Raw genomic sequence first — 61,341 nt, 5'->3', positions numbered from 1 at the left:
AAAACTCACGCACTCGTGTCTGCATCCAGAAGTATCACTGTAACAGCCGAGAGGAGAGGAAATGTCATGCTAGCAGGTCAACTGGGCCATAGTGAGAGAGAGAAATGCAGTTTACTTTTATTCTCTCAATCACAGTGAAATAGGGGCTTCTGCTGTAAGTGTCAGTGAAACACACACGCAGTAAAATTGTGCACAGTTCTGCGTTTTTTAGAAAATTAAAGCGTTGGAAATACTCGCGCTTGCCTCCTTGCCATAGTAAGCTACTGCGACATAGTGCATACGTCATGAAGTAGCCAAAGATACATAAGACTGCACTTCGTCTTTATAAAACAAACACTATGGGCGGTATGAAGTTGTCATGTACCTTTTTGCATTTACCATCTGACTGCATACCTCCACATAAACCCCTTTCCCGCTGTTACCAGTTTGTCTGGTAGCTCGACATGTACATCTGCAAACTTGACACGCAGAGTGAAGTTTACCACAACAACGTGGTTTGAGTCCTGTCACAGTGACAAAAACAGACTAAAATATAAAATTAACAAGTAAATAACACCATGAGAATGTGGTAAAATCTGAAACAGTGGTAAAAATCAGTTTGTTTTTTTCTGGATTGCTTTTAAAAACACTGCGGTTGGGCTTATGGAAGTGGGTGGGCAGGTCAATTTGTGCTTTTGAAAACACTATTGGTTGGGTTTAGGGAATGGGGAGGGTGTCGGCTGGTCAGTTAGTCGACAGCAGCCTCTGGTAGATTTGCGTGAGAATGGCAGGCGTGGATGGCACTGGCTAGAGAAATTTGAGATCTGAAAAAGCCTACACAGCGGCCTCTGGTAGAAAACAACAACAAACAAAAAAAAACAGCAAAAGAACATAGATCCTTAGACATATTTGGCACTCTCCAGAAATGACTATAGCGGAACATATCAGAATGAACCTGGGTTGCTGAAAACATACCCCCAGATCAGAGCTTCACCTTTGCCTGCATCTTCTTTGCCATATTGAAGTAACATCTACTGTATAATCTGCATGCTCAGTATGGAAATACACAGACACTGGCTTTGTCTTGCCAATCGTTTTCCTATTCACCATGCCTTGTTCTTCACCTATACTGCTAGTTAGCTGAAATTCACTCCTTGAGCAGTTCCCTCTCACGTTCCCAAGGGAAAACATCCACACAAATCGGCGAGAGAGAGAGTAAATGTTTAAACCTACTCAGACAACAGGAAAACAGTGATTTCCAGCAGTAAAGATGAAAGGGAATCTCCAGACAGAGCAATTTAAAGCCAATCAGTACTAACCCAATATAAACCCAGCGAATCACTTTAACTTCGTCGTAACAGCAGCTTTTATTGCCCGTCTTCAAAGCTCAAAAACTGGAGCAGGTAATGCTGGGATGATGACTGATGATAGCATTACCTCTTCCCATTCACCCTTCCTTAAACGATCTCTTTGATTAGGTTTCATCTCAAGCTCTTAATGATCATCTCCATGCCTGTGATCAAACTTGGATCAAACTTTATCTGTTTGTCATTTCAGTTGTTAAACACAGTCTTTGCTAATCAAAGGGGACTTTCTAAAAGTTTACGAACAGTGAAAGGTGTAAAAGATAGGGGAAAAAAATACACATTGTGTGCATTCAGGTGAATGTATCTGTGCAGGCATTAATGAGCTGTGTGGCAGATGCTGCTGTTGACTCTAAAGAACAGGTGTTGCAGAGCTACATTTGCAGTGTGCATGTGTAAAATATTTAACCTTATAACAGACAGCACACATACACACACATACACACACATGGTGGCATGTGCAAGGTGCTAAAAGCAGTTTGCATCAGTGTGCTACTTGTGGCAGGACTGGTGTGTCTGACTGTACACCTGTGCGCTCTTGTCTCTTCTTGTCTCTCTAACACTGCATTATTTACAGATGCTGGCAAGGAAGCCTGTTATGATATACAGTACTCTTTCAACTTCGTTTTTGGAATGTAATATTATTCATAGTCTGTGAATAAATGTCTCTGTATGTATCCAGCTATTAGGAATATATTGGATCTGCACATAGATATTTTATGCAGTGCTCATATATGGCTCTTGTATCTGTTTGCTTGAGATATCTGTTCTAGCTGTGCCGTATTCTGTCGTTGTCACTATAAGGACTCCTTTGTAGTCACTCTGTCTTCAGCATTTCTATTGGTTAGAATATTATTGTATAAACTTAATACATGATATTTATTAATGAAGATGATGCTTATTTATTTTATTTATTTATTTATAGTATGTGAGCTCCAGGATGGGCGATACGGTGGCTCAGTGGTTAGCACTGTCGCCCTACAGCAAAAAGGTCGCTGCTTTGAGCCCCGGCCAGGTCAGTTGGCATTTCTGTGTGAAGTTTGCATGTTCTCGCCGCGTTCACGTGGGTTTCCCCCACAGTCCAAAGTGTATAGTTGTCTCGAAGTACTGGGTTGCAGCTATAAGAGCATCCACTGAGTAAAACATATGCTGGCTAAGTTGCCGGTTCATTACGCTGTGGTGAACACTGTTAATTAAAGGTACTAAGCCAAAGTAAAATGAATGCGTGAATGAGCTTCATATTGAGAACAACCCTACCTAGGCCAGTTCTTCTGGAATCTGCTGCTGGCTATGATGTGTCTTCAACAATAGATACAGTACATTTTGGGCATATCAAACAAGTAATTTTTGCCTTTAGCTAAAACTGTTTGTTTTAGTTCAAAGCAAATTTATTTAATGCCATATATATATATCTCACAGGATATTTTTTTTACTGAATTGCTTGGCTGCTTTTAGAATAGTTATTACTGTTAACTAAATATTATTGTTTGAGAAAATTTTTATAATAATAAAGTTGAGAAACTTGTTAGTAATGGGGGCGGCTCGGTGGCACAGTGAGTAGTGCTGTTGCCTCACAGCAAGGAGGCCGCTGGTTGGAGTCCCGCTGGACCAGTTGTCATTTCTGGGTGGAGTTTGCATGTTCTCCCCATGTTCATGTGGGTAACCTCCGGGTGCTCCGGTTTTCCTCCCAGTCCAAAGACATGACCATCCCTTACACCTTAACCTACCCTTAAACCTACCCATGCCACCAAACCTGTCCATAACCCAACCTCTATTCCAACTCAAAAGCACAAGTGTTCTCAAATACAATATAAACACAGTAAGTACATTGTATTTTTTTTTTTTTTTTTGATACGTACATAGTAGTTAGGGACACTTAATATAAAGTGGGACCAGTTGTTTTATAATAGTTATTACTGTTAACAAAATATTTATGTTTGACAAATAATATTTTCTATAATAATATAGTTGAGAAACTTGTTAAGAATGAGGTGGTGTGGTGGCGTAGTGGGTAGCGCTGTTGCTTCACAGCAAGAAGTTTCACTGGTTCTATCCCTGGCTGGGTCAGTTGGCATTTCTGTGTTTGCATGTTCTACCTGTGTTTCTACCTGTGTTTGCCTGGGTTTCCTCCGGGTGCTCTGGTATGGGTGTTTCCCAATGGTGGGTTGCAGCTGGAAGGGCATCAGCTGCATAAAACATGTGCTGGATAAGTTGGCAGTTCATTCCACTGTGGCGATCCCAGATGAATAAAGGGACTAAGCTGAAGGAAAATAAATGAATGAATGAATGATTAAGCTTCAGGACTGCAGCACTCATTAACTTATAGAGAACAACCTTACCTCGGCCAGCTCTTCTGGAATCTGCTGCTGGCTAATGTGCAGACTGTATTTTTGACTGAATTGCTTGGCTGTTTTTATAATCGTTATTACTGTTAACTAAATATTATTGTTTAATAAATAATTCATTCTGCTGTGGCGACCCCTAATTAATAGAGGGACTAAGCCGAAAAGAAATTGAATGAATGAATGTACTTGTTAGCAATGGTGATTGACTTCAATATAGGGTCAATTCTTACAACATGCAACAAGAGATTTTATTATTGAGTTGAACAGGAGCAAAATATATATTTTTATATTTAACTTTGAAAAGGCAACCAGCAAAATATAATGGGCAAAATAGGATTATAGCTGTGTGTTTGCATCATTTTATAGTGCAGTCATGCGCATGCGCATATGTGTGTGTTCACCACTACCATACCTTTTCAAAAGTGAAGACAAAAAGTTATAAAAATGTATTTTTGATCCAGTAAATTCAGCCTTGATTAGCAAATAAATTAAACAATATTTAATTTCAAAGGGATCCAGGGACCCCAAATTGCAGATTTCTATAGTGACAAATAATAAAGCTCCAGGGATCACATTACACAAGAAAACACATTCCTCCTTACATTATGAATTTGTGTCAGCCCTCTATATATGAATGCTAAAGCTAGTGTGAATTTCCATGTATTCATTTACCAGATGAAAGCAGTGCATTATCTATCACGCAGAAGCGAAGGACCACACAGGGCCTGCAGAGGAAGACTGAATGCGAGAACAGGAGCCTCATCGCCATGCAGATGACACGAGTCTATCCCCTCGACTCAGAGGTAAAACTCATAAAGATTGCTTGTACACACACAATAGCATCTTCTTCCTGTGCTGGCAGTTCTATTGTGCTGTATGGCAAGAGGCCATGCAGAGTGCAATTATTCGTTTGTGATACATCCTTTTTTCCTGTCATTCCCGTTGTGGCGCAGAATGCTGGTTTTGTTCCGACACTCGGCGTTCCGGCTGGCAGCTGTCAGCTCCGATACCGTCTACTGCTCTCAGTGTTCCCAGCCGCTCCAGTCGGAATTCCTAATTAGATTTGCCATTTTCACGCGTCTGATTGCCATACATAACAACACAAAGAGGCCGACGTCTCCATACACACAGCTCTAACTGTAACAATTCATAACAATGCTCATTAACATGTACGGTGTGGCGGCATTGATTATGACATTACCATCTAAATGGATGACCTGCCCACACATTTTCATTACCGGCTTGTAGATATGGATTAATAAACTCCTTGTTTTGGTCCAGGCCTGGTTATTAATTACACAAATTAGAGAGGGCAGGGTAATCAACTTAGGGTCGCTTGCCTTATAATAATTGATCTAATTTTTAGCGAACGTTGCTGTTGGGCAGGGTTGAGAGATCACCTCGTTAGCAAAAGTTTAATTCTGATCATAGTTCATGAGTCGTTTGCCTTAAGGTCAGATCTGAATGTCAGAAGCGTTTGAAATTGATTGGTGTTAAATTGAATCAATGTCATGTTCAGGAAAAACAATAACAGTTAATGGATGAGGCTGAGGGAAGCCATCTGCAGAGGCAAGGGGAGAGAGAAAGAAAGAAAGAAAGTAAGAAAGAGAGAAAGAAAGAATGAAAGAAAGAGAGAAAGAAAGAAAAATAAATTGAAAAAGAAATGCAATTGAATGAAAGAAGGTGCAGAAAAGTATAGAAAAGAAAGAAAAAAAGAATATACTGGGAGAAATAAACATAATTTGGACAAGGAAAGAGAGGGTAAGAAAGAAAAAGAAAGAAAGAAAAAAGAAAGAAAAAAAGAATATACTGAGAGAAATAAACATAATTTGGACAAGGAAAGAGAAGGAAAGAAAGAAAGAAAGAAAGAAAGAAAGAAAGAAAGAAAGAAAGAAAGAAAGAAAGAAAGAAAGAAAGAAAGAAAAAAAGTAATGCAACATAATGTGTATTTATAAAGTGCATTTATTGTTTATGGTCATACACCCAAAACGCGTCAAAATCATGAAGTGGGGTGCTTACTGACAGTATAGTGTCCCCTTTGCTATACTGGGGCATCAGGACTCACACAGACCGCAGGTTGAGCTAAGTTTAGCCTAGTTTTGACTAGGCTCACCCCTGCTTAAGGAAGAAAGAAAGAAAGAAAGAAAGAAAGAAAGAAAGAAAGAAAGAAAGAAAGAAAGAAAGAAAGAAAGAAAGAAAGAAAGAAAATGTATACAAAAAAAGATAAAATAAATGTAAAAAAAATTGGACAAGAAATAAAACAAATAATTATATAAAGAAGGAAGGAAAGTAAATAAGTATACACACAAAGCAAAAGTTAGCAAATAGAAGAAAATTATAACAAAAAAGTTAGAAAGAATGGATAATAGATAGGGAGAAAGTGGGAAAAGAATGAAAGAAGGACATATTGACAGGATGGAAAAAGAGATAGAAATGTAAAGGTAGAGTGAAAGAAGAGAGCAGCATAAATAACAAGAAGCAAAGTTGATGGATAGATAAAAGAAAAAAAGAAAGAGGAAAACTATGGATTGGATTGAACAAAGGAAGATGAATACAAGATATTGATCAAGAAGGAAGAATGTTTCATGTTTGTTCATGAGCAGACAGAACACACACACACACACACACACACACACACACACACACACACACACACACACACACACAAACAAACACACAGGCTGAGGTGAGCAGCACTGTTAATGCAATCCAAACACAGAACCAAAGAGTTTAGGCATCTGGACTATTTCACAGCACTTCAGCCTTTTATTTCACAAAGAGTGCTTGAAGAGTATAACTGAGTTCAAAGTTTGTAGAATGCAAGCGTCTGTCGTTCACTCCATCACTGCACTGTTTCCCCTCTCTCTCTTTCTCTCTTTGTTTCAAGAGACTGGAAGAATGCCAGCTGTTACAAATCCTCTTGATCCTTTACAAAGCTAGCACACTCCTGTGGAAAAAAAGAGAGAGGAAAAAGATAGAGAGAGAGAGATTTACTTGTTCTATGAGACCTTCACAAACACCTGGCTCCTCTCTCTCCACCTGGAAGAACAGCAGTCGTTTTCAGAACTGTGTGAAATTTCACACTCGTTTTTCACAACACATTTTAATATGCACTGTGCTTTTTCTCGTTCCTCCTTCCATCCATCCATCTCTCCCTCGCCCGCTTTCAGCTCCCGAGTATGAAATCCTTTCATTCTCCTTTATTCGCTGTTGCCAAACTCGGCCTCCCTGCCAATCATGGCTTAGCGACAGCACATACAATTTTCCGCCGGCAATTTGCCCCCTTAAGAGGAAAATTGCTTTGGATAGAACCTCTCCCAGCAAGACAACCACAATAAACAGCTACAACTGTAATGGCATTGGGGCTGTCAGCTGCGGGCCGGGACAGGCATTCTCACACACCGACGTGAGACCCTGCCCTGTAATATCTACACCTGCGCAGAGCTGAGCGCTCCGCCAATCCTCCCTTAAACATAACTCACTGCCATCGCGCCAGAATGACTGCTATGAAAGGCTTTTGTCAGATATGCCACGGGACGGCCCGCGTGCGCGTGTGTGCCGATTGTCATTTATTATATGTTGTGTGGTTTTCTGTCAGTGTGCGTATTGATTTGCGCGCCGGCAGAGAGGCAGAGGTCACTTTGATCGGCATGAGATGAGGAGAGGGAATAGCAGAGAGCTGACATTCCATTAGCTGAGAAAAAAGGACTCCAAATAAAGAGGAATATGTTAAGGACAGGCGGCGGCGGGGTGATATGACTGTAATTAAGAGAAGAGAGAGAACAGAGGAGTGTCTGCTGTGGGAGGCTATTGTCTGACGGAGATGGCCGAGATCCTGCTCTTATATTACATGCTTGACCTTTCACCCACCCCACCCGTCCACTCATCCGTCCTGCATCGGTTCCTTTGCAGGTCTTGTACAATCGAACTTTTCACTCTGTTCATGTGGCCTTTAACTTCAGTGGGACACAGGTGAAACTCAGTCGTTTGAGTTTGTTTATCTGGAGCACGTGGTGTCTTTATTCTTCTTCAATGGTGAATTGAAATGGAACATGTTTGAGGGTCAGAATTAGGGTGAAATCTTTCATCTCGCTGACAAAAAGTGGCCCAATTTGCTATATTTCACCTTACGTTGACCTTTTCCAGTGGCACTGGGGAAATGTGTAGAAGCTTAATAAACAATATTCTTTGAGAAACACCCGCGGCGTCACTAACGCTGCGTTTGATGTCTGTGTACACGGGGTGTGTGGCAGTCAGACAGGGTTTATTAGTTAAGCGTTTTGAGGTCTGCATCTCCTCAGAGTGTCAAAGGCATAAGAGCACTACTTTATCATTGTTTGTCTGACTGGAGATCCCACAGGGCCTGTGTGTGTGTGTGTGTGTGTGTGAGCGATGGTTAGAGATAGAGAGAGAGCGAGAGAGCACAGGCCCTCTGGATGGGTTTGTGTGGTCTTGGACTTTTGATTCAGAAACCTAGATATTGATTTAACATCTAGTATATGTGTTATGGGTTTGAGCAGTCCAGTGCTCTTCTTAACCCTGCTGGAGGTGATTTTTAGTGTCAGTATTCAAGACTCTTAACAAGATCCATTTTTGAACTTCTGTCTTGTCTTCAGGCTGGAGTATTCGGTTGTTCGTCAGATCTCACAACAAAGCTATGGTTATGCTGTTATTTTTCTCTCTTACCAGCTGACCACTAACAGTTCCTTTGCGGGTCTTGTACAAGTACATGTTGACAGCTTTTCTGCTGTTACCAGTTTGTCCGGTAGCTCGACATGTACGTCGGCCGGCTTGAGATGGAGATCAGAGTTGACGGCGACGATAGGTTTGAGTCCGGTAAAGAACGCTCCAGGAAATAAAAAAAATACCTCCTAGGACGTATTTGGCACTCTCCAGAAATGTATATAGTGGTACATAATCAAAATAAGCCTGAGCTGAATCATTCTAGCCATGTTTAATTTATTAAAACATTTCCTAGTTTTATTTGTGAATGAATTTTTGGGTCAAACTCATCCTTGTCATGTAGCCTAGACACCAGCACAAAAACTTAGCAAAATATGAGTTTTTTTTTTTGTTTATATATTATTGTTTGAATGAATCGGGTAAGGGGTGACATGATGGCTCAGTGGTTAGCTCTGTCACCTCACAGCAAGCTAGTCACTGGTTACTGGTTAGCGAGTCAGTTTCCATTCATAGTTTCTAAGTGAGTCCCTGAGTCATGTTTTTAGCATTTTACAATTTATTTGAGAAATTTTTTGTAATGTCACGTAATCATATTGGAGATGTTATATTGCTTCTAAAATGTGTCATATAAAAAAAATCTGTGAAAGTGAAGTCTCCTTAATTGAAAAGAAGTAATTAGATTTAAAAAAAATAAAAATATATATATATATATTAGGGTTGGGCATCTAAGCTATAATGCCGATCCGATACGCATCTCGATACAAAGAATACGATCCGATATATTAGCGATACATTTGTGACATATTGCGATGCAACACGATACGATTCACACCCATATCACGATACAATGCGATATTTCAGCACTAACTAATTAGATCAAGTTTATGAGATTATGTGAAAGAGGATGCTGTGCCATTGAATGAGTTTGATTATTTATAAACCAAGCAAAACCAAGACTTTTTTTTACAAACTGGCTCTTCTCTCAGAGCCAGAGTGTCAGTTTACAGTAGAGGGCCATTTTAGAACATATGGCACATATTATTTAAGTATTTTCAAGATAAACAGAATGTAGAAGTGCAATATATATTAAAAAAATATGTATATATTTGCACTCTTTCAACATAAATACATTTAGCATTGCACAACAAGAATTGTGATTTAACTTTTCAACTATGAAAACAAGTTTTACAAAGATATATTTTGCCACTGATTATTCAAAACTTAAGGTTGTGAACTAGCAGTGTTATGTTGCTTTGAAACATCACTGTCACTGTAAACAACAGGCCAATAAAAATATAACAAACCAGCAATCTTCTTGCTGTGAGGTGGTCAAACTACCCACTGTGCCACCGTGACACCCAATTATTTTTATCATTATTATTATTAATATTATTATTATTATTATAAATAGATAAAAATTAACAGGAGGAGGTGTTTAAAACCTTCGTTCTCCGTGACATTAGGCTGAATATCTTTGCAGATGAACAATGCAATAGCATTCGTTATTGGCGTAGAGCGAGCAGAACTGTTGCGCATGGAAAAAAAACTTGCAATGCTTTTCTCACCACTTTTGGAGCTGGTTGAAGCAGTGCAAAAGCCGGGGATGCAGAAACACTGGAAGATGCTTTCACAACAACACTGTGGCGCCGCTTCAAGTGAGATTTCAGATTAGTCGTACTGCCCGCGTATTTTACAGATGCGCGGCACATTTTGCAAATTGCATCTGTCCTGTCATGTCGTCCATCCTTAAATCCATAATGTTGCTTGCCATACTTTAGATTTAAAACTCACGCCTGTTTCACACCGCAAGCGTCAGCGGCGCGTGAGCAGAGCGTGAGCAGCGCGTGTGTTTTCGGCGTCCATGTTAACAGATTAGAGCTTTCACACCGCACGCAGCAGCAGCGCGTCAGTGCGAGGCGTGAGCGTCGCCGAAGCAGCAGTGCAGCGATAGTTTCGGCGCTGGGTCTATTTTTGACGCGCTGCTCACGCTCAATTAAAGTGACAGTGCATTGATAATGACCAAAACACATTGAATGACAGTAAAAAGTAGCAATTTTACCCAATAAATGCGTTAATAATGTCAAATGGTTTATATATAGTCATTCAAATTAACTTAAAACGATTAAAAACGGCAACAAACATTTATTTAGGCCCGAACTACAAAACCGAATGTAAAACAATTTTAGTATCAGTTTTGCTTAAGTTGCACACTAGTGTTGTAGGAGAGGGGAAATAGAATATTTACGGGATTTGTAGTTCATAGCGAAGTGTATTGTGGGTAGTGTAGTTCGACACGCATGCTGGATTATGTGAGCTCGCTGTGTTCTGTGCAGCTGAGCAGAGCAAGAAAGTTTTAATCGGCTTTGTTTTATGTTCACTCGAATTATTCCTACCGGGAGCTGTTTTCACTGTGAATCTGACAACACGAAAATAAGTAAAAGAATGGCATGCATTAATTACTTTTGTCCGTCTCATCATCCACACGAGCATGAATAACGAGCTTTTATTCTGCCGCTGGACATCACTGAAGCGGAGAAAGTAACACTAGTTTGATCATGTATAAATATCATTATAACTATATTGTATAAATATGATTATAACTAGGTCTACAGCAACCTGATAATCAAAAAACAAATGACATGATATCACAGGCGATTGTCTTCTGACTGTAGACACTTCTCTTGAGAAGCATACAGTACTATTTGATCTATAAAATTTGTAAAATAAACATTTGCAGGTTGATGAAACAGCATAGGAGGGGCCTTGGTGCAGATGAAAAGTTTAAAAAGTGTATTTGTATATAGAGAGACATGGGTAACTAGATAGAATAGACAGATAGGTTGATCTCAGCAGCAGCTGCCGAAGAGCTGCGCGCTGCAGACGCAGCTAGTGTGAAAGGCAAACGCCTGCGTACTGCTACTGCTCGACATACGCGCTGCTCACGCTCTGCTCACGCGCCGCTGACGCTTGCGGTGTGAAACAGGCGTTAGTGGGGAATAAAATGTTTGTTTTGCTTCTCGCGCTTTCTGAGGGCGCTCCACTAGCTTCATCCGCACACCTGATACACTGAGTTGTAGTGAAAGTGTACACATCCGCAAATCCGTTGCTAAGGCTTACTTTATGTAGGTCGATTAAATTATGCGCCAAAAACAGGTTGACAACACTTGTTAATAAATAAAAAATACATTCTATATTAAAAATATAAGCTGTATCTCGGAAAAATCGATGCATCTCGCAAAAACCGATGCATCTCGATTTGCTTCCAAAATTTCATTCATCCTCTGCTGCTCAACCGATGCACTCGCATCGTGCACGCGCATGACCGCGTATCGATACATATCGGTTAATCTTCCCATCCCTAATATATATATATATATATATATATATATATATAAATATATATATAATTTTATTTATTTTTTTTTCTGTCAAAGCTGCAATGAGAGAAAAACGTGCTTGTCAATACAGTGGGCGAATTGAGAAAAAAAAAAATTTAAAAATGCACTCCTACGTCGTGTTGAGGTGGGCCTAAAATCACAAGGATTTGGATCCTATTGTAAAGTCAAGAAAATTAGAAAAAGAGACCAGATGTATTTATGCAACTCCAATATCACTGTGGACACACTATACCTGCACACAGCTTCTAAAAGTTGATTTTGCATCATAGGTGCCCTTTAAACTGTTCACAGTATTTACATAGAAGTACATGGCTTAGCTACGTACATGCAAAAAAATCTCCAAAATCATACACATTTATATTCCCAAAAAATTGTCCATAGAATTACTTTTAAAAGAGATGTGTTAAAATCTGCACATCCTTTATTATTTCTAAACATACCTGTGTGTGTAGTTATGGACAACACATTTTGTTATTTTGAACTCAAACAGTTTGTTATTCTTCTGTGTTAGATTATTTAACATCCTAATGCCATAAATTATGCAGTTTGTGTCAATAATGTGATATTTTATTTCCATCTTAATCAGATTAATGCAATACAAAAATACCTTTTTATTAAAACATAATTGCAGCATTACATTATACAGGTATGTGCTAAAAAATTGAAAATCGAAAGAGAGTCCATTTATTTCAATAATTTGTATTAAAAAGTGAAACTTTGTGTTAAATTAGTTCACTACACACAAAGTGAAATATTTCAAGCCTTCATTTCTTTCAATTTTACTGATTATGGATTAAAGATGAAGAAATCCCAAATCCAGTATTTCACAAAATTTGAATATTTCATGTGACCAATAAAAAAGGATTTTAAACACGTCTGTCTATGAAAAGTGTGTTAATGTACTGTATTATGTCCTCAGTACTTTGTTGGGCCTCTTTTTGCACTAATTACAGCATCAAGGTGGAGTGGCATGGAGGCAATCAGCCTTTGAAACATTTGAGTTATTATGGTTGCCCAAATTGCTTTGACATCGGCCTTCAGCTCGTCTGCATACCATGGACCAGGTACTGGTAGCTTTGGCACTGTGTGCAGGTACTGCTGGAAAATAAAACCATTCTCTCCAAACAGCACTATAAAAAAAGCTAAATCCATATTTCCATTATATCCTGTTTTTAGACAGAACAGGAAATTAAAATAAAAGTTTGGTTTGAAGAAATTGTGATATATATATCACAATTTCTTCAAACCAAATTTTTATTTAAATTTTCTATATATATTTCCTGTATATAAATATACAGTTGAAGTCAGAATTATTAACTCCTATTTGAATTTTGTTTTTCTTTTTTAAATATTTCCCAAATTATATTTAACAGGGTAAGGAATTTTTTTACAGTATGTCTGATAATATTTTATCTTCTGGAGAAAGTCTTATTTGTTTTATTTAGGTTAGAAGAAAAGCAGTTATCAATTTTTTAAACACCATTTTAAGGACAAAATTATTAGCCCCTTTAAGCTAATTATTTTTTCGATATTCTACAGAACAAACCATCATTATACAATAACCTACCTAATTACCCTAACCTGCCTAGTTAACCCAATTAATCAAGTTAAGCCTTTAAATGTCACTTTAAGCTGTATAGAAGGACCCTGAAAACTATCTAGTAAAATATTACTAACTGTTATCATGGCAAAGATAAAATAAATCAATTATTAGAAATTTGTTATTAAAACTATTATGTTTAGAAATGTGTTGAAAAAAATCTTCTCTCTGTTAAACAGAAATTGAGGAAAAAAATAAACAGGGCGTCTAATAATTCAGGGGGGCTAATAATTCTGACTTCAACTGTTTATACACACACAAAAATAATAATGATAAAACTAATAAATGAAAACTTAAGGGGTAATTGCGCAATTGTTCTTCCATTCTTTAATTTTAACTGTAATAAAGCTGTAAATTCAATAATTGTCATCAATTAATACAACTTACTTTTATTCATTGAAATAAATACATAGAAATTGAAAAATAATTATATAAATAATAATTTAAAAAGAAAGGAATTTTGGAAATAAATATAACACAGATCTCAAAGTGCCCTAAAAAAAAAAAAAAAAAAAAACAAGCTGCTTTTATGAAGTTATGTAAAGTTTTCTATATATACACAACCGTTTTGTCTGGTTCTTGAATCTAAATGTATGATAGCTGGGTAACATTCTGCAAAAGACAGAATTCGTACAGTCTCTTCATACTTCACCCTTGTGTATTTCTCTGCCCACATACAGTAACAGGCAGAGGTCGCTCTACAGCTGCTGTTGGACAACATAATGTACTTTTCAAGCTTTTTTTTTAGTCAAGAATAGTTGTTTAGATTGCATTTATGCAGTTAATTTATAAGGATAGTGCCAATTTTTAAATATTTATAATTTATGAGAGACATTTTGTGTTGGCCACTCTTTGTATAACCTGTTTTTGTTCCTTCAGACTAGTTCAGTATTATTATTATTATTATTATTATTATTATTATCATCATTACTACTTGTAGTTACTACTTCTGTCCTGCCTTCTATGTATCCTGCTAGTATCTCCATTTTAGGTGTATAGAAATGTCCACCTTATGACAAGCAAACCATACCAGTATGAAGCAGAAACCAAAAACATCACCAGCTCCGGGTAATACTGGTTAAAAGTTGTAAGAGAGCCTGATCGTGGTGATATTGGATATACCTCAGTCTAATTAAATTCATAATGAAATTGATTCATCTGCATAAATTACTTATGTCACCATCTCTGTTCACTATTGTACAAGGGTCAGACACAACAATAGCTGGGTCGCATACAAAGACCATTCTTACATTGTAAAGCAACTAAATGTAAAAAAAGAGCGAACAATACAGTCAAACAAAGAAACCGGGATTGCTGGGGGGAGGGAAACATCACGCAAAATTGATTAATATTTGCTTTCAGAATGACACTGGCATGATGCATGAGTGCTTCAGTCATGCAAATGAATATCTTAAAGAGACGAATCACAGCAGCTCTGCTAAAGTTCAACAGGCAGATTTGCATATTTATATTAGCTGTAACAGATAGTAAGTGCATCAGGGAGGAGAAAATATAATGCATTTGTCAAAGCACGCATCTAACATGGCCGAATACTGAGCTTATATTAACTTCTAAAATTCTGATATCTTCAATTATTCACACAAAGCATGCCTCGCTAGATGTATTGTAGGACATTCTGACAAAAGGAACAGGCATTAGAGAGAAGATAATGACCCAAATGGAGCCTGTACTTATTATAAAAGCACAGATATCAAAAGCAATATACCAACGATCCAAAACATACAGCCATACCATAACTTTACCATTGTGGTGTAATCATAAAACAGACACAGACAGTAGGCTTGTTGTCAGAGTTATGGTTAAGGCTGCACTCCCTGCACTAAATGCAAAATAAAATCATTTATTGCTCCCTCTTTTTAAAATATATTAGTCTGAGTAAAGCATTTAAACTGAGACTCTGAATAAAGGGGGACACTTCTTCTCTCATCATTTGCTATAGCCCTCAAAATAAATTAATAAATAGATTACTACATTATTATCTGAACTAAAAGTGTAAAACATCTCTCTATAAATACACACACACACACACACACACACACACACGCACACACACACACACACATATACATATACATACATATACAGTTGAAGCCAAAATTATTAGCCCCCCTGTTTATTTTTTCCCCCAATTTCTGTTTAACGGGGAGAGAATTTTTTTTTTCTAAACATAATAGTTTTAATAACTCTTTTCTTTTATTATATATTTTTCAAGACACTTCTATACAGCTTAAAGTGACATTTAAAGGCTTAACTAGGTTAATTAGGTTAACTAGGCAGGTTAGGTTAATTAGGCAAGTTATTGTATAATGATGGTTTGTTCTGTATTCTATAGAGAAAAAAATCTTAAAGGGGCTAATAATTTTGTCCTTAAAATGTTTTTTTTTTTTTTTTTTAATAAAAACTGCTTTTATTCTAGCCAAAATAAAACAAACATGAAGAAAAAATATTATCAGACATACTGTGAACATTTCCTTTCCTTGCTCTGTTAAACATCATTTGGGAAATATATATATATATATATATATATATGTAATTAAAGGGGGCTAATAATTCTGACTTTAACTATATATCTATATATATATATATATATATATATATATATATATATATATATATATATATATATATATATATATATATATATATATATATATATATATATATATATTTGTGTGTGTGTGTAGGGGAGTCTTAAAATTAATACTATTATTTTATAATTAATTTATTATAGCTAATGTATTTAGTTTTTGCTATGATGACATCATATTTCAGCTATTTTGCAAGGTATTAGTATTCAGTCCGAAGTGCAATTTAAAGGCTTAACTAGACTATTTTTTTAACTAGGCAAGTTAGTTTAATTAGGCAAGATATTGGACAGCATCTGTTTGGTCTGTTGCCTAATCGTCCCCAACACCCGGGCCACAGACTGGTACAGGTCCATGGATCAATTGGTACCAGGCGTTTATTATTCAATTTAATTTAATTCACCTTTATTTGTATAGCGCTTTTACAATGTAGATTGTGTCAAAGCAGCTTCACATAAATGGTCATACAAAGTTGGAACAGTGTAGTTCAGTTTTCCAGTGTTTAAGTTCGGTTCGGTTTTGCTCAGTTCAGTGTGGTTTAATAATCACTACTGAGAGTCTGAAGGATCTTTTATTTTGAAAACTTACCATATTCTCTTAGTTACATCTTGGTTACTTAAGCACCAAAATTTTACCCACAAGTAAGAAACAGATGTCTTTGGAAAGTTTCTCTGCAAAGGGGAAAATGCAAGTTCCTTATTTCCAATGTAGACATGCGCAGTTGAAAAAATCTCACTGTTTCATGAGCCACGAGCCACGTGACAAGAACTTACCAATCAGCTTCATACTTTGTATGGAATATGCAAATTTCATTAAACTAATTATCTCAGACAAACACAGAACACCCAACACTGCTTTTTGATTGTCCCCATAATTAAAACTTGTATCAGAATTGAAGCAATGTTATGTCAGCGTGTCATCCTCTGAGAAAAAAGTCTGACCTACCCTCCCCTCCTCACCCCACTCCAACCCCTCTGGGCCGTGGTAAAATTGTCAAGCGTTGACCGGTCTTCAGTGATAAAAAGGTTGGGGACCACTGCTGTAGCCAATCGAAAATAATAAATCTTAAAGGGGCTAATAATATTGACCTTCAAATTTGCTTTTAAAATATTAAAAAACTGCTTTAATTCCAATCTTACTAAAAGAAATAAGACTCCGGAAGAAATAAATATTATAGGATATATGCTCCTAATAATTCTGACAACCGTATAACAGCACTATGTCAATTTAAATATGGTGTGTATTGTATAGATTTCACTAGCTTTCTAGCAAAATGTGATATGTGATGAGTTAATCTACTCATCTTCATCCTCCCACACTAATGGCCAACTGCCTCCCTATTCATGATTACAACTGATAATATCATGTGACGCCACATGTAATTTATGGACGAAATAACATATGCAATATGCGAGCGGTTGTATGCTGCTCTGGCGAAAGGTGATACACAAAATGAGAGACGGAATATTCAATTAGTAATCTGCTGAGCCATATGTTAAGCACTCAAGCCGTTCTTTATTCTAAAGAATATTTTGAAAAACAACTCCATTTTGAGACATATCAATGAACGCCATTAGTTTAATGCAGTCCAGAGGAGTGAACTGTAACTTTATCTGTGTGCAGTTTGAATGGTTGGGTTTAGTGTTGGCAGACACTCAATCTCTTGGGTTTGCTCATTGTTTTCATCAGGTGCACTGTTCCTATTCATAGTGTTAAACAGGCCATTATACAACTGCAATTACAACACACTCCACCGCTCTGCAGGTGCTAGGAACCCTGGCAAAAACGTGAGTTTTAGCTTCGCTCACACTCGAGGTGAATAGCAACCCACACTTTCTGATTGCCAGTTTTGTAGTGCTGGTTCACTGCATTAGTGTTGCCAGTTTAGGATAGCTTTACACCACTGCTTGCTTTATGCTTTGCCATGAGGAGAGTGTAGACAGAGTAAAAAGATTGAGCTTTGTAAATACTGTGATAGTCTTGAGTGTTAGTTTGACTTCACTTGCTGAATTTTGGCTCTGAAGGTTTATAAAATTTTCCAGCCTTGGCAAAATGGCAAATGGCATGCTGTTTTTAGAGACTACCATTACTGGGCTGTAAGATTTCATGTTCTATGAAGTTAAATCAATTTGATTACAAATAATACAGTAAAACAGCAATATTTGTTAAAAATATAATCAGGTATGTGATTCTTCCGTATTTTCCAATTCAATATACATATTTCTCTATTTTTTATTTTTTGTTTTGTAATGACAATGTCACCATTGTCATCAAAGCGGACAACCTAAAACATTTCGTAATACTTACACGGATATAATTGTAGACCTATACTTGCTGTGTATGTAACATAATAATATTGTGTTGTCCTGTAATGCAACAGAGCCGCTGACAATATGCAAGATTTATGAAATCGATTTGAATGCTTGCGTGGTTGTGCACACTTTTTCCATGCTCACATTTTCATGTCACGACCATGTGCACTTATACATACAGCTGCAGGACACACATTTGTTATTATCCTCTGACCTCTGCAGAGAGGGGTCTGACTGCAGACCTGGTGCAGTGCAATCTGGGCTGCATCCAATGCTTTTTAATGGGCTCACCTAACCCCACCCCTAACCCTACCTGTCACAGTGACGTCACTAGCTCCATTTGAGTGCATTGTGTCTGACATTGCATCGCTGAGTGATGCAGTCTCAGCTTGCACCATAAAGGCTGCATACAGATACTATTGCCTCTGCAAGCCATTTGTCTTTATGTCTTCATCAATTCAGTGCTACAACCTAGCAACTCAAATTTAATACCTGAAAGTGTGATAAGTTTAGATGATATTACAAAATTCATAAAAAAATATACTTTATAATTAATTAAAACTATTAAAAGCAGGGACTGAAGGAAAGGGAAAGTGAAAGTAATAAACTCTTATTAGTGATGTTTTTTTCAGGGTGGAATGTTAAAGTATATTAGGCTACTCGATTCAACTGGACTCAATATTTTTACAGTTCGATTTGTTGACTGAGTAGTAGTTTATTTATCACTTTGTAATAAAGAGTCATCTAAATCACAGGAAAATTTATTTTCTGTGGACACGAGAACTAACCAAGTTAGTGGCGCCATCTAGCTGCTGTGTGTGGATCTGTCTATTTTTTTTGAAGGAGGGTGGGTATAATGTAGACAGATGGACGGACAGATGAATAGATAGTATTAGAGCCATAGATTGATAGGGCTATAGGGTTAGAATTAGACATACAGATACAGACTGACAGATTGGTTGGTGAGGTGGATGGATGGATGGACGGATGGATGGATGGACGGATAGATGGACAGACTGACAGAAAGATACTGTAGATGAATGGATGGATGGATGGGTGGGTGGATGGATGGATGGATGCACGGATAGATGGACAGACTGACAGAAAGATACTGTAGATGGATGGATGGATGGATGGATGGATGGATGGATGGATGGATGGATGGATGAATGGGTGGGTGGGTAGATGGATGGATGGATGGATGCACGGATAGATGGACAGACTGACAGAAAGATACTATAGATAGATAGATAGATGGATAGATAGATAGATAGACAGACAGACAGACAGACAGACAGACAGACAGACAGACTGATTGATTGATTGATTGATTGATTGATTGATTGATTGATTGATTGATTGATTGATTGATTGATTGATTGATTGATTGATTGATTGATTGATTGATTGATCGATTGATCGATCGATCGATTGATAATGGATGGGTGGGTTGGTTGGTGAGGTGGATGGATGGATGCACGGATAGATGGACAGACTGACAGAAAGATACTGTAGATGGATGGATGGATGGATGGATGGATGGATGGATGGATGGATGAATGAATGGGTGGGTGGGTAGATGGATGGATGGATGGATGCACGGATAGATGGACAGACTGACAGAAAGATACTATAGATAGATAGATAGATAGATAGATAGATAGATAGATAGATAGATAGATAGATAGACAGACAGACAGACAGACAGTTGATTGATTGATTGATTGATTGATTGATTGATTGATTGATTGATTGATTGATTGATAATGGATGGGTGGGTTGGTTGGTGAGGTGGATGGATGGATGGACGGATAGATGGACAGACTGACAAAGATACTGTAGATGGATGGATGGATGGATGGATGGATGAATGGGTGGGTGGGTGGATGGATGGATGGATGCACGGATAGATGGACAGACTGCAGAAAGATACTATAGATAGATAGATAGATAGATAGATAGATAGATAGATAGATAGATAGATAGATAGATAGATAGATAGATAGATAGATAGATAGATAGATAGATAGATAGATAGATAGATAGATAGATAGATAGATTGATTGATAATGGATGGGTGGGTGGGTGGGTTGGTTGGTGAGGTGGATGGATGGATAGACGGATAGATGGACAGACTGACAGAAAGATACTGTAGATGATTGGATGGATGGATGGATGGATGCACGGATAGATGGACAGACTGACAAAAAGATACTATAGATAGATAGATAGATAGATAGATGGATGGATGGATGGATGGATGGATGGATGGATGGATGGATGGATGGATGGATGGATGGATGGATGGATGGATGGATAGATAGATAGATAGATAGATAGATAGATAGATAGATAGATAGATAGATAGATAGATAGATAGATAGATAGATAGATAGATAGATAGATAGATAGATAGATAAGAGGAAAAGCTTGTAAGAGAGAGTCTCTAGGCGCAGCCTTTAAGGCAGTCGTAAGTGACTTGTGGTTTTTGCAGGCAATATCTCTTCATCAGCCATAACTGGAGTAGACAGGACCCAATTAGCTGGATTTATGCTTTTCTTCAGAAATATGAACAAGCTACAGTCGTTTCAGCACAGCGGTGATGATAACACCAAATCTAATCAGAGAGAGCAAAATGGATTTTAAAAGCCTGTTGCTGTAATGCTTCCACTCATAACCAACCATTTCAACCACATGCTTAACTCAATTCCCCTCAGAGAGACAGGCTGCCCGGACAAGCCTGAAATATGGCCCGATCATATAAAGAGACTCTTTCTCTGCTTTTAACAGGCAGAAGGACACTTCAGCTTAGCTGTATGACGGCCTGAATTACAGACTGTGAGAGAATAACAAACAATGCTGAAATTTCATTATGGTTTCCCACAATAACTGAATTATGGAAGACAAAACTCCAACAGATAAAACAGACAGAAAGATGGATTGATGAGGAGCAGTGTGTTGGTTATTGACAGGGAGAATTATGGTAGTTCTTGGGATTCTTGAACACTGATGTTATTTACCCTAATGTTGAACATTTAGGCACCATTTTGGCACAAAGCAGTCAGTGAGAAGCACGAATGTGGAACTATCATGGCTTTACATACATTAAAATAACACAGACTAATAAATACATGCTATGATAAGAAAATGAATAACTAGACACATGCTCATTTCCATATTCTCAAGCAACCAAAGCAGAGCAAACAGCTTTCTCATCCACTGTTGTTGTTGTGATGTTTATCTCCATAGCTTTAGCTTATATTCTCAGATGGAAAGGTTGCCAAATTGTGGGTAATTACTGTATTGAGCTGATATGAAATATCAAATAGCGGGTTCAATAGCTCCCACGGTGGGTGAAAATTCACTGTACGTTTTATGAGCTCATAAATCAATACGAGAAAAAACAGCAGTTAAGCATCCAACAGAAGCTATTAAATCACTTAGCTGGATATTAAGTCAGGCTATGTCAGCTGCCAATACTTTTTAACACCTCCTGCTAAGCAAGCAGTATAGACCGGTGCTGATTGCTTCAACTTTTACACATACTGAAATATTCACCGTGGCATCGTGTGCTGTCACAACACCGGCAAAGAAGAGATGATTATGTGCTATATCACATGGAATAAAAGGGAAAAGAAAGAGAGAGGTGGGATTTATTAAGTGCGATTTTATATGTACTTTTTCTCTGTCTCTCTCTTTATTTTAAACAGGCCTAATTGTGTTGTGTTTTTTGTTCAAGTACAAACTTATGTGAGATTTAACAGCAAAAGTAAGTCCAAGACACTTAAAAAATACAGAAAAAAATATTTAAAAGCCTTTATTCACATGGCTATTCCTTGAGGAACAGCAATATCAATGTCAATACAGGCTTTTTGATATTTTTTCCACTTTTTTTCAAGTGCCTTTGACTTACTTTTGCTGTTTATTCTGATGAATCCCTTACCCAACAAGCACTGATACATTAATTAAGCTACCCCTGTGCAATTTTTGTTTGATTTTGGATTTTTATGAGAGTTTTTCATGCCACATTGTGAGTGATCTGTGAAAAAACAGGATAGATTAGATAAATATTGGATTTTACATTGGATAAAAGTTGTATCAAAGAAAAAAAAAAGAAAAGTTACTCTGCAACTACTGTACATGCAGTGCTGGTAGTTTATTTATTTAAATTGCAATCAAGGGCTGCTGGGATTCGGTGATATAATCAACTAAGTCAACTGTTTTTAAACCACTTATGATTTGTAATTATTTCAATTTTATCTTTAAAATTTCAACCATCGTAGGCTAATTACAAACTACTAAATTACAAACAAACACAGACAATGTAATTAAAGAGCCCATATTATACTTGAAATAGGGTCATATCTTCCAAGGGTCTCCAACAACAGTCTAATATGCATGCAAGGTCAAAAAACACTTTCATGGTCTTATAATCTGCATTTATTTTTACCTAATTACTCCAGCGACTCCCGTATGAATCGTCCAGTGATTCATTTGTTCCCAAACCCCTCCTTAGCGCGAAGCTAATCTGCGCTGATTGGACCGATGACAGTGTGTTGCGATTGGTCGACTGCCTTCAGTCAGAGAGTGAAATGCACACAAACACACATATTGCCCTCGTCCTTGCGCGGGCGCACACACAAACACACACACACCTCCGGACGACAACTCTCCCGCTTTCGTCCGCACCCGCCAGTTTTTAGCCTGAACCCGACCGCTCCCGCTTATATTAAGAATTTGTTGTCCCGGTGCCCAACCTGCCCCGTTTTCTGCGCGCCGCGCCCGATCCCGCTAAAGAACGGGGGAGAACATAACCGAAAATCACCCAGCTAAACAGTCCAGACAGCCAAGCTGTCTGTATAAACACACACACAAGCACCAAGCAGACACACAGGCAAAGCTCTCTCTCTCTCTCTCTCTCTCTCATTCGCATAGCAATATCCGCGATATTGCTAAACAGCCCGCTCCCGTCCCAAATTAAACCCGTTACCGACCGCTCCCGCGATTTATTCGGAAATTTATTCCCGCGCCGCAGAAATCTGGTCGGGTCCTGCAGCGGGAATACAGACCTCTACCACGGAGCTCCTTAAACAAAGCAGCACGTGTCATGTTTTTAACGTGACTTTGCATGCAATAAGAGAATATAGCCAGTTAACCTGATACAGTACACGCGGTTACAAGTAACAAATCACAACTAAATACATTTGCAGACTAAAGTCAAAGAGGCAACAACTTTAATCACACGTACTTACACTTGAGAAATGGAGGAAGAAACCCATCCTGATGTCCATCAGTAAGTTACTCTTTACTGATCCTTCCTTTAACAAACGGCGATGAAGTATTCTTTGTAGCATGTAGTTTGCAGAAGTTTCCAGTAGTTTCCAACTGCTTGGTTATTATGCTGAGGTTTCATCTTTGGATAGAGACTCGATAATATCCATCTGCAGTGTGACTTTAATCGACCGGCATGTTTGTGTGCGTGTGTTTGTGGGTGTGTGTGTGTGTCTGCGTTTCTGCGTCAGAGGGCGGGGCCTCAGGTTTGAAATCTCCCGGGTTTGCGCGTGCACGTGAATAACTTGGTTTCGTTCGTACGTCATGGCGAAACACCTAATGACTCGGTATCAAGGCGACTCGTTTGAAGCACTATGAGTCGACTCTTTTTTTTTTTTTTAGATGAATCAACCGTTTTAAACACTGTACTCTTACAGATTTAAGCCTTAGCTGGATACTTCACTTCACTTAGAGCTGTGTTACACACTACATGAAGGGGAATTTTCAAAAACCCATAATATGGGCTCTTTAATATTCAGAAGCCTGACAGATTATTAATAGTTTTGCTACTGACTGTTTGCGCCATGTCTTTGAGAACATGCAAACTCCACACCGACACAGAAACGCCAACTGACCTAGCCGAGGCTCGAACCAGCGACCATCAGTTTCTAGAGATGAACGACTATGTCAGCTCTCATTAGATTATTGTGCTAGTTTCAAACTGCAAGTATAAGCCACATGTCAATAGAGCATTACTGCAGCTGCAGACTCGTGACAACATTCACACTAGAAACGTTTGTAGAGCATAATAACAGCAATGGCTCCAAAAAAGGTGACCACTATAAATTTGCTTCTAGATTTTTTTACATTTATATCCTGGATTGTCTGGATAACTGGATAATTTATTAACTGGATAATGAATAAGGCATATATATTCTTTATTATTTATGTATTTCCACTTATTATTGTTAATTTTAATATTTTATTTTTAAAAATCAGCTGTGAAGCAGTTTATGTCTCATTTTTGGAATTTTTTGGAAACCAAATTGATTAATTAAAAATAAATAAATATATATATATATATATATGTGTGTGTGTGTGTGTGTGTGTGTGTGTGTGTGTGTGTGTGTGTGTGTGTGTGTGTGTGTGTGTGTGTGTGTGTGATCTGTAGCCTACATATGTAGATTATTTTTTTTCTTCTTGTTAAATATAATAGGGATGCATATTCTGTGCATTTTGTGCTGGTTTTGTACTTTAATGGACATTTTTGTGTGGAATCCTATTATCCATAGTGTGAATGCACTAAATTTGTTAACATACCAAAAATAAAAAATGTGCTGTTTACGCTTACAGTTTGAAAGTGGCCATATAGTGTTAAATTGATTGTTCACCCAAAAATGAAAATGTACTTTCCCTCAAGTGTTTCCAAACCATTATGAGATTTTTTTTTCTGTTAAACACAATTTGTTTTTTTAAAATAATGTTGGAAACTAATGGCCACTGACATCCATAGGTAAAAATATGGAAGCCTGTGGCTACTGGTTTTCAAATGTTTTTTGAAAGTCGAGGGTGAGAAAAGACAAAATTTTAATTTTAGGTGAGCTATCTCTGTCTAACTTTCAGTTTAAATTTGAGTTTAGTATAAAAAGTTGACATGTATATTATGTATAGTTACTCATAGTCAGTACAATGGAGGTTGAGTGACTATTGTCTGATATTAAGCAGTACTCTAATGACTAAAAGTTGACCATTAAAATAATTTTTTAGCAATAATGTAGCTTTAAATAGTGTAAATATTTGGTAACACTTTAGAATAAAGGACCTTTAATTAATGTTAGTTGATGTATTTACTATACATTACTATAATTTATTTAATGAATAATCTTGCAAATCACTAATAAATCAGTTCAACATTAACTAATGCATTATTAAAATCCAAAGTTGTGCTTTAACATTAGTTACTGCATGAGTTAACATGAACTAATGGTATTTGACTTAAATAACAATAACTAAGATTAACAAAGCTGAATAAGTACCATGATAAATGTATTACTTATAGTTTGTTTAGGTTTGTAAATACATTAACTAACACGAACCATTAGTTTAAAGTGTTACCAAATATTTTTGTCTAACTGATTTCGTACCATTTGCTACAATCAGACTTCATAGGTTTGATTTTTGATTTGATTTGATTTATTTATTTTTGAACAGATATATCATACATAAAATATCATTAACAAAAAATACATTTCAACATGGTCGAAAATGGAGTGGGATGAAGCACAAGCTTATTATTTTCCCACCCCCTTACCACATCATTCTTCTATTACTTAAACTTATTTCTTCCTTTACTTATCTCTTATTTTTACATGAGACATATTTTATCCTTTAGGCATCTTTGACAAATTATATGTTGGATTCCATCTGTACCTTTAAATTTATAACATAGACCTAACGAAAAAAACAACAACATAGTATTGCAAATAGCCATTCCATTTGATCCTTTTTCAATCACCTTCTTCGATTTATTCGTTTAATAATATATATTGATACAACTTTTTAAATTAATTATTATCCTGAAATTGTTTGAGAGTCTGTTCTAGACTGTTTAGACATAAGACATAAGGCATAAGGATATAAGGATCGTAAATTTATTAGACATAAGGATCGTAAATTTGATTTATATGTATTCCCCCAAATTTTAACACAAAAACTCATATATGGCAACATAAGTGTGTTATATAATATATACATTGATTTATTGTCTAGGATAAATATTGCTTTATACACTATTGCTACAGTTTTTACTCATTTTGGTATCACATTATTTATTTGCGGTTTCCAACTAATTTTATGATCCGATACAACACCAAGAAACTTAAATGCATAAACTCTTTCTAGAACTGCATTATCAATTTTTAAATCTATATTATGACTGCTTTTAAATTTCCTAAAAAACATAACCTTTGTTTTATTTATATTTAATAACAATTTGTTCATGTCAAACCACAATTTAAATTTATTAATATCTGTTTTAATCAACTCCATAAGTTTTGGTAAATTCTCCCCAGAACAAAAAATACTTGTATCATCTGCAAATAAAACAAGCTTAAACAACTCTGATATCTTACAATGTCATTAATGTGAATTATTAACAATATTGGACCTAAGACTTATCCTTGCGATATGCCACAGTTTACATTTAGATATGACGATTTATGGTTGCCAATTTCCACGAACTGTTGCCTTTTTTTTTTAAGTGATACACATATATTGAATGCATTTAATATTAAAATGTTTGATTATGTATAAATATGTAGACCGTAAGTTACAATGAACATGAAAACCCACTGTGGTTTAGTTATCACCGTAAACACGTTTGTTCGGTGACTAAATCATATCAATCATAATTGTGCTAGATGTAATCAATCTTACCCACGGTGCACTGGGGTCAGGTAGGAAACACATTCTCATTTACAATCAATTACACCTCATCAGAGAGGGAGGGAGAGAGAGAAAGAAAGAAAGAGCGAAGATGAGAGAGTGAGAGAAAGATAAAGAAGGATGGGGTAAGGATGTTTCTCACTCTGCCTCTATAAATACCAGCAGGAGGGCCTTGGCCTGCAGATCAATGCGGTGCAGTTCTTCTGTCAGGGCTGTAATGGTGTAATGGCAGCTGGCTCTCTCATTGCTGACGATCAATAGCCCGTCTCTCCTGGCCTCAGACCGGGGGACACGCTGGATATGTGTGCGAGCTGCTGGATTGGGGTTAAATGACAACCACAGGGATCCTGACTAGATTTTAGCCTTGTTTTACCTGCTGACCCTTACTGGCTTTACCCATATCTGTCGGGAGACCCCAGCTCAGGGGTGAGGAGAAGACCACCTGCAACTCCACAAACACAGACTGAATGACAAACAAGTTACTTACAGCACAGAGTGTACACAGGTTTATAGGTACGAGCACAGTGTGTAGAAATAAGTGGAATTAGATTGCAGATAAGTTGGAATATTACTATATACGAACATCTGACGTCATGTTTCTTTATGAAGATATTGTAATAGTATACTGGCCATTACATATACCAGACTTTCACCTTATAACAAAATTACCATCTCAACGGTCTGTGTGCACTAAAGATACACGTTAAAAATAGCTACCTTATACAGTCAATAACTGCACTAATATGATCCAGTTTCACTCATTTCATGAAGACTTGATCATCTTCACTGTTACTAAAAGTGCACATACAGTACACGCCTAGCTTCTATTCATTCATTCATTCATTCATTCATTCATTCATTCATTCATACATTGCATTCATTTACATATTAATTTAATTATTTAATTTACTTATTTATTTATTCATTCATTCATTCATTTATTCATTCAATTATTCATTCAGTTATATATTTACATATTAATTAATTAATTTATTCATTCATTCATTTAACTATTTATTTATTAAATTATTTATGTATTAATTCATTTATTTATTTTTGTATTCATTTATTTTATGCACTTATTTATTTATTCATTATTCGTAATTATTCGTAATTTGTTTACTCATTTATTCATTCATTTATTGGTGCATGTATTCATTCATTTATTTATTTACTTATTCATTCATTCATTTATTCGTTCATTAATTTCTTCATGCATTCAATTATTTACTTATTTATTCATTCATTCATTCATTCATTCATTTATAATTTATTCATTTCTTTATTTTTACTTGTTCTTTCATTCATTTATTTATTCATTTATATATGTACTACTTCATGCATTCATTCATTCATTCATTCATTCATTCATTCATTCATTCATTTATAATTAATTAATTTACTTATTCATTCATGTATTTATTTACTTATTCATTCATTCATTGATAATTTATTCCTTTATTTATTTACAGTATTTATTCATTCATTTATTTATTTATTTATTTATTTATTTATTTATTCATTCATTCATTTCTTCATTTATTTATTTACTTTTTCATTAATTCAATAATTTATTTAATTTACTTATTCTTTTATTTATTTACGTATTAATTAATTCATTCATTTATTTACTTATTTATGTATTTATTGGTTAATTTTTTAATTAATTTATTTTTTTTACTTATTGATTGATTCATTTATTGATTTAATTACTTATTAATTAATTTATTCATTCATTTATTTATTTATTTACTTACTTATTCATTCATTTATTTAATATATTTTGTACATGTAGTGTTAGCAAAACTAGTCCAGACCTTTGAATACAGTTGAAAAATTAAATAAACAAACAAATAAATAAAATAAAACAAATACAATAAAGTACTGAAGACTGTAGATACAGTAGATGCCCATGTAGATGAGGGCTTGCTTGAATGGGTTGAAACCAATTATTAAATAAGATTGCAGAGAAAAACTGCAGATTCCACTTTGCAATTATGTAACCTTAATTATGAGCATGCACATCCTCGGAACTCACAATTAATTAGAGCTGCCACACAAATGCATCATTCAGATCCTAAGAACAAGAACAACATCACACTGTCTCAAATTTACAGTAACTAATACTGAAAGATATGCTGCACAATATTCCTGAAACTCTTTTTTAATGAACATTTAGTTTTTGTAACACCATATGTTAAAGGTACATTTGAGTATTAGTAGACTGCTTAATATCTGATGATACTGCTCCTTCAACAGATATTTAACTGATTATATGAAAATTGTACATGTCAACTTACACTAACCCTAACCCCAACCTAACAGTCTACTTACGTATAATCTAATGAGAATTAATTGGCATGTACTGTAGATGCAATGTAACTTAAATTCAACAAACGGACCATCAAAATAAAGTGTGACCTATTGTGATTTTATATTATGGACTATTATTTATACTATTATTTTACTTATCAAAATAGAATAATTTTTATATTTAAAGTGATTTCATTGTTAAAATAATTATTGTTGATAACTTTAGAAATCAATCCATTCAAGAAAGACTCACTCTAAAGGTATCTTCCTAGTCTTTTTTCAATAGCTTTTTTGTTTTTTTCTCCCTTGTTTCTTAGCTTTGTTCTTAACTATTTGCCTATTAACTCTAATATGGAGAGCATCTCTAAACTTGAGCCAGAATTTTAATGAAGACAGCCGTGGTAATGCATTCAATAGCACACCGAGACAGAAAGAGAGCGAGGGGTGGGAAAACAGGTAACATCAAACAAACACAAGGATGGACAGATAAACACACTCTGTGACAGACTGATACACACACTGACACTGGCATTCATTGATAGACAGAAATACACACACACACACACACACACACACACACACACACACACACACACACACACACACACACACACACACACACAGAGAGAGACAGCAAACCTTCTGAGAGCCTTATAGACAGTATTTTTCAATAACACCTTTAAAAAAAACTACAAGTTAAATTAATTTGTTTGTTAGTTTTGTATATATGACAATTATTTAGGATTACATAATTATTATTAATTAATAATTATAATAATTATTAATAACTCTACTTTTAGATCCAGGGAGGATGCATTACACTAACCAAAAGTGACAGCAAAGACAATAAATCACAATCCAGAAACAAATGCATTTCAGATTCTTGTAAAAATAAATAGTTTGTTATTAAAAAAATAAAAAACATTAATTACAAGACATTTATTTTTGAGCACCAAATCAGCATATTAGAATCATTAATGAATAATCATGTGACACTAAAGAGACTGGATCTCAAGTTAAAAATACATTGAAAATAGAAAATGATTTTTAATGGCAAGAATATTTCATATTAATATATGATAATATTTTTATCAAATAAACTCATGTATCCCGAATACTATACTCTGAATTCAAATGTTCAAAAAAAGAATTTGCTTACAGTTTAGTTGAATCTTCATACAGTTTTTCTTTTGTTCAATTTAACTGAACGTTGTAAACAATATGTAAATGTTGTAAATAAACACGCAAGTGTGTGAGAAAAATAAAGCCCTGAAGGAAAGAACGAGACATTCAGATTACTCCAAACCATGTAAAGATCCGTTCCTTTTGGTGCCATTGTGACCACGTTCGGCAAGAACATTTAGTAACACTTACACAAAACTGCCACATTCCTGAAGATAAAAATACTGTAGTTATTTCTAAGCACATATGTGTGCTTTTGTTCTGTCCAGCACCTTGTGTTCCTGGTCTAAACCACTCTGCTGTTTTAGAAACTAATGAAGTTTATTCCTCACCGCTGTCACCAATACACAATAACACACACGCACGTACTGTAGACAATTTTTCCTATTCTCTTCCTTATATAAAGATGAACAGCTCACTGAGCTCCCCTACATACATCCTTTTAAACCACACACACAGAGTCTTTGCTACTACATCACTCTTGTAGTCTTAAAGCTCTACTAACACAAGTGAGAGGACAAATGAAAGAGCGAGAGAGTGAGTGTGTGTGTGTGTGTGTGTATGTTGGTGGTGGGCCACCGCAGTGAGTGGGATGACACTTCAGTGTGTGTGTGTGTGTGTGTGTGTGTGTGTGTGTGTGTGTGTGTGTGTGTGTGTGTGTGTGTGTGTGTTTTAAGCGAGGACGGGTTAAAGTGACACACTTCCAGTCAACAGGCTCAAGTACAGTGTTCAAATAAGTTATCGAGCTAATAAGTGTGTGAAGCAGACAGTGTGAATGCGTGTGTACGCATGTGTAACTATGTGTGTGTGAAAGACTTAGAAGTGTGAGTGTGTCTGAAAAAAGTAGAAGAGGGGGAAGGGGGCACGAAAAAAGTAATAAAGAGAAATGGCAAACAGTGCATGTTCCTCTTTTACACATTTAGTTTCATTGCACAGTAACAAAAGCTGCTGTTCATGTTTTACTTCATTATGATTTAAGGTGCTTTTTAGGGAGTGATAAAATAATTGGGAGAAATGTATAATTATTAATATTGATAATAATGAGGTTTAAATGGGATATACTGTAAATGTTTCTGCAGTGTGTAGTTGAGTATGCAGCAGAAGTCGGTTGAATCTGTCCATCGGCAGTAAACAGGTCTTTCAGTGTCTCACGGCAAGGCAACATTTGCTGACTCTGTACATTGTCAGGAGCTTGCTTTATCTTTTCAGGTATTCTGACAGTTTTAATTCTCTATTTAGGGGCAGACAGTATTCTCATTTACTCTATTTAGTTGTAGCTTTTGTGGAATGTTATAGCTTTATTTTTTGTGTCTAATAATTAGACTGTCCAGTTGATATTTTTTTCTAAATCATGACAGTGTTTCGGTTCTCTGTCTCACACAAACAGGCACAGGGAGAGTGATGTTTGTGTTGTCATTAATTCTGAATAAAAGCTTAACAACACGCCTATTGTCGCCTTTACACTGCAAAGCTGTATTTGACACAGGCAGCGTACAATAATTAGAATTGATGTAGAAATGATGTTGTCATTTTTAATTATGTAATTATAATTATAAATGTTTGAAATATAAATGAAACAATGAGATTTCAGTGTGTTCTTACTACCCCTTTTAACATTGTAAATTATAAATTATGTAGTGACAATGATAGTGCATTGTAAACAGAATCACAGCAGAATCAGTGCTAAAACTTCAGAGATCATTATTCATGAGTTCAAAATCAATTAAATTAATTAGGTGCCATGAAATCTGCTGCAGTGCGCACACATGGAACAGACTTTTGTTTGTAAGTAGGCTAATAATTGTAAAACAAACAAGGCTGCAAAAACCACATAGTCCCAAAAGCAGAATCTGCTCAGATATTTTTTATATTAATGTATTTAATAATATTAATAATGACTATTATTATTATATTATAATATATTTTTTTTATAATAATGCTTAGACAAAAATGTTACTTGGGTGTATTTATAGCTCCAGCAAGATTCTTTATATGTGATTTAATGGTGGGTCAATGTTGTCTACTTCTTTAAACCTGCTCTCTTTAATCAAATCGTCTAAACTAATTATCATTAGCTGCTCTTTGCGTTGTATTCATCTGCATCTGTTTGCAAAGTGCTTTATCCAACCTTGCACATCTCACTCCAGCCTTTCCAAACACAAACAGTGTTCATCTCCTCGATTTACCTCACAAAAACAGCTTCTGATTTTACTGTTTGTAATCTGTTAGATATTGTAGTTAAAACACAATTATACGAGACGGTTTGTTATGTATGATGTGTGTATCTGCACTCAAATGAGAACTCTTATCTACTAATTACCTGCTATTCCTCTCACATCTGCATTCCAGCATCTCTCCTTCGCGCAAACGCGCGCGCGCATTAATGAAGCTCTTTCTCCGCGGAGCGCTAGATTTGAATGAACCGAGCATCAGTCATAGCTGATCAAAAGATAAGCGGCAACGGCGATCTCTCGTCTCGTACCTTTATGGAAATTCACTCTTGATCTCGGGCTTTACGAACGCGCGCGTTACCGGCTGGAGAGCCGCGCTCTCATGCGCGGCCACGAGGAGGCGTTGCACTCCAGTTCAGAGCAGAGAGCTTCGACGGCACGAATTCAACAGCGTCTTCTCTTGGTTTTCACACACGTGAGTGTCCAGCGAGACTTGCTTCAGACGTAGAATTTAGATATCGTTTTAAAATGTTTAATGTCTGCAGCTGGTTCTGTTAAAAGGCTCGAGTTTGTGTATCTTACATAGCTGAAAGCATACAGCTAATGTCATTTAAATCTGCAGACAGATGTCATTGTCATGGGAATGTGCTTAACTCTTGAAAAGACAAATAACGTAGCACTTGAAAACAAATAAAGGTTTGTTCTGCACGGCGACGTAATTAGGTTTGTCTACAGGACATTAAATTCAGCAATTCCGCTCACCTGCGCTGTTTTTTTCACCCCTTGTGGATGGAAACAAAGATTATGTAGTGTTTATATTTGTATAGTATAGATAAAATATAAACTTTAAATAGTGATTAATTTAAATTAATAGACATGCATCATTATTGGATTAAAATTGAAGTTTAATGTAAACTAAACATATTGCTTATATTTGTGTATTAGATCAAATATAGTTATAATAACTTAAAAATACATGCATCAATACTGGGTTCAAAATATAATTTAAAGGGAATAAAATATGTTGTGTATATTTGTCTATAAGATAAATTCTAAAATAAATATTAAAGTAAATAAATAGACATGCACAAATTTTGGATTCAAAGTATTGTTTATTGTAAATAAAATGTAGAATACTTAAAGATGATTATCTACTGTAAAAGTACACTTAATAATGAATGTTAAATTAAGCATAAAAAGATTAGTCTTGATGTGTTAATCAAATGTGCGTATTTAAAACTATAAACATAAACTGCAAAATTACAATGCAAAAGATGTCTTAATTTTTTATTTGAATTGATTACATCATTCAGTCAAAAGAAAACAAAAGATAAATAAAACAAAACATTGTTTTCAGCCTTGAGAGCTTTATACCTTCATAAACGTATTTATTTTTAGACGATAATTATTCATTAATGTGTACGTTAACCTGGGTTTGTGGGAGTTTTTATTTTGGAGGTAGTGAATGGAGTAATGGCAGAGGAATGGCAGGGCGGATACATGGCCAATTTCAGCACAATTACACTTAGTTGACCTCCCTTCTAGGGCAATTTACATGACTCCCAAAGTGTATGCGTGTTTATGCAAGACTGGCATGATGGGTACAAAATCCCTAGAGTCCATTTGTGTGCCTGCTTTTGTGTGTGTGTGTGTGTGTGTGTGTGTGTGTGTGTGTGTGTGTGTGTGTGTGTGTGTGTGTGTGTGTGTGTGTGTTTGTGTGTGTGCACATTATGTTAAGGTTTCCTGCCTAAATGTCGTCAAAAACAGGAGGGGCTTTACCGTAAATCTCCCTCTCTGTTCCCAAATGCTCAGAAATTAATCTCATTAAAAGAACATAAGATCAGTACGACAATAAAGAATTATGAAATGCGTAAGCCAAATTATTTACAGCACTAGATGAAAATGTGCAGCACTTTTAATTCCTCTGTTTGCATTATTTTTTACACTCATAAGTTTACAAATCTTGATCTTATATGATTAGGGTATAAATAAAATTTAGTGAAATTAATGGTTTGAATATTTAACAGTGCTCTATTTTGGATTGAGTAAAAAGGTGTCATGTACTTTTTTGTAATCTCCGAAATACATGAATTTATATATATATATATATACACATTTGTATACTGTATGTAAATAATCTGTAGACTTGAAATACTAAAAGTCTGGCATCTAAGCATTTAGCTTAGCTTCATATTTCCAAAAAACGACTCTCGCTCACTCATTCTCTTTCTTTGCAGGATGACGTTAGGAAACAAAAGCATGTTAATGATTTTCGGAGGCCACGGTCGAGCTGGAGAGCACTTCAAACTCAAGAGCAGGAAACACGCTGGGCTCCACAGGGTTCCCACAGGTATGAGGGGTCTACAAGCGTACGAACACAGACGCTCACATACACTCACAAACAAAACAAAAAAACACATGGCGCACAAATGCCTTCACATCAAGTAACCTCACCCCATTTGAACCAGTGACATATTTACCCACATTTTCCTCTCTGGTTTTTGGAAACGTCACTGCATGAAGAATATGAGCTTAAATACATTTTTTATGATCTCATTGGATTGATAATTATCATTTTAATAATGCTGTCCAATATTTAAAAAAGACAGCGAGAGAGATAGAGAAGCATTATGTAGTTTCTTAAATGAGTGTCTCTTCTTAACACAGAGCGGATTTAAGGGCCAGACCCTTTTTCTTAAGAATAGGATGGTAATAACAGCTGGCTGGTGTGTGAACTTAAACTAAAGAGTGTTAACAGCTCTGTTAATTGACCCGACCTCACTTGTAATGAAAAAGATCCATGCAGTAGCATATGGTAGTGCAAAGAATTATGGGAGTAGGCGAAGGGTGGAAACGACGCAGAGTATATGACTGATGTCACTTTATTAGCATTGATTTCATTTTATGTATTTTGTTGCAGCTAATGATATTGATTTGTGCCATGCATATTTAAGGTCCCTGTAAAGGTTAAAGGATTATTTAATCATTTGTGCTGGGCTTTGTGGTCTCCATGTCTTATAAAAGTGAGTGACAAATAGCTTTAACAGAAAACAAATGGAACGAACCTATTACTGATTTTAATCATGTGATATAGTGCAATCTTAAAAATAAAGGGACACCTTTTAAGGTCACACTTGATAGTCCCGTTGTTGAATTTAAGTTGCATCTACATGCCAACTAATTCTCATTAGATTATACGTAGACTGTTAGGTTGGGGTTAGGGTTAATGGAAGTTGACATACTTGCAAAGTTTCTTATAGTCAGTTAAATGTCTGTTGAAGGAGCAGTATTAACACGCTGTAAAACCCAACAGTCAACTTTATCAAATAAAATGAGTGTAGTTAACTCAAAATTTAATTCTACTCATTTGAAAAGAGTTTTGAACTCACACCCTACATTTCGGAACGCATGCAAGCCGCAGATTAATAACTTTTTGAACTTGTAGGTTAATACAACATTTATAACCATTGCAGAGGGATTGCCTCCCATGTCATTTAAATCACGTGTATGAAAGCATTTTGGCAACCCTGTAAAATATAATGACAGAAAAAGTAGTGGTGGGACCTACCTAAATGCTTTCTCAGGTCATTAATTAAATGTGTTTTTTGTCACTTGTTTGTTCAGCCTGCATTAATGCATTCAGTGTAAAGCTGCACAATTAAACGTTTAAAGATCGCAATCTCAATTCAAACCCGCGCAACATGAATGATAAATGATAATGATTTGCATATGTTTATTATTCCTTCTAATAAGGACTGCATTAAACTCTGCGCTTGATCAAGAGAGATTCCGTTTTCACACTTTTTCAGTATGTTACAATTAAATAACACAGAAGAACTGGGAGAACAGTTTATAGTTCAGATCTTTTTTTATTGTTATTTTTATTCAATTTTACAGCTTCTAAGTTCTGTTTGGTAAACCAATGGTTTTTGCAGTAATATTTTTGTATAAATGGAATGCAAATGACATTTGTCTCCTCCCATTTTTGCTGATCCGAAAAATGGTCCGATCTGTGACTCAAAAACCGTAGTGTGATCCGAACCATGAGATTTGTGATCTGTTACTCCACTAGTGTTGAAGGTAATGAGTTAATTAAATACCTCATTACTTCAACTTAAATGGAGTAAGTTCACAGTATTGTTTTTATTTTAAACTCAAATGGTTCTTAACAATTGGTTTCCTCAAAAGGTTTGAGTTGCCTTAACTTATTGGGTTTTACAGTTCTCAGTTGAGTTGAGTTCTCTTCATGTATGGGTTTTACTGTGCTCAGATAGCTTAATTTGCTGAAATGGATTAAGTTCACAGTACTCATTAGGATTAGTTTTTAACTAAAATAGTTTGTTGCAGTTGGTTTCCTCACATGGTTTCAGTTACCTCAACTCATTGGGTTTTACAGTGCAGATATTTTGCAGACAGTCTACCACTACTCAAATGGACCATTAAAATAAAATGTTACTCCTTTTTATTTGAATTATTTTCAGATAATTCTCCAAATAACCATTCAGCTAATCTGAAGAATCTAAAAAAACACTATTAATGATTGAAAGGGCTCCAATAAATGTTAAAGGTTTTTCATGCAACCAACATACTAATAACAGCCTTTAAAAAAAGTGTACAAAGAAGCTGATGCTGAAATGAAAACAGTTAAGAAATGTCTATTACAAACGACAAAGCAGCCTGCAATTTAAATCCAAGCGTGTATGTGTGTGTTTGCGCTCTCCTGTATCGTGTGTATGCAATGTCAGGTCCTGTTCTCCTTCGTATTGCCGTGCTCTGACAGCAGGGCAGGGAACAGAGTGTTTGTTCTTATAGGATCGAACACTGGTTCACTCTCCCACATCCTGAACAGCCTCCCACCGCGCTGCAGAATACCAATTAGCATGTTGACGCTAAGCACTAACCACTCACGCTAACTTAGGCCAAAGTGCTGGGGTTTATCAGGCTGGAAGCATCTTAATGTGTCCCACGGATGAACAGCAGGTAGTACGGACTTGTAAAGAAACAGTGAGGATGCAGAGTGTGAAATTGTCAAAGGAAGTGCAAACATAGTGGCTGATCGAATTAAATATATCTGAGCGATATGTGTGTGTGTGTGACTCCAGCGATACTCAGAGAGGGACAGCTGACAAATACTGCCACGGTCTACATGTCACCTGACACCTGTCGATAGTCCGGGTGGGGCATGGCATTCACCTGATAATCATCAAATTATACACACAGCATGCTTCTTTTTTTCACTCTTGCCTTCTCTTTCTTTCCCTCACTTCTCCCTCTATCTTTCCATTTCGCACACTCTCAATAACCTCTGATACCCTATGGTCCAGCTGCTCTGCACGGACCTCACATTTAAATGTGTGTGTGTGTTTACCAGGCAGGAGAAGAAGCCCTCACCATCACGGCTCACTGGCTCCCAATACTACCAGCATTTTCTTTAACAGAGCCAAAGTGAATGGATACAATTTCAGCCAGTGTAGAGAGTGGCACAGGCAAGACAAAAGAGACAAGATCCTGCAATCTGGAGGTCGCTGACACTGTCCGAACAGTAATTACTACACTTCCCAAAACACTAGCACCAGCAGCTCTACCTCTACACTCACTCTCCAAATGCCAACCTAGGCATATTAGCAAGAACAAGTGTCCACAATGTGGCTATACCGCGAGTATGTGGCTCAGCGTACACGCGTGGAGATTGCTTTATAAGGGACATGTGTACTCATCAACTGGGCTCTAGGTGAGAGAAAGAAAGAGAACAGGAGATTGGTACAGAGAAGGAGATGTCCATTTCGCTTGTGTACTTTGAATGAAAGAGGCGAGTAAAGTAAAATTGGCAGTCTCGATCCGCCGGGTTGAGCTGTGGGTCTATGAATATGTCAGAGGCATTTTGAAAAGCCATAAGTTATTGTCTGGACTCAGCGGAATTGAAGAAAATGAATGGCCAAAAGTGTGCTGGGCGCACTTTCTATCTCTCCCTTGCTCACGCACACAAAATATTTATGATTGTTTAAAAATTCTCTGTGTGGTTAAAAATATCAGGTAATTGACTGCTATTCTATATGATGCAGTGCGAAATAAATGTGATTTAAATGTTGGTTAATTGATATAAAAAATGTATAACGCATAGCATAGTGTATTCTATAGTGTGCAGGGCTCAGCATATATAATACACTCCTCACAAATCTATGTTTTAAATTCATATTTTAATAAGAAACTATACAATGTTATATTTGTTCATATACATTAGATTAGTAAGTACTGAAGCCAAATCTGGAGCTTATCTAAGAAAAGAACATACAATAACAGTTAAAAAAAACTAGTACACCCAAATTTATATGTTATAGAAAAATATTAAATACAAAATTTAAAAAGAGGAAAAATCAAGAGAAGCAAAAAATCAAAAAAAATTTGTTGACATTTTGTAGTTTGTCATTTTTTTTGGCAATATTTTGCTTGAATTTATTTTTTAATCTTTCAATTTCTAAATATGTTTAGTGACTAAAATATGATTTTAATAAATATGTCTGTTTAGTAAATCTGGTTGTTTAAATGCACCGAAATACATTGCATATATTCACTGAGAAATGGACAAAACATTCATTTTCCAAATGGGGTTAACTCAATTATGCTGAGCACTGTGTATGTATATATATACTGTTCAATATGCGTTTATCTTTTTCATCTTAACGTAAGGTAAACTCCAAGTTTATGCTATAGAAAAGTGAATTCAATTTAATGAATTAAACTAAATTCTCGTGTAATTACATATGCCAATTAGTTTTAATATATGTATTCCTTTCCTTCATTAATTTTATTATGCCTCATGTCTAAACATAAACTAAATTAAGAGTTTACACTGCAGAAAAAGTTATTTAAATTGAATGAATTACACTGAATTCTTATGTAATTATATGAGACAATTTGTTGTACACTTAATATACACTAGTGGTTAAAAGTTTAAGATAAGTGTGATTTTTAAATGTTTTAAAATAAGCTTTTCCTGCTCATCAAGGCTGCATTTATTTAATCAAAAATACAGTACAAATTGTGAAATGTTATTGCACTTCAAAATAACTGTTCATTTATTTCAGCAATTTTAATAGTGAATTTTCAGCTTCATTACTTTAGTCTTCAGTCGCATGATGCTTCACAAATCACTCTATTATTATTATTGTTATTATTATTAATATTAACTACTATAATTAATATTATTATAAATGGTAAAAGTAATAAAAGTAATAATGACTGGATTAATAATTTTGAAATAATTAAAAATTTCATAAAATAAAAAAGCAGTCATTTAAAATTTTATAAATATTTAACAATTTCTTTTAAATTTTAAAAATGCCACATTGATGAACAGAATAATTTTCTTTAAATAAAAAAAACTGAATTAAAAAAAAACAAAAAACTGACCCAAATCTTTTGACTGGTAGTGTATGTAATTTATTTATTTATTTATTTATTTATTTATTTATTTATTTATTTATTTATTTATTTATTTATTTTCATTTATTTATTTACTTTTGCTTGATGCCTATATGCTGATATATGCTGAAAGTTATTATTATGAATTCATCAGTATTTAGTTAATTTTTACTTCAGACTGCAGCACAGCATCAGGCTGTTATATATGAAGCTGTCATGACTGGTGATATTATTTCATTACACTGGACAAAGCAAGACCTGCAGGGAGGCTTTTATTTAGTTGTTGTGATCCATTTGTGTGGGCTGTTTTCTCAGAACTTCCACTTTGGTGAGGAGCACAAAGTGCTTGTGTTTTCACAAAACCAGTGACATCCCCCAACACCAGGACGAGCACTTAAGAAAACTTTGAAGATGAATCAATTTCTATATTATTGCAAGTCTGTAAGGGTGCTGAGCAGGAATCGAACCTCCTGCCTGCACTTCATAGCAGTCAGGCAGCATTGATGAGGTGATTGATCTTGGGATGGAAACGACGGGGAAGAGGAGAAGGATTACGCTTGTCAAATGGAGTCAATACAGTGGGTTGGATGCTCAAATGTTTGCAGTAAATCTTAAATAGTGTCTGTGAAAGCTAAAAAGCCTGAAAACAGCAGCAGAAAAATGTAAGAACAGTTGTAGGTTTTGCTTTCGCTGTGGTCTACCTAAAAAAAAAAAACAGCAAATCTGAGATCTTGGCTTCTTCAGATGAAAAGACACAAGAATGATGTGCTGAGGTGGAGGGAGAAAAAACAAAACAATGTCGTCCGTACATTTCTTTAGGTTTAGTTAAGGTGTGTTCACACTTTGCCGGATTATAAAATAGTTTTGGTGGTATTGCTCTTCTAGTGCGGTGCATTTAAAAAAGTGTGAACACCAAACTTGCGCAGTGGTTAGCACGATCGCCTCACAGCAAGAAGGCTGCTGGTTCAGCTGGGTCAGTTGGCATTTCTGTGTGGAGTTTGCATGTTCTTCCTTTATTCATGGGGTTTTCCTCCTGGTGCTCCGGTTTTCCCCACAGTCCAAAGACATGTGCTATAGGTGAATTGAATAAGCCAAATAGGCCGTAGTGTATGTGTGTGAAAGAGTGTGTAAAAACTATAGAATATACAAGAAATGTCAATCGTATCTTTTTGAATGGGGAAATGTGTAACTGTCAGGATGGTGAATAGAGCCTCGTCTACTAGTACAGGAGCCAGTCATCTATCGATATATGGCGAATAAATCCCGCCTTCTAGTACAGGAGCCAATCATCAATCGCTATAGACTGACGATGGCCCAGGGGAGGGGCTCGAACCAGACCTGAGTTTCTGCAGATTTTGTGTGATTTGGGCGTTTAGAAATGAAACTAAAGAGACTTGCCTTAAAGGGACTTTGGTATGGGTGCTTCCCAGTGTTGAGTTGCGGCTGGAAGGGCATCCGCTGTATAAAACATATGCTGGATAAGTTGGCAGTTCATTCCGCTTTAAAAAATATTATCAGAAATACTGTGGAAATTTCCTTGCTCTGTTAAACATCATTTGGAAAATATTTAAAAAAGAAAAAAAAATTAAAGGGGGGCTAATAATTCTGACTTCAACTGTATATCTTTCTGCAGCCACATCTTTTTTGTGTGCGATGGAGGAATTTCTGGCTTGACCCCTTTATACATGTATAAGCTCATCCTGAGTTCTCAACTGATACAAACACCATTATACAGTGAGTGTGCAGCAATTACTGATGTTCGGTAAGATATTTTATGTCATGAAAGCGGTTTAGTCTTAAAAATGACAGGGAAACCAGGATCAAATGTATTGCTTTTTATTTGGTCATGACCAAACTAATAAAGAAAACCAAAGAGCATATTTGAAACACACCTTAAGAGACCCTGACTGCACAATCTATCTCTCCCAACCTCCACGAAAGACTTGCTGTAGGAATTGCAGCGTTGCTGTAATAAGCCCACACTGGAGCACTGAGTGGCAGCCGCAGCAGCTGGCCATACGCCGCACCATACGCCTCATCCTTGCGCAGCGTCCACCCAGTTATTTACAGCTGGCTTTTCTTTTATGGAAAAATCAAGACGTGATTGATTCAGGTTAATGTGACGGCCAGGCAGCAGCAAGCTGCATTTGAGAGCTCAGGTTAACAGAAAACACTAACTTCCATAAAGCACTACGGGGATAAATCATGCTTATTCAGGCCGGCCTGACAGCCGTTTAAGCTGTGGCAATCATCGAAAGCACCTCTGCCGCCCCTCCGCTCCGCTCCGCAAAATGTCGAGGGGGGAGTGTGGGATTTGACGGGGGGCGAGGGAGGAGGAGGATGAAGGGAGATGGAGAGCGTGAGAGAGAGTCAGATAGAAGTAAATGAGACCGAGGGAGACGGTCATATCAACGAGCCATCAGTGAGCAGGTGCTTTACATAAGCATCTCAGTAAGCAAATTCTGTTGACAAAGAAACGCAATAAAACAAAGAGGGTTTGGAAGGAAGAGACGTCCCCAGTGCATTCCTACAGCGCCGCCTCGCTCTCTCCTTCTCTCGCTTTCTCTCTCTCAGGAGCAAGATTATAGTGTTTGCTTTTATCTGTCAGAGATCAATATTTCAAACGTCCGATAAAAGAGGAAATTGAACTGGGAATAGACTGGAGTGCTGTAAAAGTACAAAGCACAATTATCAAAAAGCACTTAAAGAGCTTAATAGGATACACATATTAAAAATGCCCAAATGGATGTCTCGGAGCCATAATGAGGACTCTTCCTCATCCCTCCTCTGCCTCTCTCCACCTTCGGGCTGCAAGGTGAAGCTTTTGATCATAATGCCGTCTGAGGGCAGGGGGTTTGATGGTCTGAGGGGGCGACGCTATATGGACCCCTAGAGGCCTCATGTTTTAACATTGCACCATTAGGTCTGACAAGCCGCACACTCTGTTTATGCGCCTGCCATTACAGTCGCGTGAACCCGAGATCAGGAGCGAGAGATGTAGCCAACAAGGACGTGGCAAAGATGCAGTCGGAATAGACAACCGAGTCCAAGCCCAGACAGGTGATGCTCTCCAGCACACATGAAGGTCAGGAGCAGTTCAGGATCATGGGATACACTTTTACTATGTTATTATTTCTGTTATTATTTCTGTCTCAACCTGTGCTTCAAAAGTTCAACCTCCATCACAGGAGTCAAATCCAAATTGGAGAGGCCCTGTTTACATCTGGTGTGTGTTTTGGTCAATTAGATCACAAGCATACGAGGGATACACATCTCTGTTTACACCTTGCTTTTCTTCACTTTTGACCACTTTCTAGATTTTTTGCAGAGTGTCTATGGGCAATATTATATGAATACTCTGTTTTTTTGCAATGGCATTAGCCACAAAAATACACTGGATGCTGTGGATTTGTGTTACAATCAGCTTTTTATTTTTAAATCAACTTCAAACCAAACTTTAGACTTCAGACTTCATAGTTGCTATTAAGTTTTACAAAAAAAGTATGAAGTCTGTTTTAATGCATACAACCACCTGAGGGATTACACTTTGAAAGCAATCAAATTTGTTTTTGACAGCATCAAAACATCCCACATAGCAAAATTTGTCTGGTGCAGCTCTGGCTCACACAATCAGCTTTTGCTTGGCTCACATGCCGCAGTGAATTATGGTGCATGTCTAGATGCCAGACAAGGGCCAAACGTGGACCATATCTGGGCCAAGTCTCAGCCAAGTTAGGGTGCACTCACACTATGCTATTTGAAACATGCCTAGGTCCATTTCCCAGATTGTTTGAGAGCACGCTTAATCTAACTCATGGCGCAGTTCACTTCGCCGGCCCTGTTCGGTTGGAAGAGGTACACGAGAGCGCGGTTCACTTGGGCTCAGTACGCTTGTAGTGTGAGTGCAAAGCATGCCAGAGCCTGAAACTGAAGATGAGACGTGACTTTTAAGGGACTGTTTCCTATGGATTTATTAATCATTCTTACTGTTCAACATATGCAAACTGTCTTTGATTATTAAGAACGCAAACCCATCACTGCACGACAGCTGCACCTTTAGTAAACCTCCTTATTCCTGCAACACAAGGACTTTATGATTGTTTATGAGTGTCAAAACTGGCTGATCTGTTGGGCGAAATATTTGACTGCATCTCAAACGACGTAAAACGATATAATAATATAAAGAAATGTCCACTGTGCTGAGCGAGAGCGCTTCTTAAACTGAACGGCGCATCATCGATGACATAAGCGTACTCAGGCCCGAATGCGATGTGAGTGCAGGCCGTCGGGTGAAATGGGAGGGAGGACAAGTGTGCTTCGGCCCAGTTCAGGGCAACTGTACATAGAGTGAATATGCCCTTAATAATCCATAACTGGGCCTGAACTGGGCCAAATATGTTGGTGCATCACAACTGCAATGAAATTGATAAACCCACAGAGCATTACGCTTTTTTCTCGAAGTCATCTGATTGCTAGAAGTTTTTTCTTTAATAAAAAATTATTCAAATGTATTTAAATGGGAGTCAAAATAAGCCAAACTTACATGACTTACAAATCAATTATTAACACCTGGGCCGAGTACTACATTTTACAATTGGCCCAAGTATTGTGTGCCACCTTTAAAACAGTGCCTCCTCTGCCAAACCCGGGCCATGGTTGGCCCACATGCTGTATGCCAGTGCTGCTGTGCCAAATCAGGGAATTCTTTGCTACCTGGGATTTTAGACCCTGCTTAAACTTGTATTTAGCAATGTCTGTTTGTGATTGAATTGCCAAAAAAACAAGCTTCTTAAACTATGTGTAAACAAGGCCTTACACTCTTGAACACATCTTCCCCAGTCTATAGATGTCTATTGACAAGCAGTGGTGCATTAAAGCTACTGACTGTTTGACACCTGGTCTGCAGTGCGTCGGGTATCATGTTTATAGTGGTCTTCATTCACAGGCATCATGTACTCCCCCTCACACCATGTGGAAACTGTCAGAGACCCCTTCAATACGGAAGGTTACTCACACACCCCTGGGATATCTGTCGTGCTTCCCTTCTGGCCCGGGATGGAGCTGAACCCCGTCCTCCAGCTATTGAATGTTCTTCGTTAAACAAAGCTTACACCACTTATGGCCTTTGTGTGTTGTGAAACCAAACACCACTCTGGAGGGCCAGCGATCTGCACAAACACACACAAACACAATAGTGCCGAAGTCAACAAAGTCTTGCCAACAGTCTGAAGCTCATATATCTATATAGGCTACTAGTATTTAAAAGTTTGGCGTTGTTTTAAATCTTACCAACATTTTTTTTTTATTGTCAAAAATCCAAATATAGTAAATTTATAACAATATGAAATATTTTTATCACCTGAAATATTTTTCTTATTTGTATTAAAATGTATATTTTAAAAATGTATATTATTCCTTTGGGCGACACAGTGGCTCAGTGCAGTCACCTCACAGCAAGAAGGTCGCTGGTTCAAGACCCGGCTGGATCAGTTGGCATTTATGTGTGGAGTTTGTATGTTCTCCCCATGTTCGTGTGGGATTCCTCCGGGTGCTCTGGTTTTCTATAAAGTCCTAAGACATGCGCTATAGGTCAATTAAATAAGCTTAATTGGCCATAGTGAGCGTGAATTAGTGTGTATGGATGTTTCCTTGTACTGGGTTGCAGCTGGAAGGGCATCCACTGTGTAAAACATTTGCTGGATAAGTTGGCACAGCTTTCCGCTGTGGCGACCCCTGATGAATAAAGAGACTAAGCCGAAGGAAAATAAATGAATGAATAAAAATTACATTAGAAAACCTGTTGGATAACAGGTTTTAACATTATAAAATGAATCAGGTGCAAATATACTTTTTTTCTTTACAGAAAAACAGAGAACAGAACCACAAATGTCAGCACACCCAGAGTCATTCCTGGCGGTTCATTCTGCTGTGGTGACCTCAGATGAATAAAGGGACTAAGCCGAAGGAAAATGAATGAATGTACATTATTTCTTTGATTGTAAAGCAGAATTTTCAGCATTCATTATTCTAGTACTTAGGTCACCTGATCCTTCAGACTTAAATATGTTGATCTAATATGCTGCTTTGGTGCTTTAAAAGGATCCTATTATTTGTTTAATGTTGAAAACATCAGCTTTATATTGCTGAGGAAACCACAATATTTTTTTATCCTTATTAGATTAATTAAAAGTTTAAAAGTATAGTATTTATTTGAAATATAATCCCCCTCCCCACTCCAAAAAAATTATTTTGTACTTATTACTTCGACGTGTAATAAAGTAATGTGTAATAAAGTTTTACATTTCTTTGAAATACCTTTTTTCAAAGCCTTTGTATATATTTTTGTTATGTATTCATTTGTTATTATGAGTACTCTAAACATTTAGTTGCATCTTCTATTATTCATTCATTTTCTTTTTGGCTTAGTCCCTTTATTAATCTAAGCAAAATGAACCTCCAACTTTTCCAGCACACATTCTACGCAGTGGATGCCCTTCCAGCTGCAACCCATCACTGGGAAACATCCATACACACTCATTTACACGCATGCACTATGGACAATTTAACTTACCTAATTTACATATGGCGCATGTCTTTGGACGTGTGGGGGAAACCGGAGCACCCAAAGGAAACCCACGCAAACACAGGGAGAACATGCAAACTCCATACAGAAATGCCAACTGACCCTGCAGGGACTCTAACCAGCAATCTTCTTTCTGTGATGTGACAGTGCTATATATTATTATATTATATTATATTATATTATATTATATTATATTATATTATATTATATTATATTATATTATATTATATTATTATATTATATTTTAAAATTTTAAGCTGTTAACACCTAATATATCTATGCATTTTTAGAAACTATGACCACAATTTCTAAAATCTGCATTCCTAAATTTAACTTAAACTGAAATGAAAGAAAAACTAAACTAGTCTCAATCCTGCTCTACCTTCAAATGATACTGCCTTTAACCTGTATTTCGTATTTTTCTGTCTTTTTCTCTCTGAAATGATTCCTAATTAAAAATCCAAATGTAAAAGTCAGCGTAAAACATGAGACAGGCAGAGGAAGTGAAATTATTTGCTCGGTCAGTCATTTAGCAGACCTGTCCACAGCTTCTGCCCCCCCTTCCAAAGGGTATCATACTTTTATGTGCAGAAAAAAAAGATGAAAAAGCATTGCAATACCCAAGCGGTGGCAAATCAATAGCATTCTAGACATAACAAGGACATTAACTTATCTTAAAGAACAGATAAAATTAGAGAGCAGTTGTAACAGAAGCGATATCATGAACATCTCTTGATTGAAACATCCTATTAGCTGAGAGCTCAGTATGATACGACAGACCATTCATTTCAGCCATATCTTAATGGCCCATCATTAGTCATATAATCAATAAGCTTCTTGATTAAGAGAACTCAAGAATGCACGTTTCATCTACAGGCATTTTTTGTGGATCGATGACAAGGTTATCTCGCAAATGACGAGGATGCAAAAGGAGGATTATGTGCGTGCCCGCGCACACTCAAACATGCAGACACACACACACACAAACGCTGCCGAGTAAATCATGAAACACTTTGATCAGTAGGCCAGTATAACTGGAGGCAGAGCTTTTAATCGCCAGCGGTAAGTCATTAACTAAATTAGTTTTTAAAGATTTAGGATGCTCTGCAGATTTCATTCTCAGATAGGCCTGAAGTTTCAAGGCTTTGAAATATCTGTAGGTTTCCCACTGATGGATGAAATGCTGCTGAACGATTCCCCAATAAGTCAGGGCATTTTTCAAAGTTCCAAACTATCTTCACGCCACCTGCTAACGTCTCCATTTCTGTCCAATCCCCTGAAGGAAGTGCACTGATTTTTCAAATTTCATTAGCTCATTAGTTGAGTAATGTAAGACTGGTGTTCAGATTTATCTAGTGCACTAACTCAATAACCCGTCCCAAGTCCTTGTCCAAGGACATTAGGCATGCAAAAAAAGATCACAAGATCCATTTTTTTTCGATAGCTAAGCAGAAATCAAACATTTAAACATTTATAGGTCGTCCTGTTAAAGACAGGCCACCAAAGTCACTCTCCCAGACTTCAATTAACCTTCTGGGCTGTTAGCCTGGTGTCTAGAGAAGCGAAGGCTTTCTCTCTTTCTCTTCATCTCGCTCTCTCTCACTCAGTCATGAGGTCTTCACATAGGGGAATACTGGAAAGAGAGAGGCGGACGGCTCGTTTGATTCCAATAAAAGAAAACTCAATGTGCTGTTGAACGAGTTTGTCATTTTGTGCCTCTTTCCTTTGTCCTTCAGTGATAATTTTCCCTGACATTCAAATCACATTTTTGATATTTGCTCTGTATGATGGGAGATGAGATGAAAACAGCCCGTGAAGTGCACAGGGAGCTGTCTGTACCCTTGCGAGGGCGCTTGGGGAGTTTGGTTTTGATGCGTTGAAAGAAAAGGTCTGCCTGGTGTTAGAAAGGTTTGTGCTGGTGCATTTTTACACATGAGGCTGATTTTAGCAAGCCGTCATCTGGAAAGACATGTAAGGTGTGCAGAATCCAGAAGTGCAGTGCTTTAAATGTGGCCTTTTCTAAGTCTCAAGACAGTATTTTCCTTTCAACACTTTACCTCAGGCATCAATGTATTTATGCATGTCTAGAGACAAATTAGCTACTGAGTGTTGTAGAAATGTTAATGCGGAAAGATTGAAATCATTAGAAGTTTTTATAATCATCTCATGATTGATATATATATATATATATATATATATATATATATATATATATATATATATATATATATATATATATATATATATATGTGTGTGTGTGTGTATGTATGTTTGAATTCTACATTTCATCTGTTCTTACGGTTTGTACAGCAGTCAGACAAAGGTTTAAGGAATCATGGCTTTCTGCTTTTATTTATTACATTTCTCTAAAGGAATATGGTCAAAAAATATTTATGTTGCTTCTGTACTTGACATCTGCTACAAGGTGATTTATGCCTTAATAGTTTGGTATTGTCAAATAAGTTAAAGGGAGTTTGAAATGATTTGGCCCCTTTGCGATATTTATGACTGATCATTTTGGACCTGATTGAGATATTAAACTTACAGTCTTTCAAATATATGCTGCTATTTAAAACTCTTAGTATTTTCTTGTAGGGATACTACAGGAAATTTAAAGAATTAGTGCATTTTCTATAAGACTAATTCTACAAGCTTTATTTATGAACACATTCAACATTCCACTTTACTTAAGATGTATAACGCTGAAACAATATTACTAATATTGATGAATAAACAATAACTACCTTCCCAATCTAGATTTTTGCTCTTTTTCGTGATATAGAGTGTGAGTCTCTATGTGTGTGTGTGTGTGTGTACGTGCATGCGTGCATGCGTGCGTGCGTGTGTGTGCATGTGTGTGCTATGAGCATAGTTGCTGACTGCTCGGGAATGTTTATTTTACTGTACCGAGAAACATTTTCTTAATCATGACAAAATGTTGTACTTGTTCATTCATTCATTTTCATTTCAGCTTAGTCCCTTTATTAATCTGGGGTCGCCACAGCGGAATTAACCGCCAACTTTTCCAGCATTTGTTTCATGCAGCGGATACCCTTCCAGCCGCAACCTAACACTGGGAAACCCATACACACTCATTCACACACAAACATACACAATGTACAATTTAGCCTACCCAATTTACCTGTACTGCATGTCTTTGGACTGTGGGGGAAACTGGAGCTAACACTACCTACTGCGTCACCATGTTGTACTTGTGTTACTTTTATTTGCTATTTCATAGAAACATGTTTAGCATGATTTTCATGTAAGACACAGTATTTCCCACACTGTATGTATATTTTCATTCTTATTTTGCCACTGTCTCCACGCCACTACTGAAACTGCATTTTGCTGCTTTCTGGATTTATCCCATTGAAAATTATGACAGGAGTTTTTCTCATCCTCGGTCGGCTTTAGCAAAGAAACATTTGTGAAATTGAATATTTATACTCCACATTGTAGAATTGAGATTACAAGTGATTTAGTGAAGTGGTGAGAATTCCTGAATAGCATGCAGAAATAATGTGTTTGAATCTAGGGTGATGCAGTTGTAGACTTTCTTTTTTTTTAATGCTCTGTTCTTGTGACGGGTGTTGTCCCAAACAGTCGTCTGACATCCGAATGAACATTTGTGAATAAATATGTCTCGTTTTGGTCATAAAAAAATTACCATTATTAAAATTAATTTAAAAAGTCAGAATTTAGGAGTACTGTATTTGTACAAGTCAGGATTCAAAGACATTTGCAGCACAGTTACTCTGAAAACATGCGGCTAGGTTACATGAGCTAGAGTTTTTTTTCCAACCCTGTCAATGAAATGCAGATTTGCCAGGTCTCGAAATGCTTCTGAAATGACTGATGTTTTGAATTCCTTTTGTCATGCAACCTGGTGTTTTAAAACACTTTAGTCATGTGACCTTGGTGTTTCGAATCACCTTAGTCATGTGACCTGGGTGTTTCGGATCATGTTTCGGTGCAGTGGTTTGAAACATTTGCGCTTTGAGATCTCGACACTGTGTTGAAGCGTTAGTATCACGTTAGCCATCTCTGCTAGTATAGTGATGGAGACTCTAAACTGCTCAGTGAGCACCGTCTTTTGGGGGAGATGTTAAACCGAGGTTTTGACTCTCTGTGGTCATTAAAAATCCCAGGATGTCCCCCAAAAAAGAGTTTAGGGGTTTAACCCCAGCATTTTGGCCAAATTTGCCCACTGGCCTCTTTCCATTATGGCCTCCTAACCATCCCCATATCATAATTGGCTTCATCACTCTGTTTCCTTTCCACCAATAAACCTGGTGTGTGGTGTACGGTCTGGCGCAATATGGCTGCCATTGTGTCATTCAGGTAGATGCTGCACACTGGTGCTGGATTCCTCCCAAAAATGTGTAAAGCGATTTGAGTGTCCAGAAAAGTGCTATTTAAATGTAAGGAATTATTATTAAATATGTTTTAGATGAAAATTGTGTTGTAACGCATTATTTAACACATACTAGGTAAACTATTACTGAAAATTGATCAGTAAGAATTGTAAGATTATTAGAATTACTGAATATTAATGAAGCTTATTGTGTGAAAACTTACAAGTGAGTTCAGAGAACATTCATGGGGTGATCCTTTCTCAGAACAAGAGAGTGTGTGTATGTAGTGTGCATGGCTGTCTGTTTTAATGAGCAGGGAAATACATTTTGAACACAGCTTATGCAGTTGGGAGGGATGAGAACGGCTCAATAAAATACACACCAGAGGTTGAAACGATGGGGGGAGTAAAAAAAGCTTTTTGACAATGTTAAGCCAGGCAGCTGCTCTGAGGCTACCAGAGGGTTTTTATCATCTCTTCAGATGTTGGATCATAGGGAGAGAGAAGCTTTCCAAGGGTAAGCAAAGTCAGGCAAGCCCTTACTGTAACATCAACATACTACAGCTACAGACAGATTGCTGAAGCGCATTCTCACTGGGGTCTTGTTAAAGCTGAATGGTACTATAACACATCGGTACAGACCTCTGCAGATTTGCAGGAGACAGATTCTCAGTCATTTAGTAAACTTTGCTCAGATATATATCAACTGACAGCACATGTTAATTACCTCCAGAATAGCGTTCAATTGTTCCTAATTTAAAATAAATAAACCAATTAATTCATAATAAATAAAGTAATTAATTAAAAAAATACATGCATTCACGTACTGTACAGAAGATGAAGCTTTAAGAAACTTTATTCAGAGTATGGCATATGTAAAGGTTAAATACTTTGATTACTTCATGAAATACTTTGGCCTGTCCCACATTTTTTTTTAAATAAAGTAAATAATACATTCATAAAAAAAAACCAAAAAAAAAAAACCATGGAGACACATACAGCAAATGAGGACGAAAACATTAATTGTTCATCAAATGGGGCTGCAGTCTACAGTTGAAGTCAGAATTATTAGCCCAAAATTAAGTATTTCCCAAATGATGTTTACCAGAGCAAGGACATTTTCACAGTATGTCTGATAATATTTTTTCTTCTGGAGAAAGTCTTATTTGTTTTATTTTGGTTAGAATAAAAGCAGTTTTTAATTTTGTTAAAAGCCATTTTAAAGTCAAATTCATTAGCCTCTTTAAGCTATATTTTTTCGATAATCTACAGAACAAACCATCGATATACAATAACTTGTTTAATTACCCTAACCTGCCTAGTTAACCTAATTAACCTAGTTAAGCCTTTAAATTTCACTTTAAGCTGTATAAAAGTGTCTTGAAAATATCTTATCAAATAATCATCATGGCAAAGATAAAATAAATCAGTTGAGTAAAACTATTATGTGCAGAAATTTGTTGAAAAAATATTTTTTGTCTGATAAACAAAAATTAGGGAAATAAATAAACACATAATAATTCAGGAGGTTTAATAATTCAGAGGGGCTTATGATTCTGACAGCCTAATCTCATGAGAAAACTTAAGTATTTTACTTTTTGACAGTTTAGAGGCTAATTCGTACGAATTCGGACGAGTTCAGTTGTACATAACTGTACGATTTTAAATAGGAGGCCTAACCCCACCCCTAAACCCAGCTGTCATTGGGGGATGTCGTACTAATTTGTACGAATTAGATCGTATGATTCATATGAATTAGCCACTAAATCAAAAAGTTACGAATTGCCGTGAGATTGTGTTGGATTCTGACTTCAACTGTATATAAATACAATGTAGTTAATCTGGTTCAGCTATAGTCCGAGTTTGCATCGCACATCCGCTATTTCATGACTGTTTTAATGCAATCGCGACTGTTTGTTGAGCCTATATATTACAAGAAGTCACCTACATCATCAATAACCTGGGAGAAAGTAAATCTACAAACAGCAAAGGTACATTTTTGGGTAAACTATCCTACAATCTTGCACGCTGTTTCCTGTATTAACATAATTTAAGTGTGAATATAATCTTCTGCTATATTCAAATCTTTGTTACATCATAGCTATAATGATAACGGCTCAGAGGAATATTATTATTAGAATCATTTTCAAATGTCATTAAAATTATTTTCCAGTTTGGGCAGATGAAAAAAAATGCAGCATGTTCTATGAAACAATAAAAAAATTGCTATAATTCATTAGTGTGGACCTGGCTGTTGTTATGGTTACATTTATAGTTTTTTTTTTTTTTTTTTGTGTACAGCACTTTTACAATAATTCAAACAGATGCAGTTAAAACAATAATATTATGTTATTATTAAGTATTTGACTATCTTTTAAGATTATTCTGTGACAGAAAAGCTGAATGTTCAGCAGACAGGTTCTTATTTTTATGGAAATCTTTTTTAGTGTCCTTTGATTACAGGTCAAAAGATCTGCATTTGTTTGAAGGATTGTAAGCATCCTTTTTTTCAGTATTTTCTTCAATTCAATGCATACTTGATGAAAATACATATTAGTTTTTACCAAAAAGAAAAAAAGATCTCAATATTAGAGTAAAAATATTGTAATATTTTTTTTTTTGCTTCCTTTGTAACTGCCTCACTATACCTTTTTTATCTCTTAATATTCTTTAAGAAAATAAGAAACATATTTAGTATTTTTTTTTTTTAGCAGTAAGCATTACAAATGCCGTCAACTGAACTTAACTTGTACTGCACCCTGAATATACCTCTCAAGTCATTATTTCAGAGGTTTTCCCACATTAGAGGATAGAATTGCACCAAACACACAAGTCCCACACACCGGCTCACATTCCTGAGTCCAGCAGCTGCCTGTGGGAGCAGGAAGTCAGTGTATTGATGCATGCCGGTGTCTGAGAAGTGTGTATTAAAGGACAGCTCAAGTCACAAAAGCCTCTCTCTCTCTCTTTCTCTCAGTACGGGCATCGCCTCCATCCCATAATAGCCCCTTGCTCTGGCTGCGACAGAGGTTAATGATTCTACACCTGGCCTCGGATGAGCGAGTGATATTTTACCTCTTGCAGGAAGAGGTTGATGTATGGAGACTGCAGTTGTTTTGGGGGTGTATAAATTAAAGGAATAGCCTGTATTGGCGGGCAGGATGATGAAATAACAGGCACTTTAGGTAATTCCTCTGATAAAGCAGTCTGACCCCCGAGCAGGGCGTTGGATGATAGAATCAGATGTTCTGGTGGAGGTCAGCCGTCGGAGCATCAGTCTAGTCAAGCCATTACAACACAATACAAAGACCCAGCACCTGTCAGTAGAACAGGCCAGGTGGATCACAAAGAGAGAAAGAGAGATAGTGTAAGGTATCATTCTCTTTTCCAACCTAAGTGAATTACATTTTGCCTTTTCAAAAAGTCGTAGCAGGGGCATCAATTGATTTTGTTGGGGTCAGTGTTAGAGCGCAGTTCTCATAGACATTATAAACACTTTCTATATTAAAAAAAAAATTAAAAAATACATAAGATGAGTGATTCCTATGGAGAAAACAGCATATGAGTTCAAACCGATTTTGTTTTGATAAAACATAAATTGCATTTAGTGAATATGAAAATATGTATATTTTCATCAGCTCACTGACTGGAGATCTTAAATAGAAGAGAATTACTTCACTCACTTGACAGATACAGTTCAAGTCAGAATTATTAGCCTCCTTGTTTATTTTCTTCTTCCAATTTTCTGTTTAATGGAGAGAAGATTTTTTAACACATTTCTAAACATAATAGTTTTAATAACTCATTTCTTTTAACTGATTTATTTTATCTTTGCCATGATGACAGTACATAATATTTTACTAGATATTTTTCAAGACACTTCTATACAGCTTAAAGTGACATTTAAAGGTTTAACTAGGTTTATTAGGGTAACTAGGCAAGGTAGAGTAATTAGGCAAGCTACTGTATAATGATGGTTTGTTTTGTAGACTATTGAAAAAAATACAGCTTAAAGGTGCTAATTATTTTGACCTTAAAATGGATTTAAAACAAATTTAAATCTGCTTTTATTCTAGCCGAAATAAAACAAATAAGACTTTCTCCAGAAGCAAGTATTTTATCATAAATACAGTGTAAATTTCCTTGCTCTGTTAAACATTATTTGGGAAATATTTAAAAAAAGAAAAAAATCAAAGAGGGGCTAATAATTCTGACTTCATCTGTGTGTGTGTGTGTATATATATATATATATATATATATATATATATATATATATATTTATATATATATGAGCACTATCACACTAGTAGCAGTGTGATGGCTGTATATCGGCACTGGTGGGAGGCCTGCGTTAGTGTAACATCAGTGAGGATTTATAGCCATATCGCACTGCTATGTGTGTGATATTGCGTTTTTACAACAGTTTGTTCGGCATAATCGTGTATATGAAAAAAGAAAATCAAACACAGAGAGTGTGGCAGGCCAGAGTCACGGTGGCAGGCCAGATTGACCGTCAGACCACCGGGACATGTCCAGGTGCTCCCTATGGCCAGTCTGCCCCTGATTCCTTATACGTAAGTCCCAACTCACACTCAATGCACTATAATTATTCATTCATTCTTTTTCTTTCCGGCTTAGTCCCTTTATTAATCAGGGGTCCCACAGTAAAATGAACCGCCAACTTATAGAGCATATGTTTTACGCTGTGGAAGCCCTTTTAGCTCCAACCTGGGAAACATCCATACACACTCAATCACACACATAAATATTTATAATAGGCAATATCCTTATGAATAAACTGCATAGTTGCAATCTAAACAACTACATTTTTGACAAAAAAGCCTCAAAAGTACATTATGTTGTCCAACAGCTGCATTATTTGTCAAACTGTAGTGAGTTTATTGATCTGCTGTCACTCTGTGTGGGTGGAGAATACACAAGGGTGAAGAGGCTGTACGAGTTCTGATATTGCAGAATATATAAGTATCAGCCAATTAGATTTGAGAACCAGACAGAACTGTTGTATGAATATGAATTGTTAAAGGGATAAAAATTCTTAATTTGTATCACCCTACTTTTGTTCAAAACCTATTTGACTTTCTTTTGTTAAACACAAAGGAATATGTTTTGAAAAATACTGGTTGCTGACTGGTTGGGGATGGAAGTTGATGTGTGCCAGCCAGCAGTATTGCTCAAACTGTCTTTCTTTTTGTTCAACAGAAGATAAAAAGCCATGAAGATTTAAAACCACATCAGGGAGAGTAAATCATGAGGTAATTTTCATTTTTGGGTAAACTCTTCCTTAAATTAATGTTTAGGGTCAGGATTTGGGTTAGTTAAATAACCATACTGAAATAACAATACATGTATACCATTTATTTTGAGCTCTAATCCTATACACTTCTCTGCAATATAGAGTAAATTCAGAGGCAGCATTATTAGCATTGTACTGAATGATAGATGTACAACGACTGAACATTACATTACTTGCTTACTCCCAGGGCCGTTTATATCGAAGTTGATATTTAGCCACTCCATGTTGGTATTTCGTAACATCTACTTTTTACTAGGTGGATGGTTAGTCCAACGCTCAACCCCCAACCTGGAGGACCATGACATACACGCATACACGACGGACAATTTAGCTTACCCAGTTCACATATAGCGCATGTTTTTGAACTTGTGGGGTAAACCGGAGCACCCGGAGGAAACCCACGTAAACACAAGGAGAACATGCAAACTCCACACGGAAATGCCAACTGGAACATTACATTACATGGTTTTAATTACACCGTGCTATTGCACAAACCTTTTTTTTCTTCTAGAATAGTATTCTTCACTTACTGATGCTTGGTATTAAGATAACACCAAACTGCAATTATGATTAATATATTTGACTTTTAAACTATTATTAAACATTTGTTTCTTTAAATAACTGATTTTGTTCTTTCACTGTTCTATGTTGTGAAACATGCTTAAAAAGATGTTATGCACACAGCGCATCCAGGAACACACATACACAACGCAAATAATAGTCTAAACAGCATTTAGCTGATTGTCTCATTTATGACTGTAATTTTCCTATAGAGCTCAGCAGGAGCTGGTGTGGATGCACACATAGCAGAGCACTGTATGTGTAAGTGTGTGTTTGTGTGTATGTGGTGTGTGATGGCAGGATGTGAAATACTGAAAATGATGATTGTGCATCAGTGCACTAAATAAATGAATGAATATGTGTACGGAAGGCAGATGATAAACACCGGTACTTTTGCTAAGCCATTAGCATTTGACAGCTCTGTTGCAGGCGCAGGGGTTCGGGTGGGTATATAGAGCTTGTATATCAGCCTTATTACACCCCCCACTTCCTGACCTGCCCTTCTAATTCATCCATTATAGTTTGTCCTGTCAGGAGCTCTTGTTTTATCGCTAACTAACCCAGGCATTACGGTCTTGATTTACGGTGCCGATTGAGTGCTAGCAAATCATGGAATATTTTCATTGATTACCACAAATTGTCTAATCTGCGCTATGTTCGTAGGCCTTGATTGGGTGGTGCTTACCGATTGCTTCCCGCTAACTTAAAAATCAATCAAGGGACACAATGGGCAGAAGGCTGGATGGATCCGGTTCCAAGCCGGTGAATCATCCTCAATCAAATTTGTTGCAAATTTAAATCCATAAGTCATCAAATGAATTCTAATTTGTATGATGCCTACATATGCACTTTCTCAAGAGGCAGTCGAGAGAGTATAATCTATAGCCTCTCTGCTGCGTGCTTAACTGCAAGCCAACACGGCACATTATCATTATGCTGTTTGTTTTATGCAATGCGACCCAAATCTTCAGGAGCACAGCTCTGTAGTTAAGAACGCAAATATTTTTAAAGGCACTTAGGGTGGTCTCTTTGAGAAGTGCTGCTTGACTGGAGGTCATTTCTTTGCTCTGTAAGCTTTAAGACTTTGCCTTACACTTTTCTCCCCTGACAGCAAGTGTCATGAGCACTAATTATAGATCACAAACAGGTAGGAAAAAGATTCAGACAAACGGCATGCAGTCCAGTCTCGTTTATATCAAAGCCCCAGAGAGTGGGACACATCCAGAGGGGAATCTGAAGAGCGTCAGATGCATCTACTTGAGAAGTAAGCAGGGTTAGGGCATGTTAGCACCTCTGAGATGCTTCAGCAGCTTAAAACATACGCGAGTGCTTGAGTGTGTTTGATATGAGGTGCGGATGACAGGTGGTGAAAGGTGACCGGCTCCAGGACAGCTCACCTAGCCACATATTACCATCACTGTCACGCTCACAAACATTGCACTTGTTTACTGAGACGACTGAGCCTTGGGCTTGATGAAGAAATATCCAGCGACAGTGAATCAGAAACTGTTGGATCTTCAACTCTTCTTGATTGCATCATCTGAAAGCTTAGCAATGACAGATACCAACAATATCAAGCGCTCTGGATCGTTCTGAATTTCAAAGAGAGAGAGAGGGCAGATGTGTCACATATCAGGGTGCGACTGACTGAGAGAAAGAAAGCAGTAATTGCACAGTAATTTCAGTCTCTCCTCTTGGTAGATTGTGGGATCATTTTAAATCGGTGGGTCTGAGATGGAAATATTTTAACTTGCTCATTAAAAAGTACGAATTCACATAACTTTGCCCATTTGGAGGTTTATAGATTCCAGGTTGGAAATGACCTTGAAAGAAGAGTAGTCAAAGACGGGGTTTAAAAAAAGAGAAAGTTTCATAGGGAAAAGTGTCTACATCAGTGAAACATCAACAGGAAATCTTAGGAGTTCAGAAAAAGAGCGGTTGTGAGAAAAAAAAAAAGCTTTTAAGAAACAGGTTTTGTTCAAAAGAGTGAAAAGCTCTTTAAAGATCCCTCTATTGATACCACTGATTCATGTTCCAAACTTACGTATAATGTACACACAATTTATTAAGAACTATTACTGCAGTTATGCAGACATTCCTTCTAAAAATATCTCAGGACAATGAATTATTCATCATTGTGAAGGAAATTTGGAGCCGTATGCCATAATCTGAGTTTCCATGTACACACCCACAAAGCTGCAGTTTGGACTGATTAAAAGTATATTTATGATTTGCTCTTCCTATTTTGTCTAGTGCCATCAGAGTGCTGTTTGTATTGTGTCTATTAGTGCATGTTGTTTGTGTATGCCGAGTACATTGCTAGTGAGAGGTATGCTGTGTGTTTTGTCCCTAAATATTTATAATTTTCCTGTTGTGACTTATGTTTGGACACAGAATCCCTATTTCAAACAATGAATGGCTGTGAAAATATGACCGAGACTGTGTACTGTACCTTAAATCACTGTTAATTTTATTCATTCATTCAATCATTTTCCTTTCGGCTTAGTCTCATTATTAATGAACCACCAAATTATCCAGCACATGTTTTACGCAGCGGATGCCCTTCCAGTTGCAACCCATCACTGGGAAACAAGCACACTCATTCACACATACATACGGACAATTTAGCTTACCCAACTAACCCATACTGCATGTCTTTAGACTTGTAGAGCACCTGGAGAAAACCCACAAGAACATGGGGAGAATATGCAAACTCCACACAGAAATGCCAAATGACCAGCTGAGGTCACCAATAACCAATAACCAATAAATAGCGACACCATGACTTCCTAATTTTATTCATTCATTCATTCTTTTTCATTTTGGCTTAGTCTCTTTGTTAATCTGGGGTCGCCACGGCAGAATGAACCACCAACTTATCCAGCATATGCGGATGCTCTTTCAGCTGCAACCCATCATTAGGAAAGCCCTAATTGTATATAATTTACAATTAAATCATTTATTATTTTCCTGTAGTGACTTATATTTTTGGACACATAGAATTCCTATCACTACTCCAGGGATGTGCTCATGGTGTTTACTGCTTTGTGTGTGCACTTGGATGGGTTAAATGCAGAGCACAAATTCCAAGTATGGGTCTCCAAACTTGGCCAAAAAACATGACTTTTGATGTTCTTTTGACTTTGACTTATTTCAAACAACGAATGGGCTGTGAAAATAATACATGAGAATGTGGACTGTATATTAAATCAGTGTATTCACAGTCTGTAGATATTGTAGATGGAGTTTTGTAGAGTTTATCTATTGTAGTTTTAAATAATATTTTGAATATGATGTATATATACTTACTTATCAAAGAATATATTAAATAAAAAAGTATCCAACTTAATTCATCGCTCGTTTTTTTATGTGCATTTCTAGAATGTATGAACATCTTGGTATTTCCATTCAGAGTTTTTATTTTTAATTGTGCATGAAAATTAGTGGATGCAAACATAGCAGGTAATGTAAATAATAATAATGACATGGATTGCTTTTAGAATACTTTTGACATGACTTTTTAAAACATGATATTTAACATGACATTGTGACATGTCCATTTTAATTGTATGTGTTCAAAGCTAAATCTTATGCCTCACATTTTACATTTTTAAGAGTGAAATTTTAAATGCAAAAAAAACAAAAAGAATTAGGAAGAATCGATAATTTAAGAATTATTTACTGCCATAGGGGTGAATAATATGCAATCATGTAATCCATACAAAAGTGTAATCTGTTTTTGAGCATTAGAAGTACTACATTTACATAATCCGGATTACATGTAATCAGTTACTTCCCATCTCTGTGCCCATGAATAACAATCACACACACAAATACATGCACAAAAAAAAGCAATACAATATTATATGACCATAAATTTGTTTCATGGGGAGTCATCGGGATCCTTATTTATAGTTCTAAAGCAGTTTATATGTGCATTTGTGTGTTTTAAGGCTTTGAACTAGTGAAGCGAGTGTTTGTGCTGTGAGAGGATGAGCTAATGTTCATCCCATCTTCCCCATCAACTGCCTGCCTCATCAATAGATCCATCCACCCAATCAATGGCCTGCAGAATCACTCAAAGTGATCAGCCCAAGGCCTGCTTAATCTGCACACACAATCAGTATGGACATTCATCTTTTGAGTCTGCACACACAGCCCCGTGTAGGCAGCGCTGCGCTAACACACACATTTACACTCTCTCCCTCCCGCCGTGGCCAAAACATTACCTAAAACTGTACAACATTGCCAATATGTGCGGATGCTTCAACCCAAGCACGCATCCAATTTTGCAAACGCAAATGAGTGTTTAAGGGTCTATTAAACCCACACGCTGCTAAGCGATATGCTCCATACACAGGTGTGTGTGCTGGATCATCCTATTAAAGGCATCCTCTGTGTTTAGCGAAACATGTCCAATTCCCATTTTCTAATTT

General features: G+C 36.6%; 1 long non-coding RNA gene across 1 annotated transcript; it reads left to right on the top strand.

Moving 5' to 3' along the window:
- The first annotated feature begins 4,363 nt into the window (after positions 1–4,363).
- Positions 4,364–39,025, top strand: LOC137496101 (uncharacterized). The gene is made up of 3 exons (XR_015495968.1): positions 4,364–4,491; positions 34,906–35,018; positions 38,040–39,025. It is a non-coding gene; the product is annotated as an uncharacterized LOC137496101 (long non-coding RNA).
- Positions 39,026–61,341: the final 22,316 nt, after the last annotated feature.

The sequence above is a fragment of the Danio rerio genome, chromosome 7, assembly GCF_052040795.2.
Source record: "Danio rerio strain M-AB ecotype USA chromosome 7, GRCz13ab, whole genome shotgun sequence".
NCBI lineage: Eukaryota > Metazoa > Chordata > Actinopteri > Cypriniformes > Danionidae > Danio > Danio rerio.
This window is presented reverse-complemented; position numbering and strand designations above follow the sequence as displayed.